Consider the following 54,144-nt stretch of genomic DNA (forward strand, 5'->3'; position numbering starts at 1 on the left):
AGGTGTCTTCAGGAGTGTGCGTGGAGAGGGGAGACTCGGGCCGCGCATAAGGCCTGACTGGGGTCACGGGCCAGAGCTGAGGTCTTTGCTCTCCCACCTGCTGTCTGTAATAACCAGTGAGCCTCCTTTTTCTCGCTTGTAAAAAGCCTCAGGGTCTTGAGGCCGTGGGGGTATTGTGAGGAGTAAGTACGATGAGGCGTGGCCCGGACCAAAGCTCTGCAGGCATCGTGCACTGGTTAAATCATCACGAAAGTGTGGCTGCAGATCGGACTCACCGAGGGCCCTTTAAAAACGGATATAACAAAAGTGCAACACCTACACTCTGAAGATTACAAAGCACCGTCCCAGGAAATTAAGAAAGACCTAAATAAATGAGTTGCCATCTTGGTAGATGCACGAGGAGGTAAATAAAGTCCAGCACAGCGAAGACAGTCAGTAATATTGTAATAACTACGTGGTGTCAGGAGGTACTAGACTTACGGGGGGCGGGGGGGTCACTTTGTAAGTGATATAAATGTCTAACCACTATGCTGTACACCTGAAACTAATATCATATTGAATGCCCACTGTAATTGAAAAAATTTTTAAAAATTTAAATGCAATCACTACCCATATCCCAGCTGACTCCTTTTCAGAAATTGATAAGCTTTTCCTAAAATTCATATGGAAATTCAAGGAGCCCAGAACACAGTCTTACAATGTTGAAAAAGAAGGAAAAGTTGGAGGTATCACACTTCCCAATTTCAAAACTTACCATAAAACCTCAGTGATCAAGACAGCATGGTATTGGCATATATATATCAATGGGATAGAATTGAGAGTCCAGAAATAAACCCATATTTTTATGGTCAACTGATTTTTAGCAAGAGTCCATTCAACGGAGATGGAATAGTCTTTTCAACAAATGGCGCTGGGACAACGGGATACCCACATGCACAAGAGTGAAGGAAGCTGAACCCCTACCTCACACCACCCACAAATGTTACTGAAAATGGATCAAAGTCCTAAAGGTAAAGGCTAAAACTATCAAACCCTGGGGGGGAGCGGGGGGGACAGGACATGAGAGAACATCTTTGTGATGACCTGGAATTTGGATCTTAGAGGTGATACCGAAATCATAAGCAACAAAAGAAAAGCTAGACTAACTGAACTTCATCAAAATTTAAAAGTTTTTGCTCCAAAGGACCCCATCAAAAAAGGGAAGACAACCCACCGAATGGGAGAAAAAAATTGCAAATTATATATCTGACTTGTATCTAGAACACATAGGACTGTTACAACTCAATAATAACAACACAAATAACCCAGTTTTAAAACGGGCAACGAATTTCAATAGACATTTTCCCAAAGAAGATATGCAAATGGCCAATAAGCACAGGAAACGATGCTCAGCAGGGAATGCAAACCAAAGCCGCCGTGAGAGGTCACTGCGCGCCCACGGGGAGGGCGTTAGTAAACAAGACAGAACACAGCACGTGCTGGCGAGGATGTGGGGGAGCAGAAACCCTCTTACGCTGCGGATGGGGATGTTCAATGGTGCAGCCACTTCGGAAACAGTCGGGCAGGTCCTCAAACATGTCAACACAGTTACCCCATGTCCCAGCAACTCCACCCCTAGGCGTATACACTCAGGAGAAATGGAAACATGTGCCCAGACCACACCTGGCACAGGAGTGTTTATAGAGCATCATTCCTAATAGCCAAAACATGGAGACCACCCAACTGCCCCTTAGCTGGTGTGTGGATTAACAAGACCTGGTATACTTATAGAGCGGTATGTCATTGAGCAATAAAAAGAAGTGAAGTACTGATGCACTCCATAGTATGAATGAACCTCGAAGCATTGTGCTCAGGAAAAGAAGCCGGCACAAAGAACCACATATTGCATGATTCCATTTTATACAATGTCCAGAATAGGCAAACCTATAAAGGCAGGAGGCAGGTTGCTGCTGCCTATGGCTCGGGGTGGGGAGGGTCAGCCAGCGGGTGAATGATGTCTTCCTGAGGTATTGAAGAGGCTTTATTTTTTCCCCCTATTTTTTTTAATTGAAGTATTATATGTGTACATATCTTACCATTACCCCCCCCACCCCACACCCACACATGCCCTCACCCCCCAGAGTTTTGCGTCCATTGTTTATGTTTATATGCATGCATACAAGTCCTTCGTTTGATCTCTGAAGAGGCTTTACAGCGATGGTGGCAAGCACTCTCCTTTTTTCTTTTTTTCAGTCCATGTGAGATGACGGATGTTAACTTACCGTAGTAATCATTGCACAATGTATGGCGGTCAGGTCACCTGTACAGTGCTGTAAGTCAATGACATCTCAGTCAAACCGAAAAAAAAAAAATGATGGTGGTGTTGGACGCACAACTCTAAATGTACTAAAAGGTATCGAATTTAATTAAAAAAAAGGGGGGGGGGAGAAAGAAAAGAAATGCTGACGTCTAGACCCCATCCAGGAGCGCCTGCTGTGCCGGGTCGGGAGGGCAGCGAGGGCACCAGAGTTCTGCCAGGTCCTGGGTAACTCTGCTGAGCAGCTGGCTGGCAGCCACCGGGCTAGAGAGAGAAATAAGAGAGCGAGGTCAGAGGAGCTCAGATGTGCACTCACTAACAAAGGTGGGTCAGGGTCCACCAGGCGGGGGCCTCTGGGAAGGCCAGGCAGGGCCACTTCCGCTCCCACACAAAGCGTCTGCTGGGCGGGCAAGTGGCTGCACCCCCCAAGCCCTGCGGGAGCACCACCCCTCTGGCCCCTGGCCCCTGGGACTCGGCGGGACGGGCCTCCCTGGTCCAGAGACAAACACGTGACCCCAGCCTGGCCAACCAGAGTGCTCCATCCCCTTGGACACAGCGACAGGCTCAGAGGAAAGCATGTGACCTAAAATGATTTGATAAAATTCTCTCTCGAGATTTGAATCTTGAGTGAAGTGACACAGGGCGGACAGCGTAACAGCCCTTCATCCTGGGGGTGCGGCCTGGGGACCCGCTGCCAGCCCTGCCCACGCAGCGCGTGTTGTCTGCAATGTCGCTTGCTCTGCTTGCAACAGCAGGCCCCCTGCTCCGTCGGACCTGTGCAGCACCCCGCCCCCCCCCCCCGCTCCCCCCACCCTCCTCACCCCCCCACCCCGCCAGGCACCCAGCCACCTCCTGAATCGTCCTGTCAGGTTCCAGTAGCTCTCGTCCCTGTGTGCCTCTCGGCTCCGCGTCAATAGCAGCTGCTCAGCAGCCCCCCAATCACTTGGCCAGGAAGGAGGCCTGGCCTTTGCTCCCCGGGGTCCTGACCTGGTCCTACAGGGGCGCCAGGGAAGAGACCCCGCTGGGCACAGGACACTAGAGGACCATGAGACTTGAGACAAGTCATCACCGTCGTGGGTCCTCCGTTGCCAACTCAGAAAACTGAGAGGCTTGGACTGGGCCCGGCAGCTCCCATTACGGAGTGAGAGGGCGGGATGCCGGATGGCTAGGAGCCTGGAGACTGCCTGCCCTCCTCGCTGTGTGGCCTGGGCCAGGAACTTCCCTCCCTCTGCTCCAGCTCCCGCCTGTCAAGTAGAAACAGAAACAGGACCCACCTCCCTGGGTTGTTCTGAGGATCAAATGAGTTAACATTTGTGCGCTGCTTCGAACAGTGACGAGCACACTGTATTGCCAGGTGCCTCAATCCTCCTTCCTCTTTAATCCTCACCCGAGGGTATTTCCTTCCACTGATTTTTAGAGAGAGTGGCAAGGAGGGAGGGCGGGGGAGAGAGAAACATCGATGTGAGAGAGACACATCAATTGGTTGCCTCCCACAGCCACCCTGAGCTGGGCCAGGGATCACACCTGCAACCCAGGTTCGTGCCCTCGACTTGTAGTTGAGCCCATGGCCCTTCGGTGCAGCAGGCTGATGCTCTAATCGTAGAGCCACGCTGGCCAGGACGTACCTCGCCTCTTATTAAGGGCTGCGTCTAACAAGGTCTCTTTTAAACATCACAAGACCATGGGAGGTCGGCTCTATTATTACTCTTTTATACAAGAGGAACCAGCTCTGAAACGTTGAGTGACTTATCCAAGGTCCCACAGGAACGAAGGGAGGGAAGCTAGACTCTTACCGGGTCTGCCTGACTCTAAAGCCGTGACTCTGACCCGCGTGCCCTTCGAGCCCTGACATGCCCAGCCTCAGTTTCCCAATGTGTCACCACTGACGGGACATAAGATGATTTTAAGTCCTATGGGAGCCAACAGTGTTGCTCTTTAATATCAAGCATGTATTTTCCTGGTTACCTTCTGCTCATGGCAGGTAGAGGCAGGCTTTCCACTTCCTCAAATTTACGTAAGTACAAGTTAAGCCCGTGTTGTTGCTAAGGAGTGTGGTGGACATCATTGTTGGCCATCTTTGCTGGGGCAGGAGTGTCATCACTTCTGCCCGTTGACACCAAGCCTGGTTCCACGATTTGCACTAGCCAGTGTGGCCAGACGAAGTGGGAGCAGGAGCATTCAGCGCAGACACCTAGTTCGCCATATTGTGTTTTCTCTGCCCTTCAGCCGGGGTCCTGGAGGGCGGATGGCGTGCAGCAGGGGCACAGCCAGCCCGTGATGGCCACGCAGCACAGGAAAGAAAGGTACTCCTTTCCCGAGGCGCTGAGATTTGGGGGGTGTTTGTTACCGCAGCATCACGCAGCCTATCCTGACTGATAATAAATAAATAGAAGTGCGGGTGGCAACAAGAAACGGTGACAGTCGTGAAGATGACATTGGAATGAGTGATGGGAGTGGCGGGCTCTGGATCGACCAAGGAGGAGGAGTGGCGAGTAGCCATTCTGCTCCTGTCGCGGCCCCACGGGCCACGGGCTGCGCAGGTCCAGCTCGGGGCCGAGGGAGCCAGGATCTCACGGGCATGTCACCCTTTCATTGGCCTGAAGCGTTTGTTACTGAGCAAAACCTGTGTGTCCTGACGGTTGCGCCCCACGTGCCGGTCTTAGGCTGCACTCCACACCCCGTCTGGATGAAGGGAGCAGGTCCTTGACCCCCTGCAGCAGAGAGGGGAGGCGGCTCTCCGGACAGCTTCTCGCCGTGAAGACTCTTCCTCACGGTCCTGGGCCCCTCTCCTCCTCAGACCTTTTCTACTTCCGACGTCGGTCCAGGGGATGGGAGCTGCGGCACCTGACTCCAACCGCTGCACTGACAGTCCGCAGGTGTCAGGGAACTGGCGCCTCGCTCTGAAACTACACGCCTGTCCTACCTCGGTGTCTAACTGAAACCCCGTTTTGACATCCGGTGACGAAGACTGTGCGGATAACAAGATGAAATGCTAGCCCTGACCGGTTTGGCTCAGTGGATAGAGCGTTGGCCTGCGGACTGAAGGGTCCCGGGTTCGATTCCGGTCAAGGGCATGTACCTTGGTTGCGGGCACATCCCCAGTAGGAGGTGTGCAGGAGGCAGCTGATTGATGTTTCTCTCTCATCGATGTTTCTAACTCTCTATCCCTCTCCCTCTCTGTGAAAAAATCAATAAAATATATTTTTAAAAAAAAGATGAAATGCTAGTCCTTGCTCTTCTGGGAGCAACGTTCTGCTAAGCAGGTAACACGATCACACGGAGCCCTTAGAGCGGTTCTTCAGGAGAGCTAACTCTGGTTCTGACCCGCTGACAGAGGAGGACCCTGAGCGCGGCGAGGGAAGCGGCGGCCACACCCGGGGAAGCGGCAGGACGGGTGTGAGTGAAGTCCGGCTGGAGCCAAAGGCCCTGCTGTTAAGACGTGTCTCCCTCCCCACCTTGAAGTCCCTCCGTAACAGGAGACGGAAGCCCCGAAGTCACGCGTTCACCCGCCGGTCAGCAGTGGCAGTGACAACACCCATGTGTGTGCCAGGTCCCTGTCGCCAAAGCGGGTGCCTCAGCGTCTCCACGTTTGCTCGGCGCCCGGGAAGTCGCAGGGACATGGCGATGTCAGCACCCGCTTCGCCCACAGAGCCACTTCCCCGGGACCTTCCTGTCAGGGAGCCCCCTGGCTGGCGGGCACAGCAGGCACGCGCCAGGTTCCTGCGGGTGCCCGCGCTGACCCCTGCCCGTGCCGTCCCTTACGAAGCACCCGCCGCCCGACGCCTCAGTCTTTGGAAAGACCGAACCGCGCTCTCCTTCCTCCCCGGGCGCTCCCTCCAGACCTATTATTCACAGCGAACTCATTTGTCCCAGACGCACATGCAAGACGTAATTCCCGAGAAGTCAATGCAATTTACAGTTATTTACCAATATCTAATTTGCCTTTTATTTATTTCGGGCAATATTTCAGTGGCAGCCTCCCAGCCCCAGCGCCGAGCTTCATTTACAGCGCCCGGCCCCGCCTCGCAGGGAGCCACGGGCCCCAGACGGACGTGTTACCGATTAGAAAAGTAATTACAACATTGAACACAGCCTTAACAGCGAAAATGCAGGAGACGAGAAGGGAAGCAGATACATCAATTGGGAGCAGTGCTGGTTTCCCCAGACGTTGTGTAATATTTGCAGCCTGCCTGGTACTGGCTCCCGCCCAGGCTGCTTCAGACTCGAGGACAGCATCCGGCAAGGCGGGTGGGCGGGCTCTGCCCTGTGAAGAGGTGAGATCACCCGTCTTCCTGTTCACCTGTCTGTCTTTGTTTAGTGTCTTTCTCTAGTGAGAACCCTCTTATACTGCTTCTCAGGGGATGAATTAATGTGCTATATTATGACAAGTGGCAAAACTGAACCCAACTCAACCCGACTTAATTGGGAAATGGGGAGGTTCTGGCTCATGCAAGACCACCAGTAGGGTTAGCTTCAGGCACAGTTTGATCCAGGTGCCCAACACTTTCAAGAATCTCTCCTTGTCTGTCTCTTGATTCTGCTCCCAGCAGAGTTTACTTCATTCTCAGTCAGGCTTCCTCCAACTGGTTTTCAGTCCTCGGATTGACCTGCCTGAGTCAGATTCCCAATTAACGGCCTGCTGTGCCAATCAAAGATTTTCAGAGAAAGGGTGGGAGAATTGAGTCTCCGCACTACCCACGTAAGGGGCCGTCAAACCCAAAATCTCCAGTGCTAACACAGCAATTCATTGTTAGCCAGTGGCACTTCAGTTTCAGTAAAACAACATCATCCCTCGCATTAAGTACATAGTATTAATTGAGTTTTATTACTTTCATTTGTATTTAGTTTCTAATTTTTAATCATATAGTTGTTTATGAATTTCTTTTGTTATTGATTCTAAAACATAATTTTTGTCACATTTTGACTCTGAAATTGGGATGCATCTTAAAATCTATAGCTTCTTGCAATTACTACTGCCAGTATGACAGTATTTCCCTCTCCTGATGCCACAGAAAAAAAAACAATGCATCTTACCATGATGGCATCTTAAACTCACTGAAATAGCAGATGCAGAATGAGCTGATATCGAGTTTTGTTTGTAAGTAATTAAGTAGCATTAAAATAAAAAATGTTTAAGTTTTTATTATTAAGTTTTTATTAATATGGGGCCCATGGAATGTTTTCCGTAAAAACAGTTTCCATAGTACTCAAGTTTGAGTATCAATGGTGACAATGAGGCGAAGAGAAGGGGTCCTACTCACAGAAGTCAGGTTTCCATATGAGAAAGATAACCTAGTGCTGCATTGCACAGGAATAGAGAGACCGGTTTTGTAGTAGCTCCTCTGAGAAACCATGAGACGCTAAACTGGGGAAATATAAGGGAAGACGCAGACATAACCTGAAGAGACAGAAGGCAGAATCCATCGGATTTAGAGATTGACTAGATGTGCCAGGGTGAGGACGCATGGAGAGGGGAAGGGGGAAGGAGGGTCCAGGGATGGAGGGAGTAGCATCCCCAAGGTACAGAAAGGGAATGAAGGTTGAGACGGTGTGTTTGTGGCCGTCATGATGGTGGTAGTGACAATGGTGTTGAAGGCTGCAGTGATGACGGGGGTGGGAACGGGGGTCGTAGAAATGGTGAGGATGGAGATGATGAAAATGGTGGTGACGGGTGGTGGTATAAAGCTGGTCTAAGTAGTGATAATGATAGTGATGGTGGGGGTGGCGATGTTGGTGGTGGTGATGGTGATGGTGATGTGGTAGAGATGATGAAACGATGATAACGGAGATGGTGGCAGTGGTGGTAGTGAAATGGTGATAAACACTGGTTTAAGTAATGATAATGGTAATGGTGGTAGTGGTGGTGGGTGTGGTAGTGATGGTGGTGGTTAATATAGTAGAACTAGAGGCCCGATGCATGAAGGTAGGGGCGTCCTTCAGCCCGGCCTGCACCCTTTTGCAATCCAGGACCCCTTGGGGGATGTCCCTGTGGGATTGGGCCTAAACCAGCAGTCGGACCTTCCTCTCACAATCTGGGACCGCTGGTTCCTAACTGCCCACCTGCCTGCCTTCCTAATCGCCCCTAACCACTCTGCCTGCCTGCCTGATCGCCCCTAACCACTCACCTGCCTGCCTGATCACCCCTAACTGCCTCTGCCTCGGCCCCCACACCTGGGACCCAGGCTTCCCTCCCTCTGGCCAGCTGCAGGCACCTGGAACCCAGGCCAGCTTCACCTGGGCAGGCACCCGGGACCATGTCAGGAAGGATGTCTGGAATGATGTCCGGAAGCCATCCAGTCTATCCAGTCTAATTAGCATATTACCCTTTTATTACTATAGATTATAATCATGTATAACCAAGAGGACTAGGAGACCTGCTGGGAAAGACGCATGAAATGAAAATCACTCCGCTCTCCCATCACAACGTCGGTGTCCCCCTCTTTCTAATTGCTCAATGGGAAACAAATTATAAGTGAATGCTAGAACCTACGGGTTCCCTCACAACAGGGAAATCCATTATTTACCCATAAAATATTTCAAGGGTTATTATTATGTAAACTGTGATTAATTAAATTCACAAAAAGTGTTTCTGATGCATGCAAATGAGGGGGCTCCCACCGGGTGGCACGGAGCCCTCCCGCGCTCTCTGCTGGAGGACGCACTTGTGCGAAAGTTACTCATCTTGTCTCCTACGGCAGACGCTTTGGGAAAGTGTGACTATCGGCTCCCTCTGACACGTGGACTGGCTCCCTCTGACACGTGGACTGCCCGGCTCATGCTTCTGTGTCGGGAGATGGTCTGGACGCTGGTTTCCCCACTTGGGAGTGTATTCACTCCCGGGAGGGCCCTGAAGGCCCGGAGCTGAAGGAGGCGGAAGGGAGAAACCAGTCCAGTCTGGCCACTGGCTCCCAGAAAGAGCAAGACTCGCTCAACGTTCCACCGGCTCCTTCCGGGCTTTCTGGGTGCCCCTCGGAATTCTCACAGGCTGTTCCTGGGCCACGAGACCTGGGGGTGCACACCCAAGGGACGTGGCCCACAGTCTGTGACCACAGAAAAGAGTAAAGGCAGGAGGAGCAGCCAGCTGAGCAGCTCAGGATCCAAAGGGTTTGCCCACTTCTGTCTCTCAGGCCTCCAGAGAGCCCCCTGCTGACTCTAGGCATTTGGTGGGCCATGAGGGTCTCAACATCCATGAGCACATGCAGGTCCCCCGGGGCCACCCCAGGGCAAAAGTCTTCGGCAAGGACCATTCTCCCTCAGCCTCTGAGTCCAGTCTGTTCTCCTGAGCCCAGCAGCGCCCACCTCAGCACACACACCTGTCCCTGCCAGGCTGTCAAGAGAAAAAAGACTGTGTGTGCCCCAGGGAAGTCCCAGCAAGATCCACACCCTACAGACACACCCTCTGTAGTAGGACCCACCCACCCAGATGCCACTAACACCTGCCCGCTGGAGGCCAGACCCCCCGCTGTGCGTTCCCAGACAGCGACAGCATTGCGCAGGTATCCAGATGAGAACAGGGAGTCAGCCCATAGGCTGTGGGGTCCCCTATGGGAGCCCAGCCCCAGCACCCCATTAATAACTGTTAGGTGACCTGGGATCTTCACAAACTCAGAGCTGCATTGACGGGGTCAGTGCCATGGCGATGGGCAGATTCCCAAACCTGTGGGCATTCCATCGCCCCGGGATCTGTCTTTCTGCTGAAAGGTACACGTAAGAGGCAGATGCGGTATCAGCTGAAGCAGTCTCAGGGGGTGTGGAGTAAAAGGCAATTGTCCCACCTCACTCAGTCCCCCTCTCCCCACTTCCTACCCCGCCTGGTGATGCGGTGACAATCTTGGGAGTGTCCCTTCTAGAGAGAGTCGTGACGGTCGTCCCTGCCTCCTCCCGCCCCTCCGTGAAGACTTACACCTTCTTGCTTCCTTCACGGAAGATTTATTGGAGATCGTGTCATAACTGTATGTGTAAATCTGTCTCATAACTTCAAACAGCTACGGATGCTCACCATTTATTGAATGAATGTCCTTCTGATGGGCCTTTAATAAGTTATTAAATGCATCACGTTTAAACCTCACAGCTACCTCAGGAGACGCCCACGCTTTCCCTATGGAACAACTCAATGCAATTCAAAGGCCTTGCACCCCCTAGAACGATTAGAACGAGAGTCCTTAGCCCTGGCAGCACCATGGAATTACAGGACCCAGCGCCCCTCCCCAGTTCTGGGCCACTTGGCCCCCTCTTTCCCCACCTCCAGCCCCTGCGCAGGCGCCTGTGCGAGGCCCTGCCGAGCTTTGCAGTAATTAGTCCCCCGGTTTGACTCCGTATTGAAGTTGCTGTTTCTTCCTGCTGCCAGTGTCTCCCGGCTGTTTCTCAGGACACTAACCCTGCTGGCCTCCCCTGCCACTGCTTCTAGGGGGCATTTTTGACTCCACTCAAGACCTGGGATGGAGCAACTGCAGCAGCAGCAGCAGCAGCCCAGGGCAGCAAGCTCCAGGCCCCGGAAGAGCTGCCCTTGGCCGCTGGGAAAGACGAGGAGAGGAGCAGAGAGGAGGGAGCCGGGTCAGGAAAGGCAGCGAGCTGTGCCCTCATCCATTCAAGGAGGTAGTATTGTGGGAAAACTACAGCCCAGAGGATCAAGTTCTTTTGCTCAAGTGTACCAGTCGGCACAGCCTAGGTAATGCTGTGTGACAAATAGCCCCTACGGCCCAGGGGCTGAAAAAATGGAGAGCAGAAGAGTAGCTCTTGCTCACGTTACATGTCCATCGAGGGTTGGCAGTGACTCTGCTCCAGGTCTCTGTCCTTCATGGACACTCTACTCCGTCATCAAGGTGGCCCTGCAGGAGGCCCAGGATGGCAGTGGTGAGGGAGGACGCTGACCTCGGCCCTCCCAGGAGCAAAATCAGATACGCACGTCTGTAGGCAGCAATCACTCCTGCCAGACGGCCACGCACTGAGTGAGCAGCTCCCGACAATAAACAAGAGAAAGAGACCAAACAGAGAGGCTGGGAGGCCCCGGAGCCCTCAGGCCGGAGGAGCTGGTGGCACGTCGCCTTCCCCTCTGGTGGGTCTGCAGGATCCCTGCCGCCCGCCCACGGTCACATCACCTGGAGCCTCTGCCTCTGGACAAAAGGGGCAGGAACCACAGGGCACCGCCACGCCCACCTGCTGGAAGCCGCCCCAGCGGGCAGGTTAGTGCCCCAGGCGCCAGAAGTGCCCACCCATCGCCCAGACGCAGGACGTGCCTGCTCCTCCCCTCTACCGGCCAGAGCGGTGGCAGGACAGCTGGAAGGAGCGGGAAGGAAGGAACCTACCCTGCAAGGTTATCACTCAGAATTGAAGGAGAGCTAGTTTCCCGGACAAGTATCTATGTGGTGCCTACAAGAGACTCCCTTCAGATCGAAAGACACACACAGACTGGAAGTGAAGGGATGGAAAAAATATTCTATGCAAATAGAAACAGAAAGAAAGCTGGGGTAGCAATATTCATATCAGACAAAATAGACTTGAAAACAAAATGTGTTTTTTTAAAAATGACAAAGAAGGACATTACAAATTATAAAGGGGTCAATCCGAGAAGAGGCTACAACAATTGCAGATATATATGCACCCAGCGTGGGGCACCTTACTATGTAAAGCAATTGTTAATGGACATGCAGGGAGAAATTCACACAATGCAAGAATAGCGGGGGATTTTATTAGCCACTTATATCAAGAAACAGGTGATCCAGACAGAAAATAAGGAAATAATGGCCTTGCATGGCACAACAGATGAGACAGACTTAATAGGCATTTTTATAACATGTCTCAAAAACTGCAGAATACACATTTTTCTCAAGTACACATGGAGAAGTAGACTTCACGTCCTAATGAGAGAAGCACATTGCAGAGGGCCCCGCACACCGAACGGGAAGGCTTTGGGCCCGCTGCTGCGTTGCAGCCGACCACAGCGGGTGCATAAATGAGGAGGTGCCTGAGTACAAAGGTGGAAAGGGGCTGACAGAGGGTTACGTCCAGGTCAAGTTCCTGAACACGGTGGGCCTCGGGGAGGAGCAGGGGCAGAGGAAGCCGGCCGTGGCTGGGACGGGAGCAGCAGGAGCTGGGCGCTGAACAGGCCCTGTGCTCATCTGAAGCTGGGCTCTGACAAACTCTCCTCCCCATGGCCTGGGGCCCAGGCAGCCCCAGAGGAGGAACATGCTTGTGTGGCCTTGCTGTCCCTGCCACCCCATGTCCCCCTCCCCCAAATCAGCCTGCCTGCCTTTGCCCACGCCCCCGCCACGCCCCTGTGAGGCCCCGCAGCTCCGGGTGTGTGATTGCTGTGGTGATTACTTACAGCCATTACATTAAGTTTTTAAACACTCCCTTCAAATTGAACAATGTTTTTTCAAAGTCAACAGCTGGTTCACAGCTTGAATGCAACCGTTAGGATAAATTAAATAAAAAGGGTAATAAAATCACAGTCTAAATTTAATTTCTGAAGAGCGCATAGGCTCCAAAAAAAAAATAAGCATTTAAAAAATGCCTTTAAAATACAGCCAGAAAAGCAGAAGCTAATTCACTCCCTGATTGTGTCAGCTAACGGGCACACTGGAGCCATTAGCCACATAATTGCCCTGGTATGGGCAAAGCCCCGAGCTCACTCCCAGGACTCCACTGCACAGCCACAGGGTCAGCGTGGGAGGGGGTACCAGACAGAGGACTTGTGCACGCAGATCCCCACAGCAGGCTCCCAGGAAGGCCCCTGTGCCCTGACGCAAAATGACAATAAAGATGATGTCCAAGGCAGGCCTCCCTCCCAGCCAATCCTCCCATTGCCTGCCGCTCCCTGCCCTGCCTGGCAGGTGTGAGCTGCCGAATGGCTGGAGGTCGTTTGCACTTGCTTGTGTGCAGTTTGCAACTTCAGTGACTGAAACCCTGTGCCTCTGAGGGGTTAGCAGGATATGCCACGCAGAAGCACGCCACTTCGGTGTAGGATTCGTTTTGAGCTCAGGGCAACTGAGGAAAAGCCAGGCGCAAGGAAAGCTCTCTGTCCTCCCCCCATTTGTCCAAAGGCTGGACATAAATTTGTAAAGGGGTCTCCCCTCCCCGCTCCCCCCTCTCTAAGCATTGAAGATTAACCTCTCTAGCAATGTATCACTCTTTTGTTAAGCTGCTATGTAAGGCCAAGTTCTAACCACTCTTTGAGTTACTCAGCACGGGGTGCTCCCGTGTATGGCTGATGCACGTCAATAAACTTTTTCTCTTGCTTTTCTCCTGTCAACCTGGCTCTTGTCCGTCTATTCGCATGACCCTAGCCAATGGGTGTAAGACGGGTAGAGGGAGAAAGAGTCTTTTTCCCTCCTCTACCCCCGAAAGGCAGCTTACCTTGGGACCCACCTAAAAAGACTCGCCAGCACTGTTCCCAGAATCCAGTCCTCTCCTCCGTGCTTCGGAGCCAGCTTGGACCCGAACCCCACCTCTGCCACCTGGATCGTGCCACCTTTAGGGTGAAATCTGGTAAAGGCAGGGCCGTGGCTGGCGCATAGTAAGTGTCAATACTGCAGAGAGGTGGGCCCTGCGTCCTGGCAGGGGAGGCGGATGCCGTTCCGGAGGCCTGCGCCCTGGCTCTGCTTTCGGCCCCTGGGCGAGGATGCTGGCTCCAAGACCGCCAAAACCAGGTGGAAAGTGCCCTTTAATGGAGCGTCCAGGTGGCTAGGGTCACTTCTTCCCAGATGTCGGTCCAGACACAGGTCTGTCCCAGCAGGAGCGCTGCTGTCCTGTTGCCGCTCCAAGGCTGGCAGCTGTGTGGAGGGGCGGGAACTGGTCCCTGTGGGGGGACAGCGGGAGGGCATGACAAACAGCAGGTGCTTTTGCTCTGGGGAGCCACCGGCTGCAGCACTGGCTAAAGAAACGGGCCGCCTTGGGCAGGGCGTGTGCACACACATGCCTCTGTGTGTGTGTGTGTGTGTGTGTGTGTGCGCGTGTGTGCGTGCGTGTGCCCGTGTGTGCAGTCTCTTCCCTCCAAATCTGTAGCCCACCCTCAATACTGCAATTATTTTGTATTTCTCCCTTGTTACCACCCAGCTTGGACACCCTTTCCATTTATTACCCAGGTCAGACACTGAAGGTGTTCAGTGCCCCCCTTCGCCCTCCTCCGACAAAGCCCACGTCCCATCTACACACAGGCGTGCCCGTGCTCACACACACGCACTCACACACACACACACACACACACACATTGCTGTACTTACATAAAGAACTCCTGGAAGAAGACACACAAAAATGATAAATAATAGCTCTAACCGGTTTGGCTCAGTGGATAGAGCGTCGGCCTGTGGACTCAAGGGTCCCAGGTTCGATTCCGGTCAAGGGCATGTACCTTGGTTGCGGGCACATCCCCAGTAGGGGGTGTGCAAGAGGCAGCTGATCGATGTTTCTCTCTCATCGATGTTTCTAACCCTCTCTCCCTCTCACTTCCTCTCTGTAAAAAATCAATAAAATATATATTAAAAAAAAGATAAATAATAAATGTGGCCCCCTAAGGGGAGAGAGCACACAATGGACAGGAAAAGGACTGATGCTTTTTTGTAAATACCTTTTTATATTATTTTTTCTTTTATATTGTTTTGATTTCTGAACCATGTAATACAATGTACTATCTATTCAAAAAGTTAAATTTAGAAAGGAAGCGTATCAACAGTGCAAGCAAGTGACTTTGACATTCTTCCTGGGGCCACAGTATGAACTGCTCCGCAATTCCTGAGTTTAAGATACTAGTGTGCCCCATTTCTTCCCATTTCTAAGTCAAGTCAAACCCCCATTAGCTAGTCTACATAACAGATCAGTTTTTTCCATTCCTGGGGTCTTCTCTTCTCCGTTGGATGGTCTTACAAGCATCCAAGGGTTTGGTCCAAAATAATTCAGAGAGGCTCCGTCTTCCGTTAGTGCGGTCACCGTCCCACAGTCCCTGCATGTGGCTGCAGGGCCCGGGGACCAAACCTAGACTCTCCGGCTACAGCCAAGTTTAACTGCGAGCGCCTTTCACTGGCTGCGTGGCCTTGGGCCAGTGGCTAACTACCCTCTCTGTTCCTCAGTGTCCTCCTCCGTAAATGGGGTAATAACCATGACTTAGTGTATTCAATACAGTGAGACCAGGCCCAGCACTAGTGAGTGAGTGATAAATGTTTGCTCCTGTCATCATCACCGTCAAGCACAATGCCCCTGTCAACAGCTGCCCTTGGGAATGGGTTACAGCTGGCCCTCGAGAGTCCCCTCCGGATGCAGGCCTGTTCCGGGTGCCGCGGACAACATTCCCAAGGCTGCAGGCCTGGGTCCTCATGGAGCCACCCCACCCAGCACATGCCACCTTAGCGGGTCCTTTGTCACCACATTGTCACCCCCTCAGAACCTCAACACCTTCTTACCAGTTCCAGTGACCTAAATACTCCTCCAAGCACCAGCCCCCTCCACCTCTGCCCCCCCTTTCTGAAGCCAAATGCCCTTCAGAAAGGCCCAAATTCCCGGCCTTCCCAGCTCCCATGTCAGGCTCTCCTGGAGCGCCTGCCAAAGAGCCTCCTCGCGCTGGGAGCAGGGCCTGGGAGTCTGTGTTTCCAGCCAGCCCTCAGAACGGGGGTAAAGCGGTGAGCAAACAAAAAAATAGTGACACCAATTACTTTCCCAACAACTCACACAGCGGCCCAGAACGACCTTTGCATCAGCTCTAATTTTGTTAAAGTGAAGCCTTTGTCGATGTTGGGTATGTCAGATGAGTATGACCCAGCCTCACCGCTGGTTACAGCCCCGAGAGTCTGGGAGGCCAGCAGCAGGGCGCGACCTCTAACCCCGGGCACGGTCTGCCCACCGCATCTCGTCCAGAGCCCGGAACTGCGGCGGCATATTTCCTGCAAATCTGCATTCTGTGACTTGGAAGCTGGGCAAGCTCCCAGCGCCACTGAAGACCCGTGTCTGCGCGGATTTTCAATAACGCAGGTCTTGCTTTCCATGCCTCCCTCTAGGAAGCTCAGCCTTGAATAATGCACAGCTGCAGGCATGACCCCTCCCTGAATCTGGTAAAAGCTGATCTGCTTCAGGCAAGGGGTGGGGGTGAGGGACCAACCACTTAACCCTTTGTTCCCCTCCCTGCCCTCCCCATTTCTCCCACAGGAAGCTGGGTGTTCCTTTAGCTTTTTAGCTCCGATCTCTTGTACATGACTCTGCTGACCGGCACAGTGATCCACTCGATAGAAATCTGTGGAGCAGCTACTGTGTGCCCATGTGCCATGTCGGCACATCATCCACGGGAGCCACAGTGCAGGGTGGGCATGTCATCCTGGGGAGTTTACACTCTGGCCTGCCCAACCCCCGGCCTGAGAAGCCAGCATCGTTATCATTCCTGTTCAAGGTGGGAAATTGAGTCTCCCCCTACGGTCACACAAGTTGTGCAGAAGCCACATGACCACAGATGGTCTGATTCTCACACAATCATTCCACCTGCTGCTGCAGGAGGACGGGGTCTGGGAATCATAGCTCTGGCCAGACCCCATCTCATCTCAACCGCAAGTCTGCTGGGGTGTCACTGTGCCCGGATCACACGTGAGGAGTGCTGGAGGGGCGATACCCATCACACCTGCGCCCCCCTGAAGGGCGGTTCGGAAGGTATTTGGTGAGCACCCCGTGGCCTCCTCTCCTCCCGAAGGTACATGTCTATTAGAGTGTCTGATATCAGAAGGCTACCTAGGCCGCCTGTCACTGAGAGGAAGCTGGAGGAGGGTCTGGAAAAAAGGCTGCAAAGAGGCAAAGGGCTCACCTCGCTCAACATTCAGGCAGGAGAAGGCATCTTTGTCTCTGGAGACCCAGAGACGGAAGAGGGGCGGGGCGGAAGCAAGGACGGACAGCTGCTGCGAGGACACGGCTGTGTGCTCTGGGGTGGGATGGAGACGTGGGGGAGGGAAGTAGATTTTCTTAATTCACTGTCACAGCAGCCTCACCTCAGGCCACTTTGGCCCAGTGTGTTCCAGACTGAAGCAGCTCGTTTTGACTTAGAGCGTCTGCAACCCTGGGAGACAGGCCCCATGGGCGGGGCCACCGGAACGATCTGAGTGTCTGCGGCTTCAGCCAGAGAAATGCCCTCCGAGGAGGTACACCTTTAGCCTGGGTGTGCAGTAGGCTGTGCCACCTTGGTTATGGTTGATCCCTCCTGGGCACATCTGCCCAGCCCACAAGGAGCGCTCCCTCCTGAAAACTACCAGGGAAGGGTGCGCTTGCCTCAGGACATCCCATGGCACCTCAATCCCCGCAGCCTCTAAGTTCTAAGAGAAGAAAAGTCCATGTCTCCCTCGCCCTCCGCTGTATCCCTCCTCTGAGGCAACAGCTGCCTGCTTTGATGAGAAGGAAAGGGGGGGCGGGGGACCGGAGGAAGGAGGGACAACAGAAAACATAAAGTCACGCACCGCTTCACGAGGGGAACACATCCTGAGAAATGCGTTTTAGGTGATTTCGTGGTTGTGAGAACGTCCCAGAGTGTGCTTACACACACCTAGGAGGCACAGCCTACTGCACACCCAGGCGAAAGGTGTACCTCCTCGTAGACGCGCTCCATCGCTGACTGAGTCGCCGCTATTCCGCGCATGGCTGCGTATAAAATATAATGCTGCCTCGTGCACAAAAGCAGATGGGAGATGGAACAGAGCAGATCGAGGTCACTGGGACTCACTTGGGATCGGGCCATTCCTCTCTGGGGCAGGGGGAGGTCAGGGAAGGCCTCTCCAAGGGTAAGGCACCAGCTGGAAACTAACCGGGGAGAAGGCACTCCAGGCAGAGGGAACAGCAAGTGCAAAGACTCTAAGGGATGTTCAGAGAAAGCGAGGAGGCCAGAGGGCCGAGCGCAGGGAGGGAGGGCCGATCAGCCATGCACAGGGGACCAGGAGTGTGGGTGTTGGTGTAAGCCCCTTGTGGAGGGTGATGAGAACAGCATGATCTGATTTTATTAGCGCCCCCTGGCTGCTGTGTGGAGAACACACTGTCCGGAGCGCAAGTGCAGCAGCCCCAGCAGTTAGGAGCCATTGTAGCCTGGCTGGGAGGTGATGGTGGCTCAGGCCAGGGTTCGGGTGGAGGCCCTGGAGCCTGGTGCTTGCATGAAGGCGTGTTTGAGAGGTGCTGCTGGTCACAGGCACTGGTGTTGGTCAAAGAATAAAAGTAGGACTCTGGATGCCAACTTGTTTTTGCCTCAAGCGTGTTAAGTGTCATCTTGGGTCATTCTGTCATCTCTTTGTTCAAAAACTATTTATTGAACACCTACTGTGTGCAGGCTACCCTGGGAAGCTACAGAGATCAAGAACATAGGGCCGGTGTCCCCAAGGAACGGCCCTAAGTGACCAGGGCTTTCTGTAACACACACACGGACAATGTGTTCCCCAAATGAAAACTCCTTTCCGTGAGTCAGCAAGTATTTACTGAGCCCTACTATGTGCCAAGCACAAGGCAGCAGGGAGCAAGTAAGACGAGGTCCCTGTCATCACGAAGCGTCTATGGAGCAGCAGAAATAAAGTTTCAACGCATGTTGTGTTAGAAAGGTTGTGTTATGAAATCGAAACAAGGGAAGCAGGGGGCATGCTAGAGCTGCAAGTTAACGGGGGGCTCTGAGAAGTGTCACCGGACGCAGATTTGAAAGAAGAGTGAGCCCTTCAGACAGCAGCTGGGAGGAGAGCTCCCAACAGAAGCTGGGGCCCAGCAATCCCGAGGGGGAGCACCCAGCACATGGAGGCGGGTGGCTGCGCAGACCCAGTGACGCAGGCGGAGAGCAGAGGGGAGTGAGGGCAGAGGAGTACAGGGCCCGGTCATTGGCGCGGCCTGTGCACCCGGGCAAGGACTTCGTCTTTCACCCTGAGTGTGTAGGTGTTTCTCTCTTTTCCGCGTCCAGCACGGAAAAAGAGCGGGTCCGGTTCCTGAGTAGAGGAGCTGGGGATTGAGAAATAAAAGGAAGGAAGAGACCAGACAAGAAGATAGAAGGAAAAAGCTGGGAGCCGGGTGGGACGCCGTCCTCTCTGATGGAGGGACAGGGACCCAGAGCCAACGCAGCGTGTTTATTTATACCCCCAAATACCAGGAAGATTCACCAAAAGTTAGGATCAAAGGAGATCATTTTCATTCTTGAGTAGGCCCGAGCATTCCTGGTGCTTGACTGGATTTACATATCAAAGTCCCACTACCCGACACCTGGGCAAAGGTAAGAGTCAGTGCTGATAACATCCTTGCCTTTTTGGCAAAGCATGTTCCCAGGGCGTGGCCTTGCCTGTCGCCTTGGTTTCAGCGGACAATAATTAAAGAAATGCCCATGTGCCTTCCCAGGGGGCCCTCTACAGAGTGAAATGGGGACACATCAGAGGGTCCAACTTGCTGAGGTCCACTCCCTTCAGCTACTCCGTGCGCCCCCCCCCCCCCCCCGGTGTTGGCTCACCCAGTGTGGCTGTGGTCTCTCCAGGGCTGGCAGTGGGATTTACAAATCCCTTTCCAGGGTTCTGTATTTGGGGGCATCTGTTCCGTTTTTACTGCTTCTGGCTAGGGCTTTGGTACTCCTTCACAGATCAGATCACTGCCTCCCGCCCACCTCCCCCCCCCCCCCCATTCAAACAGCTGGTTACCATTCCCCAATCCCCTGCTCTAATTGCCAAGGGAAGAATTAGAAATCAATGTGTACAAGCAAACAGATGCTGTCATTTAAAAAATAGACCCATCCAGCAAAAATGCCCACTTAGGACTGAAGTGGCATACTGCAGAGCGTGTGTCTTGTGTCATTTTTGATGGAAGCAGAAAAACAATGGTGGAGATCACTAACGAATCCCCAAGGAGAAAGGGCCAAGGGCGGAGGGCGGGTAGGGTATGGGCCACTTTGCGGCTCCAACATCTGGGGCCCAGAGCCACCGAAGAGACCCAGGGCTCCATCGCTTCCAGCCGCGCTTCTCCTTTCTGCTTCTTCCAGCCGCCCCTGCCCCTTCAAACGGTTATGACATCAAGTCAGACCCATTCGCTGTCATCTTCAGTCTCAGAAGCAGTTGGCGACCCTCACTTTGTGTCTCTGAAGACCACAGCGGCTGAGGTGCATCCTCTGTGCTGTCCCTGGCGCACAGGCAGGCCATCTCCCAGCCTCCCTTGTGGCCAGGTTTGTGCTGAGGGGCCACTGGAGCCAGAACAGAAGTGACCACTGTCAGGGCCGGCCCATAAAAATCTGGCACACATGCCCTAACCGGTTTGGCTCAGTGGATAGAACGTCGGCCTCTGGACTGAAAGGTCCCAGGTTCGATTCCGGTCAAGGGCATGTACCTTGGTTGCGGGCACATCCCCAGTAGGGGGTGTGCAGAAGGCAGCTGATGGATGTTTCTCTCTCATCGATGTTTCTAGCTCTCTATCCCTCTCCCTTCCTCTCTGTAAAAAAGCAATAAAACATATTTTAAAAAAAAAAATCTCACACACGAGCCCTAGCTGGTTTGGCTCAGGGGAGAGAGCGTTGGCCCCAGGACTGAAGGATCCTGGGTTCAATTCCAGTCCAGGATACCTCGTTTGCAGGCTCAATCCCCAGCCCTGGTCGGGGCATGTGTGGGAGGCAACCAATTGATGTGTCTCTTTCATATTGAAGTTTCTCTCTCTGTGTCTCTCCCCCTCTGTCCCACTCTCTCTAAAAATCAATGGAAAAATATATTCGGGTAAGGATTAACCAAAAAAAAAATTCACACATGAGATCCGTCCGCCACCATCTTTTCCGGCCCACCGGCCACATAAGGCCCTCAAAATTATTTGGTCTGGCCCACCAAGGCGACCACAGACAGGACTAGAAATTCAATAAATCTAGGAGCTTTTTTCACAGCAACATAAATTTATATTAAGTGAATTATATTAAGTGAATGATGTTGTAAATATCCAAATGGCCCCTGGGCTAAAGGAAGAGGATCTTGCGGCCCCTGCAGAGGGTGGAGCTTCAGGGGGAAGGAGTGAGGGTCCCTGACTGACTGCTCAGGGCAGAGCTTCCTCACCATCAGGGATGGTCTCGGGGAGAAATAAACTTATCCTGTCAGCCAAATTGGGGGTAGTTTGTTATGGTAGGAATCCTACCCTGGCTAACACACAAGTCGCAGAATTCATTCACTGAGCTCATAATAAAAATAACACCTAATTATCTCTTTCAGACATCACAACTATGTTGTGTAATAAATGGCATGAGCCCATTTTCAGATGGAGAAACTGAGGTTCAGAAAGATTACATAACCTGCTAACAGCTATCATTTACTGAACTCTTAGTATGTGCCAAGCACGGTGCTAAGGCCTCAAACACGGTATCTTTTGTATTCCTTATAAAAATTCCCATTGGTGTTGCTATTATTTCTATTTTACAGATGAGGAAACTGAGGCTGAGAGAGGTTACTCAACTTACTCAAGAAAGGAAGACAGGAAGTGAGAAAGGAGGAGGAAGGGAGGAGAGGGGAGGGTAGAGAGGGGAGTGAAGAGGAGGGAAAGAGGGAATAAATGAGAGCAGTAGGTTTCAAACTAAAAAGCTAATATTGCCTATTCTTTCAATCCCAAGGAGTCTCTAATAATAATCACATCGCATCTTCAAATACCAGCTAACTTCCAATCTGGCAGAGAACTGGAGAGCTACACACACCATAAAGGTTAAAACCATTACGTCTAAACAAAACATATGGCCATTCAAAGCTGCATTTATTACATCTAATCGGAAGAGGCACGGTCAAGTACATGAATATTTTAGCAGTTTCCAGCATGCAAAGCACTGTGCCAAGACCCAGTTGCTCACTAATCGGCACATACCGGCTTTGGGGGTGTGGACTGGAATGACACTCCATCCTCCCCTCTTGGCGTGCAGGCCCGGTGGTCTCTCATTTTGTCAGTTATCATCTGCCTCTGCCTGTGAGGAGCCCACCGTGCACAGGGAGACCGGAAAGCTCCCTCCCACCAGGTTCACACTCTTGATTCGTGTCTGGGGAACACGATAGGCGAAGGCAAGCTATTTGGCTGTAAAATCAAATAGAAAATTCAGATCTTTTCATGTAATCCTTGACTAATCAGCTTTAATGAAGAGATTTTGGTGATTGTTGTTTACACCTCCGGACGTACAGGGAATGCCTGGGAATTAACAGAGATTTATGCTCTGGGAAAGTCCAATAAAGGCCGGAGTTCCCATGCAGAGAACACGATGAGAACACAGTGCAATGATGCCCCCAAATGTCAGTCATTCGAGCCCTTGCCCTGAGGAGTTTCCCAGGTCTGAATGTCACCTGGCAAATTATTCATCTAGTTTTCTTTGAACCAACTCACTTTTTATTAGTAAATTTTGCATCATTATGTATGTGAAAATCCAGTATCACTCACCCTATTTAAAAGGTATATTAGTCAGGAAAGGTTAGGCAATGCAGCAGTAACAGTTCAGAGTTCAAAGGTTTAACACGACAGGTGCTGCTTGTGCAATGTGGGCTGGCAGAGGGTCCCCAGTCAGTGACAGTCTCAGGCCTGGGGAGGGCATACCAGCTCAGAACAGGAGATGAACACCTGGAGGGTGGCTCTCCTGACTTTATTTATTTTAATACTAGAGGCCCGGTGCACGAAATTTGTGCACTCGGGGGGGGGGGGGTGTCCCTCAGCCTGGACTGCACCCTCTCACAGTCCAGGAGCCCTCAGGGGGTGTCTGACTGATGGCTTAGGCCCGCTCTCCATGGAGTGGGCCTAAGCCATCAGTCAAAGTCAACATCCTTAGCACTGCCACGGAGGCGGGAGAGGCTCCCACCACCGCTGCTGCGCTAGCCAGCCATGAGCCCAGCTTCTGGCTGAGCGGCATTCCCCTGTGGGAGCACACTGACCACCAGGGACAGTTCCTGCATTGAGCATCTTCCCCCTGGTGGTCAGTGAGTGTCATAGCGACCGGTTGTTCTGCTGTTCGGTCGATTTGCATATTAGCCTTTTATTATATAGGATCGTTTTATTGATTTCAGAGAGGGAGGGAGGGAGAGAGAGATAGAAACATCAATGATGAGAGAGAATCATTGATCGGCTGCCTCTTGCACAACCCACACCAGGGATCAAGCCCAGCAACCCAGGCACCAAACTGTGACCTCCTGGTTCATAGGTCACCGCTCAACCACTGAGCCACACTGGCCAGCACTCTCATGATTTTAAATCGTCCACACACAGCCCACTGGCCACATATAGTCACATGGCCTGGCCTACCCACAAGAGGAATGGGACATATGGGTGCACATGCTTTCTGGTAAGCAGCAAACATCTCTGCTGCAAAGGGTAACGGCCCAAGTAATAAAACAACAACAAAACAATATAAATTCTACCTCGAAGGCTGTGCTGTAAGCAAGCTCTGAGCCAGAACATTAAGACAGGAAAGCAATTAGCAAGCGTTATACATGTGTTACAGACATTTCTAGACCAGCTGAGACTGGTGCCAACAAAAGGACTCAGAGAACTGATGCTCCGTGTGCCTTCGTGTTAGTAATATGCCCCTGTATCAACGGAAACCATCTTCAAGAAGAACCAAACTTGGGGGGGTGGTATGGAGGAAAGAATAACCAAACTTCAGAAAGACTTTCTTTGAAGCAAAACAGAAACCAGACAGGGATGAAAGGTGTTTTAAGTCACAGAGAGCCCTTGGTGCACAACAGCATCACTGATGTGACAGATGGTATTTTCCAAAGATGATGACACCGATATATCCCATCTCATTAGCTCTCACGTGCGACAATGACAGATCCACAAGGGGACGAGTCTGTGTTCTCCTTGATTCTGAGTGGGCCTGTGATTGCAGCAGAGGTGAAATCCATGCCTTCCAGGGCTTATTTTAAAAAGGCGACACGCCAGTAGCAAACCACGCCTGGTGCCCAGGTCTTAGTTTCCAATACCACTCTCCAATAAAAGGAACCAGAGCCCCTTGGAGAAATGGCTGATTCTAGATGGGACAGAAAATAAACATGAGTCTGCAGCATCTCCTAGTGGCAAAAGGTAAGGCTGTGCGCAGCCCCCCCCCCCCCCCCCACACACACACACACACGCACACACCCAATGGGAGAAGAAAAGGGACATGGAGCCAACCCGAAAGAGCTCCCAAAGGTCAAAGCTGGACCAATTCAAGCAACAAAATATATCATGTACTATTGGACTATAATCCAAAGTACAGAATAAATAACCATGAGTGGATACTGATATAAATCAATGATTGCATAAAAAGAAATAGGTAGAATTGGCAAATGTCCTGTGCAGGAGTTCACATAATTTATGTGGATTCCTGCCCTCGGGGCGGGGAGCCTAACTCCCCACTCCTGGAGTGTGAACTGTGCATAACCAGTGACCTGCTTCCAAAGAAACACAGCATGGATAAAGGGAAACCTCACAAACACCTCCTCAGCCACGTGAGCAAGGCTAGCGTCAAGTGACCAGTCATGCTGGTGGTCGTGTCCCAGATATGACCTGATGATGATAAGGGAACTTTCCCTCTGGGGTCTTCTCACCCCACCCCACTGACCCCAGCCTAGTCATGAGGAAAATACCAGAAAAATCCCAATGTGGGACATCCTACAAAATGCCTCACTACTCCTCATAATTGTCAAGGTCGTCAACAGGAAAGTGTGAGAAACTGTCATAGCCATGGGCCACTCAGGAGATAAGACAACTACATGTAATCCTGGATGGACTCCTAAGGGAGAAAAGGGACATTAGGTAAAAGCTAAGGAGCTCTGAATAAAGCATGGGCCTTAGTTATAAAAATCTATCAGCATTGGCTCATTAATTGTGACAAATGTACCACACTAACCTAAGATGACAGGGAAACTGTGTGTGTGTGGGGGGGGGGGGGGGGTATATATTGGAACTCTGTTATCTTGACAAATTTTCTGTAAATCTAAAACTATTCTAAAATTCAGGGAGGCGGGAATTTAAGCAAAAACTACAATTTTATTATGGGTTTAACAAATACATTAAATGCAATAAGCTTTCTGAGCAAACAAAATTTCTGAATTATAATAAAGTCACAAAAATAAATTCATATATATTTTAAAAATTATTTTAGATATCATATATTAGAAATCTTATGTCTTTCTTAAATTTTATAAAAATAAAGTCACTAACTTTTTGCCTCTTGCCTCTTCTTCTAATGTATCCTATCTAATAAAGAGGTAATATGCAAACTGACCGTCACTCCAACACACAAGATGGCCGCCCCCATGTGGACACAAGATGGTCGGCAGGGGAGGGCAGTTGTGGGGGATCAGGCCAGCAGGGGAGGGAAGTTGGGAGGGACCAGGCCTGAAAGAGAGGGCAATTGGGGGCCATCAGGTCTGCAGGGGAGCACAGTTAGGAGTGACCGGGCCAACAGGGGAGGGCAGTTGGGGGAGACCCAGGCCTGCAGGGGAGGGCAGTTGGGGGGAACCAGGCCTGCAGGGTAGGGCAGTTGGGGGGGACCAGGCCTGCAGGGGAGAGCAGTTGGGGGTGACCAGGCCAGCAGGGGAGGGTAGTTGGGGGTGACCAGGCCAGCAGGGGAGGGCAGTTGGGGGGGGGGACCAGGCCAGCAGGGGAGGGCAGTTAGGGGCAATCGGGCTGGCAGGGGAGTGGTTAGGGGGTGATCAGGCTGGCAGGCAGAAGCGGTTAGGGGCAATCAGGCAGGCAGGCAGGCGAGTGGTTGGGAGCCAGCAGTCCTGGATTGTGAGAGGGGTGTCCGACTGCCCGTTTAGGCCCAATCCCAGTGGACATCCCTCAAGGGGTCCCAGATTGGAGAGGGTGCAGGCTGGGCTGAGGGACACCCCCACCCCCATGCACGAATTTCATGCACTGGGCCTCTAATAGTTGTATAATGGTAATCAGCCTCACTTCCTTTCTGGATGTAGAAATGGTATAAATAATGCATGAGAAATGTAATGTTATCTCAATATTTAGAAACATGTTGAAGGTGAGGTAGTTGCATGGTATTGTCACCACGTTTATTTTTAATATATTTTATTGATTTTTTTACAGAGAGGAAGAGAGAGGGATAGAGAGCTAGAAACATCGATGAGAGAGAAACATCAATCAGCTGCCTCCTGCACACCCCCCACTGGGGATGTGCCCGCAACCAAGGTACATGCCCTTGACCGGAATCGAACCCGGGACCCTTGAGTCCGCAGGCCGACGCTCTATCCACTGAGCCAAACCGGTTTTGGCACCACTTTTGCAACTCAAAAGTATCTGTCAGCTAATGGCCAATTCCAAGCTGCTGGGAATGGGGGTGTGGGGAGGGGGGGGGGCGGGTGGCAATGACACTACAGGAAGTGAAGCCCCTGGTGAAAGGTTGTGGTTCTTCTCTTGTATGAAACACTTCATCCGTACCTGTAATACACTTCAACAAGCCAGTTTTGAAAACACAAACAAGCTGGCAAAGAAGTGTTTCTGCCTGGCAGGCAGCACCCTCACTCACTGCTGATCTTTGTGCAAGAGAAGCAGGGGGTCCTGAGTTTGGCTCCTTCTATGGGGCCCGTCTGGCGTCTTAGAGGCCAAATGCCCACCCAACTAGTCTCTGCCACCCACTGTCAAGTAAAAAATAAAACTGGACTTAGTAAAGGGAGACTTTATTTGAAAGGACGATTGCAAGGGGGATGGGGACTACGGCAATAGAGAATACTGTGACCAAGGTCTGCAAGTGTCTGAGGCTTAGGGCTCAAGATGCTTTCTTTCAGAGGGAGAAGAAAACAAGGCTAGAAAGACTGGGAAGTGGGAGGAAAGGGTGGCATGATGAGACAGTACTCTGTCAGCCTTATCTCAGGAGGGGCTGTCTGCAGGCTCAGGCTGAGGGTGACCCAAAGTTCAGGGGCTTGGAAGGAGAGAATTTAAGCAAAGTTTTGTTAACAAGCATTTTGCTCCAATTGATTAGCAAGGACAAGCAGCTGGGCTAATCATTGATGAGACAAAGAATGGGAATTGGAGTCTGTGATTGGCCTTTTCATAGGTAAAGCAGGGGGCGGGGTGGCGGGGGGAAGCATCTGTGACTTCCTAAGTCACAAGGGAAGGGTGATTCTTTGCAGTGAGCGTTTCCTGGAACACAAAGGGTGAGGGAAATTCCTTTTGCCATCACTATTTTCCAGAAGCACAGGCTCAAATAAAACTCAACACTGTCACCTCGCAACTGGGGATGAAAATTATAATAGTTACCTACGAATTTATTTTATTATTTTTAATATATTTTTATTGATTTCAGAGAGGGAGGGATAGAAATATCAATGATGAGAATCATTGTTCAGCTGTCTCCTGCACGCCCCCTAGTGGGGATTGAGCCCGAAACCCCGGGGCATCTGCCTTGGACCAGAATCGAACCTGGGACCCTTCAGTCCACAGGCCCATGCTCTATCCACTGAGCCAAACCCGCCAGGGTGTTACCTATGACTTTAATATTTTTAAGTGCTCTGAAAAGTGCCAGGTGTGTAGTAAATGCGCCATTAATATTTGTTCATCTTATTTACCTGTGAAACCCTTGAGGGCAGGGGTTGAGTTCACTGTGTTTTCTTCGGTGCTAGTACAGTAGCTAGAGTCCATGATCTGCTGAATTGGCCTTCAGCAAGCCTGTCTCCTTGTCTGTAAATAAGACATAATAATCTCCACCTCACAGGGTTGTTGATAGAATTACACAATATTAAGGAGTCCAACAGGCCCAGACAATATCTGACACATCCCTGGTGACCAGTGACAAAGACTCTCCTTGACATAACTTCAGTCAGGGTCTTCTGTTTAGTTTTAGCAAGAATCCTGCTGGGTCAGTTTAGTAAAAATCCCCACCCTTAGTATATAATCCAATTCCTCATCCCTCAACCTTGACAGCTATGACCCTGGCCTTCCAGCAAGAATCCTGTGAAGTCGATTTAGCAGAATCCCCCTTACTCCATGTTTACTCTTTAATATTTCCATCCACGGGCCAGAACCTGCTCCTCGGTGACAGATCTGCAATTGTTGTGTTCCAAGTCGTGTCCCCGCCCCCTCCCCGTCACAACCCCCCATTGCGGTCGACCCCTGAATCAAGTCTGCTTCATCCTCTTTTTACAACTGCCATGAATAATTTTTTTAACACCAGTATATGAATCCGCCTCTCTTTTCTACTCGGAGTCCACACCAAGTATAAGCAGAACTTTCTACTGCCTCTGTTCAAGGCTACAAAGGCCTGCGTCCCCGGGTTCCCCAAAAGCAAACCCCCAGGGCGCCCACGCTCAGCACCAAGGCAGCCAGGCAGGAGGGCGGGCACCGGCCCCGCACTGACACCCAGTGCTCACTCTCAGGCCGCGGATGCAGCACCTGGAGCTCCGAGTCCGCATCTGTCCCTTTCCAAAAGCACAGGGTTTGGCCACTTTATTGCACCGACCTCGGTCTACCCCGCTGTAAAATCGAAAGCTCATAACCTTAGTTGTAAAGATTAGATACAAATGATGGCTGTGAAGCTGTCATCGCAGAGGAAACGCAGGCAGGACCCACGTGGAAGAAAAACTGAAGCAGCCCAGCCGTGCGCGCCCGCGGCACCCACCGCTCCTCCAGGCACTCCGTCCGACCCGACGAGATGGGAGAGTCGACCCTCGCACACTCCGGGTGCAAGCCTCTGACATCTCGGGGGGGGGGGGGGGGTGCGGACCAATAGGAACGAGTCCCCGCGAGACGCGACGCGGCGCAGACGCGAGGAAGGCTAGCTCGAGTTACTCGAGAGGGCAAGTGACTCCACGAGGAGGGGAGAACTGCGCAGGCGTTGGGTTAAGGAGCCAATCCTGAGAGGATAGCTTCGCGCACGCGCCTAGGAAGGCTCGTCAGAGAAGCGACAGAGCCAGCGCATGCGCTCTGAGAATGCCGGGTAGCAACTCTCCAACTCTCCAAAGCGAGCAACGGTGGGAAGGAGAAAGGCCCTGCGCATGGGCGGTGATTTTATTTCAGAATTTTGCGCTGGCTTGCAAGCCAGGGTGTTGTGCGCCTGCGCAGTTCTAGTGTCGCCTTGGTTTGACTCTAGTGCGCCTGCGCGGTCTTTGTTTCTTCCCGGTAGCTCCGGACCAATCGGCGTTGTCTTCCGCCTGGAACTAGGCGGACTGGAAAGGTTTGGACCGCAGGGTTCTGAATGGCCCGCCAGAGATGAACCCCGGGAGCGGCGCCGGGAAGGGAGAGGGTGTGAGGCCTGGGGTGGAGGGAGGGTGTGGGCAGGTGCCGCGCGCCTTAAGGACCGGGCTTTCCCACTCGGTAGGAGCTAACTCGGCATCAGTACCGCGTTGTGCCCCTCAGGATACAAAAATGGTAAGTCACCTTGCTTAGGGGTAGCCGTTCAGGGGGGAGAGGGGTTGGGGTCACAGCGACAGAAAGTGCAGGCAGAGCCAAACACTAAACACGAGAGTTGAAGTGGAGAAGTATTGGCTACTTATTGATGAAGGGCGCCATCCAGGAGAAGGGAGCTAATGCTCAAAAGCAGGAACTTGGTTATAGATTAGTCGGGCAAAGGCACGGGACACCGTGGGTTAGGGGTTCCGGTTGTGCTGGGTGCCGATGATGAGAAGGTGAAGGTGAGGTGAGGGTAATGAAGCTTTTCTTCAGATCTTGAGAGCTTTGAGGTCTTTTCCGGATCCCTCTGTCCGGTCTCATGGGGAAGTAGCCAGGGGGTCATTCCACCTTAGGGCTCAGGAACTGAAACATAACTTAGGTCAGGATGTTATGTTTAGCCTGCCAGAGGTGGGGACTGGGACACCATTAGTCAGGCCCAGGCCCTTCTGATGCCTGGGGTAGGTGGGTCCTGATTATCCAGGGCAAAGGCTAGGTCTCTGAGGAGTATAGAGAGAGAAAGGGATAGGATTTCTAGAGCGAGGATTTAAAACTAAATCAGTCATAAGGACCTCAGTTTCCGATGGTACCCTGCTGTCAGGTTTTTTCCTGAGAAGTTAAGATCTCACTTTTTCAGTAGCCTTCACTGAGTGCCTGCTGTGAGCCGGACGGCTTATAGGTTCCAGGGAACTGTAGAGAGATGTTTTTGCCCTGGAAGAGCTCACAAGCTAGTTTTAGAGAGAGACGTGTAAGCAGGTATTAGTGCTACATGTGACAACTGCTATAGAAGACGCTCCAGGGCTGTTCGAACACAAAACACTGCCTGAGAGTCTCGGCGGGCCCCTTCAGTGGGGCTGAAGGTTGGATAGGTTTGCCAGAGAAGAGGGATAAATATTCTTCCTGAACAAATATTTATCCTGTGTCCACTGCATGCCTGGTATTGTGCCAGGCCCTGAAGATACAGTGGTGAGCCCAGACAGATGGGGCCCTGCCCTCACAAGAGTTTATGCCTAGCAGAGGAGTCCACTGTTGAAGAACCCTCCCACATGCACATGAGATGTAAAGGATATTGTAAAGGATGAGTGTAGGAAGCTGTAGGAACCTACAGGGGACCAAGTCTGTATGTGGTCTTCCTCTCTCTATATATATATTTTCTAAATCTCAGTGGTTGACATGTTGGCCACAGGTTGTCATCACAGTTTTATTTTATAAAACGAGAATTGTATGGATTCAAGTGTCCCTCATGGTGTTTGCTGCAACTTTTATTTCTTCCTCCACTAGCACTCGGCCTGAGCTGGCAGTGGGCCTGATGGCAGAAGACAGCAACCGAGACACGCTGGCGGGGCCAGGGGCCCTCTGGGGGGCCCTCCAGGCGCTACTGCCCCGCAGTAAAGAAGAACTGCGGTTGGACCTCAGTGAGAGCGTGGAGAGGAGTGTGGTGGTGCTGCTGCAGCAAGCCGCCGACCTCTTCTACGGGGGCAGAAGGAGCGAGTGTCTGCAGACGAGCGAGGTGGTCCTGGACTACTCCTGGGAGAAACTCAATACCGGGCTGTGGCAGGACGTGGACAAAGACTGGCGTCGGGTTTATGCCTTCGGCTGCCTCCTGAAAGCCGTGTGTCTATGTGAAGCGCCTGGGGACGCGACCACCATGGCAGCAGCCCTCAGAGTCTGTGACATGGGCCTGCTGATGGGAGCAGCCATCTTCGATGACATCCTCATTAAAGTCGCCGCCGTCCTCCAGGCGCACCTTCTCCCTGGGAAAAGGCCTGCCCACGGTCCGGCCCCGGAGCAGCCCCGCTTAAAGGTATCTTGGTGGGATTGTCCGCGACCACACCTAACAACCCAACAGCCCTGTTTTTCTGGAAGTGACAAGTCACCTCTCTGGCTGAAAATAGCATCTCCATCGACTGGGAAATAGAACAGCTCCATCTCTTTTCTCAATCTTTTCTTCCAGTTTCTGCAGCCCCAGTGTCCTTTTGGGAGAGGGAGGGTGGCAGCTTTGTCGTTCCTGAGACAAACGGCTCAGGGATTGTGTGGGTGAGAGTGCAGCCAGCTAGCCCGTCTCTTCCAGCTTCTCGGTCAGCTGGCTGAAGTATCGCCCACTTTCCTGGCTGCCTCTGTCTGTGCGGCTGAGTTTGGGAGATCCCCACAGTTAGCTCTCTTCTGGTCAGGTGGCTGGTCAGTCCCGCCCTGTAGATCCTTGCACATGTCCCTACTGGTATTTAAGTGCATGTGGCAAAGGATGGTTTACTGAGACGGCTTCAAAGCACTGTGCTGACACACAGGCCTCTGGGCAAGTCTGCTCACAAGGAGGAAACAGATCCATAAAAAAGTGTGTGGGAATGTTTGACCTCATCTTGGTTTTTAAAAACGCAAAAACAGGCAGTCATTTTTAGCTGTGAAATTATTAAACGAGCTTTTATACAGTACCCAGCGTTGCCAAGGGTGCCTTAGAGCTAAGTACATGGTGTGTTCACTGACCTTGGAGAGGGCAGGGCAGACATGTAGCTCAAGGGACAAAAGCCTGTCCCCTTTGACCCATGTGTTACAGTGCCCTTTCCCATGCTAAGTCTGTCCCAAGGGCATATGGAGGTGACTTCATGGCCAAGGTGGTACTCATGGTGTGGGTGGTGCTGGCCAGTGGATATGCTAATAGGTAAGGGCCCGAGAGCGCAGGCTCTGGAGCCAGCCTGCCTGGGCTCAAGCTCCCACACTGCCATTCACTGCCTGTGAGTCAGGCAAGTGCCATAGTCCCTCTGTGCCCCCACTGCTCCCTTGCCTGTAAGAGGGGGTTTTCTCAGCAGCTTTATTGAGCACCACCAGTGGCCCAGATGTGCCAGCCGCTAGGTGATGGTACAGGAGGGCCCAGGCCCTGTCCTCCCAGCGCTGACAGTCTAGTGAGGCTGTAAAAGGTGGGGGGAGGCAGCTTCAGGGAGGTGTTGAGGGAAGGCCTCTTTGACAAGGGACATCTATATATATAAAAGCCTAATATGCAAAGTGTCCCCTCGGGAGTTCTACCGACCAGGAGTTCGATCGCTCAGTATGATGAGCTGACCACCAGGGGGTGGTGCAGAATGAAAGAAGGCCCCAGCCGGCAGCCGCTGGGGACCCTACCCATGTATGAATTTCGTGCACTGAGCCTCCAGTGTGAACATAACAGCCTGTTGTGACAGTGAAGAGAACAGGCAGGTGCAGGTCCCAGCGCATTGCCTGCATGTAAGGATGTTAGGTGTGCTGCTGCAAATGTGGAGAACTGGCTTGGGGTCCAGCGATGGGGGCAGAGGATGCTGACACACGCCAGGCGGTCATCCTGGGTCCTTTACACATGAGAGCTCGTCTCCCAGTAGTTTAACAGATAAGGAAACTGAAGCTCAGGGACAGTAACTCATTCAGGTCAGTCAGTTGGGAGATGATTAAGTAAATTATGATGCAACCACTCCTGGGACATTGCAAGCACTGGTGGTATCGGGGAAACTGCTTTCGATAAATTATTGGACGGGAGGGGCAGAGTTGCTTGTTCATCATGAGTATGTTACCCGTGGATCAGCGGTGCGTCTGTGAAATGGTGGGGAAGGAACTAGAGATTGAGAAAGAATGCTCTTATGTTAGATGGTGGAGTGTGGGACAGTAAGTTTTCCTCTGTTGCAGAATTTCTGTGAAAGCAACATATTACTTTTATAATTGAACAAACATTGGAAAAGACCTGGTAAAGAAAAAAATATCTTGCTCTCAGGAGAAGTGAACAGTAGCAGCAGCAGCGGTAATAATGATAATAGATGTTAGCTATTATTGTTAGTAATGACCCCAAAGCTCTCCTACCACTGATGCAAATTCCGTGGTGGTTGCCACCTGTTTTGTTTTGTTTGTTTTAAACAGAAAGCCAGGAATGGCCATGTTTCGATTCCCGATATGAGGTCAGAGAAAGCAGTCCCCCGGCTTCGCTGTCCGTCCCTGCAGCATTTCAGGAAGCATTATTTGATGCCACAGACGCCTGTGATCTTGGAAGGTGTGGCCGACCATTGGCCGTGCATGAAGAAGTGGAGGTGGGTGGCTGCTGAGGGCCAGAGGTTCTCCCTCCATTTCAGCATTCCCAGCCTCCCCGCACTCTTCCCCAGCACCCCCAAGTAGCACAGCCCCTGGACATGTCACTACCAGGCCCTGGGGTGGGTGGCTGAGGGTTAAACAAGAACTGACAGCCCTGGCCTGGTGGCTCAGCTGGTTGGCACGTTGTCTCTTACACCAAAAGGTCGTGAGTTCAGCCCTGGCCAGTGGAGCTCAGTGGTTAGAGCATCAGCCTGCACACTGAAGGCTGCAGGGCAAGGGCACGTACCTGGGTTGCAGGTTCGGTCCCCAGCCTTGGTCAGAGCGCATTCGGGAAGCAACCAGTCGATGTGTCTCTCTCACAACATTGTTTCTCTCACTCTCTTTCTCTCTCCATCCCTCCCATCCACTCTCTCTAAAAATCAATGGGAAAATTACCCTCAGGTGAGGATTAACAACAACAAAAAAAGTTGTGAATTCAGTTCTTGGTCAGGGCGCACACCTAGGTTGCGGGTTCAATCCCTGGTCAGGGTGCATACAGGAAGCAACCGATTGATGTGTCTCTCTCAAGTCAATGTTTCCTTCTCCCCCTTCATCTCTGAAATTAAAAAAGTAAAAATAGGGGGGAAAGGAGACATATGTAATACTTTAAACAACAAATAAATAAATCCTCGAGTGAGGATTAAAAACAAACAGCAACAGTCAGAGCTCGGGATCTCCGCCAGATCTAAGACTCTCGCCTCCCGCATGCTTGCCAGAGCCGTTTTTAATGCGGGCCTTAGGGACAGTCCAGGGTTAAGTCTCCTACGCAGTTTTGTAGGGTCTTGGGAATTTTGCGCACTTTCCCGAGGGCCCTGAGGTTTCAGAGTAGAAATAAGAACCCCAGAAACAGCCTGTCCCCTTCTCTGGGCACCACGGCTCTTGTGTTTGCTTCCTCCTCCCACCTGCCGTTAGCCCCGCCTCAGGCTCAGGCTCGGGGACAGGCAGCTGGAGAGTGGCTGTATTGCCACAGCTGTGCGTCTTTTTGGAAATGAGGAGGGTCTCTAGGGAAGGGTGAGCGAGTCAGCCTGTCATGGTGGCAGCCATGTGGAGGGAGTGGCTCCCACTGAGACAGAGGAGGAGCTCTGACTGCAGCAGCCCACGTCCCAGCAAGCATGCAGCGTGCGTGCCAGGAATGTTTCACTGTGTGCCAGGCGTGTTACATGTTTCACTGCATGCCAGTAGTGTTGCATGTTTGCTGCGTGCCAGGCGTGGTACATGTTTCACTACATACCAGGCGCCAAAGACCGTGCCATGTTTAACCCTCTTTATCCTGGTTCCTGTGGGACAGGCACAGTCGTCAGCACCATTTTGCAGTGATGAACAGAGGCTCAGCGAGGTTAGGTAACTTGCTCAAGATCCCCAGGTCTATTGCCACAGGGTCTGGAGTCAATGCCGGGCCACCAGGGCTGAGGCCCAGGCACTTCACCCTGTCCTGTCGGCCATTTACTCAGCTGAGTGACAATGTGCGGAGAGAAGGCTCCTGGCCAGCCGTAAGCAGAGCAGCCTGGGGAGAACTGAGGCAAATGAGGTTTACTGGATCCGTCTGCAAAGCCACCCAGCGCCGGGTGGGCGGAGCCTCACCCCTGCCCGTGTGGTCTAGTCGGTGCAATGGGGGTGGCAGCTTCCACCTCGCAAGTGGTGATGCTGAGAGGAGACCAGCATGCCCTGCAAGCACGAGCAGTAGTGATGAAATGGCGTATCTATTTTCTAATAGCTTGGAGTATATACAAGAAATTGCTGGCTGCCGGACTGTCCCGGTGGAAGTGGGCTCCAGGTACACCGACGAGGAATGGTCCCAGAGGCTCATGACGGTCAGTGAGTTCATCGGCTGCTACATCCTGAATGAGGTGTGTCATTCTGACTCCTTCCTAATACTTATGGGGGACACGTTACATCCGGGCACATAGCCTCCGTGCACTGCCCCGGAGCGTTGGGAGCAGTCAGTCTCTAAGAGTCTTGTCCGGAGGCGGCCACAGCCAGGAAGGCAGGCTGCTGGGTAGGCAGGTGGGCACGTGACATGACATGAGGGGCTCGTTTCAAAAACTTTGTTGTACATTTCAGTGTTTTGAGTATATTCTAAGATTGTGCAGCCATCCCTACTATGTAATTCCAAAACATTTTTTCACTCCCAAAAGAAACCCCACACTAGGTAATAGTCGCTCCCCACTCCCTTTTCCCCCATCTCCAGGCACCTGCTAACCTGCTACTGTTTCTATGGGTTTGCCAGTTCGGGGCATTTCCTATAGATGGAGTCAGGCAACAAGTGGTCTCTGTGTCTGGCTTCTGTCACTGAGCATCATGTCCAAGGCTCATCCAGGTTGTAGCATCCGTCAGTGCTGCCCTTCATTCCTTTGTATGGCTGATCATATTCCATTGTATGGAGACCACATGTTTATCCATTCGTCAGTTGATGGGCATTTGAGCTGTGTGCACTCTTCATCAGTATCAAAAATGCTGCTGGAGCCCTGGCCGGGTGGCTCAGTTGGTTGGAGCATCATCCCGTACACCAAAAAGGTGGGGGTTCAATTCCCTATCGGCACAAAGCTAGGTTGCGGGTTCAATCCCCGGTCAGAACGCATAATGGAAGGCAACCAATTGATGTTTCTCTCTCTCCTTCCTCTCTCTCTAAAAATCAATAAAAGCATATCCTCGGGTGAGGACTTAGAAAAGAAATGCTGCTGTGAGCATTCGTGTAGTTTTGTGTGGACATCGTTTTGGTTTCTGTTAGGAATATACTAAGTGGAATTGCTGGTGATGCCACGTGGTAGCTCTGTGTTCACCCTTCTGAGCAGCTAACTGCCAAACTGTTTTTCCAAAGCCGCTGCGCCACATTGTCGTTTCAGATTCCTTCTGGTAGGGCTGGTGGCAGAGGATGCAGCTTGTCTGCCCAGGGCCTGACCCATCCCTGTTGGCCGGGACAAGGGGGTGCCCGGACCCTTCGGGCGGGGGGGGTGGTGTCCACCCACACCTGTGGTGGGCAAGGTCCTCACAAGGTGTGCGCAGTTAGCATCAGTGCTTTGCAGCTCTCCCGCCGCCCCGGCAGCCTGCCCCCAGCCCGGCGGGCTCTAAAGCTCTCACCGGTTTGGCCATGGGTCTGCTGCAACTGACGGTCCAGGCCAGTGACCATGGGGCTAAGGTTTCCTCTCTTGGCCTTCTCACCACTGTGACTGAACTCCTGACGGACCACCCGGGACCCTTCCTGACCCCATCTCTGTGCTCCTACATTTCCCCTCCTCTTGGCTGCGGGCTCCTCTGGCAGGGCTCACAGACGTCCTTCCATTCCTGCGTCTGCATTCCTCCCAACCCCATCCCTGCTCAGCTCACTGTCACCGGGAGGCCTGGAAAGGGAGCTGTGGGCTAGAGACGCGCCGTGCGCACGTCCACCTCTGCTCAGACATGCGCCCCGCAGGCCTGGGACGTCTCCCTCCGCCGGGAGGAAGCCTGCTTGCTCGGCAGAGGCGGAACCAGAGGGTGTGCGTGGGTCAGGATGTGCGCTTGGGGTTCAGACAGAACAGCACTGCATTCAGCACGGGCCCTGGCCGGCTGTGTGTCGTTGGCTGGTTACTTAACCTCTCGGATCGCCAGCGCCCTGACCTTTGGTTAGTTAGGGTCGGTTGGGGTTAGTGAGGGGTTACCGACGCTTCCTAGGGTCATTGCGAGAGTAGCACGTTGGAGCTCCAAGAACAGCGCGGCGCTCAGTGTCCTGGCCTTCGGTGTCCTCTGCGCCAGGGGGCGGAGGTCACGTCACATCTGGCTCTGCCCAGCGGTTTAGCGCAGGGTCTGGCATTTTGTAAACTGTTTGTGGGAAGGAAGAGAGAATGAAGGAGAGAGACGGACAGACAGATCTTCGAGGAATCCTGGAGGAACTTTACTTCAACACCGTTTCAGCCTCAGAGCTTGAGGCCAAGCCAACTCCGCCCTGGAGCCCGAAGGTGTGCCTGGCGTCCCTCCGCTCCTCCAATGCATCCTCACCGAGGCCCAGGTGCCTGCAGAGAAGCCCTCCGCCTGGGCCGGTGAGTGAAACTGACCTTTTCACACAATGATAACCTCCAAAGATGTAGGAAAATTGGTGCTCACATTAATTGTTGCAAAGAGTCTAAATCATTTAACTTTGGGGCAAATAACCTGGCAGAGCTATGAAAATTTAAAAAGCACATACTCCTTGACTCAGTTCTGCTTTTGGACATAGTATCCTCCTATATAATAAAGAGGTAATATGCAAATTAACCCCCACGCCCTCATAAGATGGCTGTCTACAACCAGACCGGCAGGGGGGTTAGTGAGGGGCGACCAAACAACTGAACAGCAGGCTGCGTGGGGCGACCAAGCCGGCAGGGAAGCCGTGAGGGGCAACCAGGCCAGCAAGGGGGGTGGGCAGTTGGGAGCGACCAGGCCAGCAGTGGGGGAGGGGGCCAGTTAGGGATGACCAGGCTGGCAAGGGGGGTGCAGTTGGGGGCAACCATGCCGGCAGGGAGGGGGCAGATAGGGGCAATTAGGCCGGCAGGTGGGGCAGTGAGAGGCAACTAGGCCGGCGGGGGGGACGGGCAGTTGGGGGCGACCAGGCCAGCAGGGGTGGCAGTTAGGGGTGACCAGGCCGGCAGAGGGAGGCAGTTGGGGATGACCAGGTTGGCATGGGCGGGCAGTAAGGGGTGACCAGGCCGGCAGGGGCAGGGGGCAGTTAGGAGCGACCCGGCCAGCAGGGAAGGGTCAGTTGGGGGCGACCTGGCCAACAGCGGGGGGCAGTTAGGGGTGACCAGGCCAGCAGGGGGGGCAGTTAGGGGCGATCAGGCAGGCACACAGAGGCAGTGAGGAGTGATCAGGCCGTCATGGGGGGGTGGGCAGTTAGGGGCAACCAGGCAGGCAGGCAGGTGAGCAATTAGGAGCCAGCGGTCCGGGATTGTGGGAGGGATGTCCCGGATTGGAGAGGGTGCAGGCTGCGCTGAGGGGGAGGCCCCCCCCTGCACGAATTTCGTGCACTGGGCCTCTAGTCTTACCTAATAATAGACAAACATGTAAATTGACTGTACCTCCACTATGCCCACAGCCGATCAGAGTGAGTATGCAAATTAGAAGGCCAAAGATGGCAGCCACCCAGCTGCTCCAGGCGCGGAGTGGCCAGGCGGGGCAGGACGCCTGCTATGAGAGGGAGGGCAGGGGGGCGAAGGGATCTACAGGAACGGAGTGCCACAGCGAAGATAAAACTGCAGACTCCGGATCTGCAGCGAAGATGAAGAAGGCAGACTCTGGCCTGAGTCTGCAGTGAAGACGAAGAAGGCAGACTCTGGCCGGAGCGAAGGCCTGGGTCCCGGGTGCCGGAGGAAAACGGGTGCTGAAAGCCAAGGGAAGGAAGGCCTATTGCACAAATCTCTTCGTGCAACGGGCCTCTAGTCTATCTAATAATAGAGTAGTATGCAAATCATCACTCCGCTACACTCACAAGCCACGCCCACCAGCCATGCCCCAGCCACGCCCACCATCCAATCTGAGTGAGTATGCAATTAAACTGAAAACATGGCGGCAGCCCCGCTCCCCAGCCTCTCCAGGTCTCTGGGAGTTGGAGAAGTCAGGCGCCAGCGCCTGAGGCTGGCTGCAGCCACAGAGACCAAGAAGCCCCCTGCCCCATGATCCCAGGCTGCAGCCAGCCTCAGAAGCCTCAGGTCCGCCCGCCCCACGTCCTGGGGAGACGGAGAAACCGGGCCTTGCGCCTGAGGCTGGGTGCGGCCGGGAGACGAAGAAGCTGCCCGTCCCATGATCCCAGACTGCAGCCAGCCTCAGAAGCCTCAGGTCCGCCCGCCCCATGTCCTGCGGAGACGGAGAAACCGGGCCCCAGCGCCTGAGGCTGGCTGCAGCCACGGAGACCAAGAAGCTGCCTGCCCCGTGATCTCAGGCCTCAGCCAGCTGGAGAAGCGGTTCACCCCACGTCCTGGGGGAGACAAGAAACCAGGTGCTGCAGCCCAGGAGATGAAGAAGCCGCCTGCCCTGTGATCCCAGGCTGCAGCCAGCAGCAGAAACCTCAGGTCCGCCTGCCCCACCTCCTGGGGGAGACTGAGAAACCGGGCCTCAGCGCCTGAGGCTGGCTGCGACCTGGGAGATGAAGAAGCCGCCTGCCCCATGATCCCAAGCCGCAGCCAGCTGGAGAAGCCGCCCTCCCCACGTCCTGGGGGAGACAAGAAACCGGGTGCCAGTATCTGAGGGTGGATGCGATCTGGGAGACGAAGAAGCCGCTTGCCCTATGATCCCAGGCTACAGCCAGCTGGAGAAGCTGCCCACCCCATGTCCACCCGCCCCACGTCCTGGGGGAGATGGAGAAACCGGGCCCCAGTACCTGCAGCTGGCTGCAGCCTGGGAGATGGAGAAGCCGCCCACCCTGCGGTCCTGGGCACCAGTACCTGTGGCTGGCTGTGGCCTGGGAGACAGAGAAGCCACCCACCCTGCGGACCTGGGCACCAGTAACTGTGGCTGGCTGTGGCCTGGGAAACAGAGAAGCCGCTCACCCTGCGGTCCAGGTGCCAGCACCTGCAGCTGTCTACAGCCTGGTAGATGGAGAAGCCGCCCACCCTGCAGTCCCGGGCACCAGCACCTGTGGCTGGCTGTGGCCTGGGAGACAGAGAAGCCGCCCACCCTGCAGTCCTGGGCTCCAGCACTTGCAGCTGCAGCACAGGCGAAGCCCCCTGTCCACCATCCCCTAAGGCTGCAGCCAGCCTGGGCGCCTATGGCTGACCAGAGGGAGGGAAGCCCGGATCCTGGGTGCCTGTGGTCAGCTGGAGGAGGGAATCCTGGGTACCAGGTGTGGGCCGAGGCAGAGGTAGTTAGGGGCAATCAAGCCAGCAGGGGAGCAGTTAGGGACAATCAGGCTGGTAGGCAGAAGCAGTTAGGGGCAATCAGGCAGGCAGGTAAGTGGTTAGGAGCCAGCAGTTCTGAATTGTGAGAGGGATGTCCAACTGCTGGTTATCCCATGAGGGGTCCCAGATTGGAAAGGGTGCAGGCCAGGCTGAGGGACACACTCCCCGCTGCCCCCGTGCACGAATTTCGTGCACCGGGCCTCTAGTATGAATATAAGGACCAGATCATTAGGCTGTTGATTGAAACACTAGCAAACAACCCCAGTGTCCACCAGTAGGGGGAGAGGTGAGTTAATAACAGTGTATCTGTCAATAAAGCATGTATCCATCAAAAGAATGAGTCAGACACATATGTATTGACTTGAAAGAGAGATTCGTGGTGTATTAAATAAAAAAAGCAGATTTCTAAGTAATACATATAATGTGATCCCATTATTATTTTTTTTAAATCATCCCCTTCATTTTTTTCTCCAAGAGGATATTAAATTGTTTATTGATTACACATGGTAATGGATGCTACACAGGTTTCATTCCCATCTGTAATTTTATCTGGTGCCGTAATTCAGTGTTTCTGTATTGCACCGGACATGCCAACTATCGTTAATAACCGAATAGACTCCATGACTCTGCTTGGGTGACCCTTTTAACGGTGAGCTCCAGGCCTCGACACAGTAGCTGTGAGTTCAGCACACCAGGCTTCTGAAGACACTGGCTTCTGTGCCCAGCAGGTTGTAAATACGTTTCAGGTGGAACCTGACATCACTCTGAAGTGATTCCACGTCGCACCGTTGGGGTAATTTACCAAGATGGCTTCAGAGCAGACTAGCTTTACACAGCACACGTACTAAAAGACATTCGCTCAGCGTCATGATCCGACTATTCCATTTAGCAATCAGTAGCCCGGTGCCAGAAGTCTACATCAGAACCCTTTGTCAGAATGCTTTCCACTTTCCACAGAACAGAAGCTAAAATTAGTCACAAGCATAGTCCTCGAGGTTTTTGCCCTTTCACATGAGTGTTGTCTAAAGGTCGCCAACCTTTCAGACCTCACGGACCACCAGTGGTCTGCGGCCCACCGGTTGGCGACCGCTGGTCTGAACCACGTCTCAGTAGCAGCGAGGCCCTGCCACCACTGAGCTTGGCTGAGTTCACAAATCGCTGTAACCTACGGCTTCCCTGGCCCCCTCTGCTCTCCTCTCCTGCTGAGCGTTGTTTCCTGGCAGTAATTAAACCTGCCGCTGCTGGAACCGCCACAGCCACCTGGGTTTCGTGGTTTGGCAAAGTGTTGGTTTCCACCACCATAGGGGCCCGAGCTTCTGCCTCCACAGTTTCCTCCGTTCATGGGTCCAACATGTGAAGACTGAGTGTTGTAATTGCCAAAATCACTGTAGCTTCCGCCACCCCCAAAACTGCTTCCATCACTACCAAACCCATGACAGCTGCTATGCCCACTGCCACCAAAGCCACTCAGCCACAGAGTCCCCTCCACGGCCAGTCGTCATTCCCACCAAAACTCCTCCACGGCCACCTCTGAAGTTTCCACAGCCCTTCGACCTCTTTGTCCATCTCTTGCTTGGACAGGGCTCTGCCTACTTCTCAGTGTGGCCATTCGCAGGATGGCATTTCCGAATGATAGTCTTGTCTATGGAGTCCGGTCATCAAAGGTTACCAAAGCAAGCCTCTCCTCTCGCCACTGCCTGGCTCAGTCATGATTTCAGTCACTCCATTTCCCACAGTTGAGAAGAGCCTCTTAGGTGAGTTCTCCAGTGCCTTCTTCAATGCTACCGGCAGAAATCTTCCTCACAGGGCGGTGGGCACCAGGTCTTTGAGATCCCTCTGGACACCGCCCTCCGGTTCCACACTCTTCCACACTCGCTGGCCCGGCATCCGTGGCTGCATCCACCTGCTCCACAGTGGCATCGTGACAAACCCAGAGCCTCAGGGCGCTTGGTGGTTGATCTCCTCACAGCCTGAGCGTCCCCCTGGCTCAGAAGGGCTCCTCCAACTCACCTCGTTTGTTCCAAAGCTCAAACCTCCGAGGAAGAGCCTTGGCAGCGGTTGGCTCTTGGCGGGACTCAGACTTCGTAGTCTTGCCGACTGCGGGAGGGGAGACCGGCGATGCTGACTCCGCGGCTCCGCGGCAGAGAGGCGTGCTCTAACCAACGTATCTGCCCTTCTTTTCATTGATTTTAGAGAGGAAGATAAACAGCAATTTGTTCCACTTATTTCTGCATTCATTGATTGATTCTTGTATGTGCCCTGAATAGGGATCCAGCCCACAATCTTGGTGTATGGGGACGATGCTCTAACCACCTCAGCTACCCGGCCAGGGCCTGCCCCTTCATTTTTAATTTGAGTTAACTGAGCCGTGGGCACAGGCTGACAAACTCTAGCAACCTCAGGCAGAGGCAGCACTGATCCTGAGATCACATCAGCCACTGGGAGGGAGGAGGGGGGCCAGCAGGACAGAGGGGCCCTCTGGGTGGCTGCCGGGGCGGGCAGGGGCGTGCGGGTGCTGAGAGCCAGCTAAACAGGAGTAGCACCTGGAGGGCGCCCGTCACCACTAACGGGCTTTCTGTGTCGCCTCTGGTTTTCTTCCCATGGACCAGCCGAGGGACGTCGGGTACCTGGCCCAGCACCAGCTCTTTGACCAGGTAAGTCTGAGACTGCGCTCCTCTGCCCTTCGCTCTCCCCAGTTCCCCTGCTCCCTTCCTGGGCCCTGACCCCAGAGGGCAGCAAAGGGTAGCAGCCTCATTTGCCACCCACTGGTGCTGCTCCCCCAGAGAGCAGACTGGTGCCCTGTGCACCGCCTTCCTCACCAGCAGGTGGCAGGAGAGCAGGCAAGGCCACCAGGCCTGAGAGGCCGGGTGTGCTGAGCCCAGGGCCCGGCGGGGGGGGGGGGGGGGGGGGGGGCGGGCGGGGGGGGGCGGTACAGATGTGGTCAGAACTGGAGAAGGAGTCCCGGGCAGCAGGCAAGGGTGGCAGACTGACCTGGCCCAGGAAGAGCGAGTCGCTGCCTTCCCTGCAACAGTTTTCTGGGCAGGTCCTGGCACCGCCCGCACCAGTCTCAGGTGTCCCCCGGCAAGGCTTCTCCCCACCCTGGGCCTGCGGCTCGTGGCAGGGGCCGGGTTTGATTCCCTGGGAACCCAGCCTGGTGGGCACACTTGCTGAAGACTGAATGAGGAAGGGGGCGCAGGCTGCAGCTGGGAGGAAGGGGGCGCAGCGAGGCCAGAGGCTGGAGGAGCTCCCAGCGAGCAGTGCCTCACTCAGAGGCCAGAGGGCCCCAGGGGAATGGCCGTGTGCTGGGCACATCAGCCAGCCTGGGAGGGTTTGTCCGGAATTGCAGAGCAAGGAGCAGGCAAGGAGGGAGGCTGGGGCCAGGCCAAGAACTCAGATTTATCCGGAAAACAGCAAGGAGCCCTGTGAGGTTTTTAACAGGAGGGTTCCTAGTAAGAGGCGGTATTTCCAACGGAATCCAGCAGGAAGCCAGGGAGCTGGGGTACTTGTGAGGGACAGTGAGGGGGCGGTGGGGGGGTGAGGGGGGGCACAGTGTAGGGAGCAGAGGTGCCGCTGTCACAACTCAGCACCTGTGAACAGACAGCAGAGCGCGGCCCCGGCCAGCGTGGACGTCACTGGGGGCTCCCAGCAATGTGGCCTCCACCCCTGGGCTCGGTGGCTGGGCTCGAGGTGACGGGGCTCCAGAGCGGTCATGGGAGCTCGGGACCTGCTGGCCGTGGGGCGTGAGAAAACCAGGGTGCAGGACTACGTAAAGGATGCGCTTCGCTGCGCTGAGGACGGGAAGTGCCACAGAAGATAGCAGTGATTGTCTGTGGGCGCTGGGCGGTCTTTTCCTTCTCATTTCTGTAGTTTCCAAATCATCTAGGATGAGTATGAAGCTCATCATAATGAGAAAAGGTAGACTTGTTTTTAAATGCAAATCACACGAGAACCAAGGGAAGGGGCAGGAATGAGGGTGCGCTCCGGTCCCAACGCCGTCTACTGAGGCCGCGGGCAGCCAGAGGGGCTCGTCCTGGGGAAGGGAGTGAAGTTGGGCTTTCTGTCCAGACCCTTCCGTGTGCCCACCCCTCACTTCTCACTCAGCACTTGGGGGTGTGGCTGGGCCAGGACCCCGGGCCACAAGGGGGTGGGCTTCTCTGTAGGCTCCTGTGCGCCAAGCACTGGGCTCTGCCCTGGATACGGGGCTAAAGATGTCCGAGTCCCTCCCTGCCCCCGTGGGCCTAAGACCACCCCCTCAGATGGTGATGAGGCCCCAGAGAAAGTAAGGGCCTCCCAGGAGGCTGGCGGGAGAGCGGGCTCTCTGGGTGGGGCCCCCAGGGAAGGTGTCTCGGGGTGACATTGGAGCAGGGACCCAAAAGATGAGCAGTGGCCAGCATGTGAGGAGGTAAGAGAAGGGCGGCTGGCGAGGAGAGCAACAGGAGTGAACTTGCACCTTCAAGGGGCAGGGCAGCAGGTGGGGGCTGAGGGTTAGGTGGGGCTGGGTGAGGAAGGACAGTTTTCTGAGTGTGATGGGGGACTGGAGGGTGGTGTTTCCAGCATGTGGGGTGCTGGCACCTGGACACTGGTGGGTGGCCGAGGTTGAGGGAAAGGGAGCAATCAAGGAGGATGCCTAGATTTGGGAGCCAACCGACTCATTCGATGAAGCTGAGGAGTCCAGAAGAGATGCTGGTGTGGTCTCAGCCAGGCCAGAGATGCTCCCGGGGGACGGGGGGTGCAGCAGGAAATGCCCAGGGAGAGAGGGCAGTTCCCACAGGAGGCGAGGCCAGGCAAGTGAGTCAGTGGCAGGACCACAGCCACGCATGGGCTGGGCCCGTCTGCCAGCGCGGTGCTCACTGCCTGTCCTGACGGGGTGGGGTGAGGGGGTCCCAGGTTCAGTAGGGGCTGCGCCAGCCTCCAGGAACCTCCACCCCAAAGTTAAGGAGGGCTGGGTGGGCTCTCTTGTCTTTTCCCCAGGCCTCCCGTGTTAGGGCTCACAGGTCCTGCCTCCTGACCTCTCTTGCTAAGAGGAGAAGGGGGCTCTAATTGATCAGCAGCCAGGCGGATGGGTGCACAGAGCAGGCTGCCCCCGCCCCTACTGTGTGATCTGAGACCTCCATCACACTGGGCACCTGGGCACGGCCTCCCAGGGGGCCCGTGAGCCACAGGAATCTTGGCTCCCGGCCCCGAAGCAGCCATCGGGCTAGAACAAGAGGAGCTGTTTTAAGAGAAGGCAGCTTGTGATTATTTTGAAGATGTTTTGGCTGTTGCCCGGAGTCTTTATCTGGGGTCCCCAGGGGCGTTCTCACCTCTGCTGTTCAGAGCGCTGGGGAAGTGTGCGCAGCCCGGCCCGGGGCGTTGCGGGGCAGAGGGGCTGGCGGCCGCTGGCTGCTCTCCGGGCCTTCTCTGCCCACGTGAGGCTCAGGGCCTCCCACTCAGCCTCTTGCCCCAGTGTCTTACTGACTTCCTCCCAGAGACCCCGGGCTTAGGGTATATTGGCTACTGCACTGGGCCTGCTTTTAACTATAAGTCATATTACCGGGGCAGGGGGGGTCTTCTCTTGGGGTCTCTGAATCCTGGGCCAGTGCTCTGATAACATCAACCAATCACCTTTCGGCAATCCTGATGATGTCATCAGGAAGCAGTGAGCTTCTCAGCATTCCACTGGGCCTGGTATGGGGTGATCCCCGACAACCTCGAACAGGCCTTCTCCCGCAGCCCAGGGCAGTGCGCACAGACCCGTTTCTGTGTCTACACCGGCTGCTGGAGACACGTACCCGCAGACTGCAGGGTCCGGTCAGGGTGCCTGCAGGACATTCCAGCTGTGCTCAGCCCCCGAACTCGCAGTAGCCGCACTGCAGGATGGCGTGGCCAGCCTCCCTGCCCAGGACACCGGGCACCTGGCCACTGGGCACCTTCAGACCGGGCGCTTCCTCTGAAAGCACCTGGGTCGAGTAGCAGAGGCGGTTCCCGGCTGTTTCCATCCCTCTCAGGCTGGGAAGTGCCCCTGGGCGCAGAGCTGGCCCCACCAGGGGCTTGTGAGGGACCCACCTCCCTGGGGTGGGGCTGGAGGCTGCTCTGGTGGGGCCAGCACTGGGGGTCGGGTCAGGAGGTGGGTTCACTCGGGGAGAGGTGTCTTCACTGGGAGCCGCTGGCTGGTTCTTTCCACACGAGGCCAGGACCAGCGCGCTGGCAGAGGGCCTGAGGCTTTGGGACATTCAAGGGAAACGGAAGCCTGGGCCCAAAAGGAATCGCTTGTGTTAAAGCCATAAAGGAATCGGGTTGGGTATAAAATGGGCTGGGCTCGCAGCGGAAATGTCCAGGAGGTGGTCTCCCCTCACTCGTTGTGCGCACACTGTCTGTCTCAGCGGTTCCTGCGCCCAGCCTGCGTGCCCGCTTTGGAAGCTGCGGTATACCCTCCTGGGCTTTGGAAAGGAGGAAGCCACCTTGATTTTCAGTGTCCTCCTTCCATCCTCCTCCTGCGGCAAAGATGTCAGACTGCCTCTGCCCAAAAGAGGGCGTGGGCTGGGGAGGCGGGGGCGGTGAGGAAGCAGCCGACGGGACAGTTTAAAGTACATCTTATCAGACGCACTGACGGCAGACAAGATGGCAGACACTGATGGTGCGGGCAGGGAGCCCACAGCGCCTGCTGCCTGCTTTCTCGCGCAGCCGCCTCCTCCTGGAGCGGAACATCACAGCCCCCTGAGGCACCGCAGCCCCACACGGGAGCAGGAGCGCAGCGCCAGCTGGCTCCCACCCGTCAAAGGCGCAGGCTTTGAAGCCTGGTGCATAGAACCGCCCGCTATCTAAATGGTTTCCCACCTGGGCACCAGGAGCCCAGCGTGGGCGCCCCTTCCACCACATCCTCACCACGGGGCTGCGTCACCTCTCAGTCTCCTTGGTGGGAGACGATACCATCTCATTTGGATTTTTTGCTAAAGGGACTGAACCGCGCCTTTCTATCTAATTCATTAGTGTGTATTCTCTCGTTTTTGCCCTTTGTATTGGGATCCTTGTCATGTACATGTGAACTGTGTACATTAACCCTTACTTACCACACTTGCTCAAGTAGGGTGCCTGGTCTGTTGGTCTTTATAATTAAGTTACGTAGCGCGTGCCGCTGTCCTTGCTTTACCGTTAGTAAATCTGGGAACCCCCTCCAGAGATGTTGCGATCGTCAGTCCCATTTTCTTTTTGTTTGTTCTTTAACTTGATTTTTTAAAATAATTAACTCTTTAGAAAATTACTAACTGAAAGAGAAAAAAGAAAATTACCAACTGGTTTAACTTTTTTTAAAGGGTGAATTAAACCCATTAAAGACACATTTATAAGAAATTATATTCATGTAGATTGCCTGAGCCCCCTTGTGCAGCTTCAGAGGGAAGATGAGTGCATTTAAGTGAGAATGTCTGGACGCCCCGAACTGGTTTATCTTTAAGTACAAAGACGAAGCACTGGTGTTAGGTTTTTTAAAAGGAAACAAACATAAAATGCATATGACATGGAAACAAATCTGACATAACATCATATCTCTTCCCTAGTGATTATATTTTTCAAATTGAGTTTTAAATTCCTGTCCAGCACGTGTGGGTCCAGTCGTATATTACACAGGAGGGCAGCGTGTATTTGGCCCTTCTGTCAGGTAGTCATGTGACTTCTGGGCTGGCGTGGCCCCGGCCTGGCCTCACCTCCCAGGTCTGCTCTGCCACCCACAGATCCCGGAGCTGAAGCAGGACATCAGCATCCCTGACTACTGCTGCCTGGGCAACGGGGAGGAGGAAGAGATCACCATCAACGCCTGGTTTGGGCCCCCAGGCACCGTGTCCCCCCTTCATCAGGATCCCCAGCAGAACTTCCTGGCCCAGGTGGGAGTCGCTCCAGAGCACCTGCCGCCTCCCGCGCCCGGCCCAGCCCGCGCCCACGCCATTATCCACCTTCACACACCAGAGAGTTGAACCACCAACAGGGCCGTGGACACAGGAAGGCAGGAATGGCACCAGGCTGGGGCGTGTGGGGCTGCTTCCAGATGTGCTCTCTGGACAGCCGGCTCATCCTCGGGCCCAGCGCCTCACTCCCACCCAGCAGGCCCCACGCCGCCTCACGGCTGCCGCCCCTCCCGCCCCTGCCTGGCTGGCCTCTCCCTGCCAGAACCCTCCACGTGAGGAGCAGCTGCGCGGCCCCTGGTTTCCCTGAGACCCAGAAGAGGGCAGCTTGTGCAGCCGCCTTAGTGTTTCCCAAGCTCAGGGTCGAACCCATGGGAACATGCCCAGCCAGGCGGATGGGTGCCCAGAGCAGGCTGCCCCTGCACACCGCTCAGCCCTGCGCTTTGTGAACCGGGCAGCTCACGCCCTCGCCGGCCCTGTGCTCTGTGGTGGGGAGAACCCGCCCCGTTGCTGCGGGTCGCAGCTGGTCCTCGTGAAGCACTGGGACGGTGGCTGTCACAGCGTGCCTAGCGGTCGCCACAGTGACAGGCGCTGGTTTACAGTGGACCTGGAGGGACAGGCGCTGGACTCGGCACATGGGCAGCAGGGATGGGGCTGGCTGGCGCGGGGAGCGGCGTGTGGAAGGTACAGAGAGGCAGGGAGGACGTGGGTTCGGGGACCTGCAGTCAGTGTGGGGCAGCGGCGGGAGGGGAGGTCACGGCCGGCTCATTGATGGTCACTCTTCCAGGTGCTTGGGAGGAAATACATCCGCCTGTATTCCCCGCAGGAGTCGGAAGCTGTGTATCCTCATGACACGCACCTTCTTCACAACACGAGCCAGGTGGGACCCGTGTGGCATCGCCGCTCCTCTGCCCGCCGTCTGGAAACCAGGCATTGACTTCCTTTGCTCTCTCCAGGTTGACGTGGAGAATCCTGACCTGGAGAAGTTCCCCAAGTTTGCTGAGGCCCCGTTCCTGTCCTGCATCCTGTCCCCGGGAGAGCTCCTGTTCATCCCCGTTAAATACTGGCATTACGTGCGGGCCCTGGACCTGAGCTTCTCCGTCAGCTTCTGGTGGTCATAGGCCTGCCCTGCGCCCGGCCAGCTGTGTGCGGCGAGAGCCCGGAAGGACACTCCAGGCCGGACGGCAAGGCGTGGCCATGATAAGGCCGGACGTGTTTGGGAAACGGGCGGGCAGCGTGTGTCCTGGCAGAGCCTGGCTCTGAGGTTGGCTGCCTGGGTTCAAACCCGGACCCATTGCTTAAGTGCCGTGTGATTTGGGCAAGTGTGTCTCCACCTGGGAAACGGGGCACTGGTCCTCACCACGGGGGGTCTGGGAGGTGGAGCGTGTGCAGAGCCTGGACAGTCATGCCTGTCACACAGCTGTCATGACGGGGCCTCTCCACACCGTAGCCTGCAGGCCCTGGAGCCAGGTGGGCATGGCCCTGGTCACGGGGAGAGTCCTTGCCAGCTTGCTGAAGAGCTCAGACCTCTGCTGGGCAATGGGAAGTCCACGGACATTCTTCCTTTCGGTGGTTTCTTTTTTTTTATTATTATTCATTGATTTTGGAGAGAGGAAGGGAGAGAGAGCGACATCAGTTTGTTATATATGCATTCATTGGTTGACACTTACATGACCGGGGATTGAACCTGCAACCTTGGCATATCAGGACGACACCAGCCGAGCTCCGTTTCCGTGCTGTCACTGCTGAGGTGACCTGCCTCCGGGGACTGCGCGGATCTCAGCGCGGTGCATTCCCTGTGCGCCCTCCCAGGAGGCTGTTCCCAAAGCAAGAAAGCGAGCCCTCACCAGCGCCGAGCAGCCCCTCCTGCCCCCCGGCGGCTCCAGCCTCCCAGCTCACTGCTCTCTGGGGAGAGGCCCGGACGTCGGGCTCTCCATGTTTACTTGTTCGTATAAATGTGTTGGTTTTGTTTGTATCAAATAGTGTGTTGTGTGTGTGTGACCATTAAGGCTTTCCCAGCCCTGTGACTGCAGGCAGGCAGGCAGATCCCAACCGCTGACACCAGAAACGCCCCGGCCTGCTCGCCGGCCACGAGACCCCCGTGGTGCCACTTAGGCAGGACTGCCTGGAGTTGACACTTGTCACTCCATGACCGTGAGGTAAACAGTAATCTGTTCCAAACCAGTCATAAAAGTACAATCTTCCCCTGGCTGGTGTGCTCAGTGGTCAGAGCACAGGCCCAAGCACTAAAGGGTTGTGAGTTTGATTCCCAGTCAAGGGCATGTACCTGGTTTGCGGGTTCGATCCTCGGTTGGGGTGCATACGGGAGGCAACCAATCGATGTATCTCTCTCTAAAAATCAATGGAAAAATGTCCTTGGGAGAGGAATAACAACAAAAAAGGTACTACAATCTTACCGATACTCAAAAATACGTAGTTAGGACAAAGCTCCCAGCTAAATTATAGCAACTTGCTTAAAATTCGTACTCCGTGTTGAGAAGGAGGATGTCCTGCTGGCAGTTTAGCTCGACAGGATCGCAGCAGCCCAGCCTCACACGCTCATGCACGCCACTGGGTCTGCTCATCCCGCTTCTGGAATCCGTCCCAGGAGACAGCAGACGGCCGGTCGGAGACCATGTACTCCGTGCCCATGGCGTCGCCTGTAACAGCGGGTGCTAAGGGAGAAGCCCACTGTTTGCCTTTTCAGTACACACAGGCTCTTGGGATACTCCTGACACTTCAGCTCACCAGATGGGCGGGGGCACCAAGCAGCTCTGCAACACCAGCTGGGTGCCCCGCAGTTTACTTGGGTTCGGACATGTCTCCGGAGGAGGGTCAGATCCCACAGGGTACGGGCTGTCCCACAAGGCTGTGCTGGGCAGGCAGCACTCGGGCACCGAGCACAGCACAGGCTGTTCCCAGGCCTCAGGCAGGCAGGCGGGGGCAGTCCAATTCGTTGGCAGTAATCACGGTGCTGGAGGCTGGTGGGACCATGTGAGGTGGTCACGGAGGAGGAAGAGTGGGACCGGGGGCGTCTGGGAGGACACACCGAAGACACAGTGTGTCCTGGACGCAGGGGGCAGCTCCTGCGTTTGGGATTGCAAGAGGCCAGGATGGGGTGAGGGCCGTGGCAAGGATAAAATCAAAGGCCCTGGAGTCGAGGCTGTGCCGGCTCTGACTGCCAGCCGGCGGGGGCTCACTGGTGGCAGAAACCCAGGTCGGGCCCGTTGAAGCAGAAACAGCAGGGGCAGTGGCTCCGTGACAGGGATGCTGCGGAGGAAGCCCCGGCTCGGGCCTCCCTCCCGCCACAGCTGGCCTGGCCCTGGTTTCAGTCTCTCCTCTGGCAGGCGGGTCTCCCCAGGGGAGAAGGTGACCCAGCTGGTCAGCTCCACATCCTCCAGCACCAGGACCCGACCTGCAGGCTCAGAAACCCCAGGCCACCCGGTAACTAGGAGAGGGGTGGAAAGCCGGTGGTGAAAGCTGAAATAGCGGCTAATGTAACTGGCCAAGGAGATTGAACTTGATCACAAAGGTCTCGGGGTTTCAGAGATTTGAGCAGAGACTTGGAATAAACACAAGAAAGCTGGCTGGTGGCAGGGAGGCGGTGGAGCTGACCTGGTGAGTGAGCTCAGGTGGGCAGCGTGCTTGGAGGACGGCCAACACCAGAGCGAAAGAATGGAGTCGAGCTCTGAGCAACTGCCTGTGAGGATTTCCTCCCCTACCTGGCATCATTAATAGTTATTCACCTAATGTTTCATACGAAGAATTTCCAGCAAATAACACCACTGAAGGTAGTGAGGCACGGCAGCTGCTGGCCATGGAGGAGCGTAACACAGGGGAGGGCGGCTGCGGCTCCAGCTCCGCCACGGGCCCAGCCTGGGCAGCTGCCCATTCCTGTGGGAGAACAGCGGTTCATCTGGAATGTGATTCTAACGTCAGGGACCAGAGGAGATCATTCAAACCTGATGTGGCCCTAGCTGGTTTAGCTCAATGGATAAAGCAGCCTGCAGACTAAAGGGTCCCAGGTTCAATTCCAGTCAAGGGCATGTGCTTAATCCCCAGTAGGGGGCGTGCAGGAGTCAGCCAATCAATAATTCTCATCACTGATGTTTCTATCTCTCCCTCTCTGAAATCCTATTATATAATAGGATATATAATAAAAGAGTAATATGCAAATTGACTGTCACTCCAACACAAGATGGCCACCCCCATGTGGTCAAAGATGGCTGCCCCCATGTGGACACAAGATGGCCAGCAGGGGAGGGCAGTTGTGGGCGATCAGGCCAGCAGGGAGGGCAGTTGGGAGAGACTAGGCCTGCAAGAGAGGGCAGTTGGGGGTGATCAGGCCTGCAAGGGAGGGCAGTTGGGGGTGACCAGGCCTGCAGGGGAGGGCAGTTGTGGGGGACTCTGGCCTGCAGGGGAGGGCAGTTGGGGAGTACCAGGCCTGCAAGGGAGGGCAGTTAGGGGTGACCAGGCCGGCAGTGGAGCAGTTAGGCATCGATCAGGCTGGCAGGGGAGTGGTTAGGGGGTGAATAGGCTGGCAGGCAGAAGCAGTTAGGGGCAATCAGGCAGGCGAGTGGTTGGGAGCCAGCAGTCCTGGATTGTGAGAGGAATGTCCAACTGCAATCGAACATCCCTCGAGGGGTCCCAGATTGGAGAGGGTGCAGGCTGGGCTGAGGGACATCCCCCTCCCCGCCCCCCATGCACGAATTTCGTGCACCAAGCCTCTAGTATATATATATTTAAAAAACTGACATGGAGGCCTACCTACCTCAAGCAAACACCCCTTGTCAGATGGGTGTGTCCTCTGGGCAAGGCTCCAATGTCACCTAGATATGCAGCTAGAATTGCGAAAAGCTTGGGGAAAGTGCCAAACTGCTGACCCCTGAGCCCAGGGCAGGTGCTGGCACAAGGACCCACTGCCCGCCCATCAGACAGGGACTGAGCCGGATGAGGCCCCTCCGTTGTGGTTCACACTGTCTTGGTGGCCGGATGAGGACAGTGACAATGGGATAGTGCCGAGTGATGAGTGCGATGCAGACAACAGAGCAGGGTCACAAGTTAAAATGTGACAAGGAACGTTGGTGGGGACATGAAGGAGCTGCAAGAGCAGGTGCAACAGTCCTGAGGCAGGAAAGCGTCGGCCATGGGCGAGGAGGAGCCGGTGCAACGGGGGCAGCGGGAGAATGGCAGGGGCAGGTGGGCAGCGGCCTGGCTATAGCAGCAGAGGGAAGGTCGGGGCTAAGCCAGGGAGACAGGTGGGCTGCGTGTTGCTGTGTGAGAAGGGCCTGAAAGGGGGCAGACGGGAAATCCGAAGAGCAGGGAGTGTCAGTCGTCAGTAACTCCTGAGCGACTGTCAGGGGCTACAGAGCAGAGGACAGGCTGGCCTTGAGTGCCAGGCAAGGACTTGGGGGTTTGTGTAAGGGTTTGGGTGGGCCGGGCCAAGGAGTCCTCAGGAAGTGCAGGTTGGTATGAGCCCAGGGGAGACTGGTAGCAGGAGGGCCAGTGTCCCCAGCAGCAAGGAGCTCAGAGCTCCTGGGTCAGTTAGGACTCAGCTGCACCTGCAGGGAAGACCCTGCCTCCCCTTGGCGGTTAAGACCAGCCACCTGCCAGGACAAACGAGCTGTCCTGCCCCGACTCCGGGGGGTCAGGTTGCTCTTAGCCCCGGCGTCTGCACAGGTGTGGTGACAGGTTTGATCCAGGAGGTCAGGGAGGAGGCCGAATCCCCAGTTCAGGGCTGGGGCAGCTAATGGGCAGGGCTGCCAGT

General features: G+C 54.3%; 1 protein-coding gene across 1 annotated transcript; it reads left to right on the top strand.

The window, feature by feature from the left end:
* The first annotated feature begins 29,085 nt into the window (after window positions 1-29,085).
* KDM8 (lysine demethylase 8) lies at window positions 29,086-52,210 on the top strand. The gene is made up of 8 exons (XM_079760448.1): window positions 29,086-29,557; window positions 30,857-31,379; window positions 33,452-33,618; window positions 35,373-35,505; window positions 43,110-43,154; window positions 48,210-48,359; window positions 49,165-49,257; window positions 49,334-52,210. The coding sequence occupies exons 2-8, from the start codon at window positions 30,885-30,887 to the stop codon at window positions 49,496-49,498; spliced, it is 1,248 nt and encodes a 415-aa protein (XP_079616574.1). The 5' UTR covers window positions 29,086-29,557; window positions 30,857-30,884; the 3' UTR covers window positions 49,499-52,210.
* Window positions 52,211-54,144: the final 1,934 nt, after the last annotated feature.

This window comes from Cnephaeus nilssonii (assembly GCF_951640355.1).
Source record: "Cnephaeus nilssonii genome assembly, chromosome: 2".
Classification (NCBI taxonomy): Eukaryota; Metazoa; Chordata; class Mammalia; order Chiroptera; family Vespertilionidae; genus Cnephaeus; species Cnephaeus nilssonii.

Excerpts from the sequence above, each read along its gene's own strand:
- KDM8 (XM_079760448.1), top strand. The coding sequence starts at position 30,885 with ATGGCAGAAGACAGCAACCGAGACACGCTGGCGGGGCCAGGGGCCCTC. Across the intron at positions 33,619-35,372 it reads CCGTGCATGAAGAAGTGGAG|CTTGGAGTATATACAAGAAA; the intron begins GTGGGTGGCTGC and ends ATTTTCTAATAG. Across the intron at positions 48,360-49,164 it reads AGCAGAACTTCCTGGCCCAG|GTGCTTGGGAGGAAATACAT; the intron begins GTGGGAGTCGCT and ends TCACTCTTCCAG.